Source organism: Rhineura floridana, chromosome 9 (genome assembly GCF_030035675.1).
Source record: "Rhineura floridana isolate rRhiFlo1 chromosome 9, rRhiFlo1.hap2, whole genome shotgun sequence".
Taxonomy (NCBI): Eukaryota; Metazoa; Chordata; class Lepidosauria; order Squamata; family Rhineuridae; genus Rhineura; species Rhineura floridana.
This window is the reverse complement of record NC_084488.1, coordinates 84,361,420-84,426,290: the sequence shown is the minus strand read 5'-3', so window position 1 is coordinate 84,426,290 and position 64,871 is coordinate 84,361,420. Positions and strand designations below refer to the sequence as shown.

The 64,871-nt window shown below is 40.6% G+C and overlaps 1 protein-coding gene across 3 annotated transcripts; it reads left to right on the top strand.

Moving 5' to 3' along the window:
• The first annotated feature begins 5,539 nt into the window (after window positions 1–5,539).
• Window positions 5,540–60,749, top strand: USP53 (ubiquitin specific peptidase 53). Of its 3 annotated transcripts, none has more exons than XM_061585231.1 (16): window positions 5,540–6,006; window positions 24,244–24,872; window positions 27,909–28,001; window positions 29,457–29,591; window positions 30,101–30,214; window positions 30,292–30,374; window positions 32,313–32,418; window positions 33,840–33,986; window positions 35,793–35,942; window positions 36,346–36,517; window positions 42,921–43,070; window positions 44,041–44,190; window positions 44,384–45,110; window positions 45,926–46,002; window positions 54,474–54,570; window positions 56,163–60,749. In XM_061585231.1, exons 2-16 carry the CDS (start codon window positions 24,729–24,731, stop codon window positions 57,148–57,150), a joined length of 3,333 nt encoding a protein of 1,110 aa, XP_061441215.1. In that variant the 5' UTR covers window positions 5,540–6,006; window positions 24,244–24,728; the 3' UTR covers window positions 57,151–60,749. The 3 variants fall into 3 exon arrangements, with proteins under 3 accessions (XP_061441215.1, XP_061441213.1, XP_061441214.1); XM_061585229.1 differs by having other exon boundaries at window positions 54,450–54,570; XM_061585230.1 differs by lacking the exon at window positions 5,540–6,006 and adding an exon at window positions 6,129–6,197 and having other exon boundaries at window positions 54,450–54,570.
• Window positions 60,750–64,871: the final 4,122 nt, after the last annotated feature.

Sequence of the window (64,871 nt, the reverse complement as noted above, 5' to 3'; positions counted from 1 at the left end):
CTCTGGTAACCTCACGTTTGGATTACTGTAATGCGCTTTACGTAGGGCTACCTTTGAAGACAGTTCGGAAGCTACAACTAGTGCAAAATGCGGCGGCCAGATTGCTGACAAGGACCAAGCGGTCCGAGCATATAACACCTGTTCTGGCCAGCTTGCACTGGTTGCCAATATGTTTCCGGGCTAGATTCAAAGTGTTGGTATTAACCTATAAAGCCTTATACGGTGCGGGACCATGATACCTTGCGGAACGCCTCTTCCGATATGAACCGGCCCGTGCACTACGTTCTGCTACGAAGGCCCTCCTCCGGGTTCCAACTCACAGGGAGGCCCAGAGGGTGATGACAAGATCTAGGGCCTTCTCAGTGGTGGCCCCCGAACTATGGAACAGTCTCCCTGAGGAAGTACGCCTGGTGCCGACTCTGCTTTCCTTCCGGCGCCAGGTCAAAACCTTCCTATTCTCTGAAGCATTTTAAGTTACATTGATCTAATTTTAATAATGTTTATTGTATTGTTGATTGTATTTTAAAATTATTTTGTTATTCATTGTATTTTTATACTATTTTATGTTCACCGCCCAGAGAGCTATCGCTAGTCGGGCGGTATATAAATTTAATAAATAATAATAAATAATAAAAATGACTGTACAAATCTCTTTCCCCTCTTCTATCTAATCTAACCCTTTAAAATATTTACTTTTCAAACCTACTTTTTATCTATCTTATGTCTTATTTTTGCAGACTCTGTCAGGCTGGAGTCATTTACCTAAGGCAGGGATGGGGAACCCCTGGCCATCTAGATGTTGTTGTTGGACTATAGCTTACATCAGCCCCAGCCAGCATGGCCAGTGGTCACAGAGATTATAGGAGCTGTAGTTTCCAACAACACCTTGAAGGCTATATGTTCTCCACCACTGATCTAAGGTCCACTATTTATGTTGCTCCGGCTTTGTAAAGCTCCAGCTGTGTTGCACAATCTTGTGTTGGCAGGTACCACATGAAACACAGGACCACTCAGGAGAAGCCCATCTTGCAGCTCCTCCTCATGCCAACAGTAACCAATGGGAACTCTTGGGGAAAGTGACCACAACATACTTGAATTCGTGATTTTAACAGAAGCAAAAGCTGAGAGTAGCCATATGCGCACCCTGGACTTCAGGAAAGCTGATTTCAATAAACTCAGAACACCTGTAAGTGTGGTTCCATGGCAATAGACACTAATGAGAAAAGGTATCCAAGATAGGTGGGAGTTTCTAAAAAAGGAAATTCTAACAGTGGAATAGCAAGCAATTCCAATAAGGAAAAAAGGGGGGAACAGCAGAAGAATGACCTGAAAACAAAAAAGGACACATACAGGAAGTGGAAAGAAGGCCAGGCCACAAAGGAAAAGTACAGGCAGGTATCACGGAATTGCCGGGATGGTGTCAGGAAGGCTAAAGCTGAGAATGAGCTGAGGTTAGTGAGGGATGCTAAGAGCAACAAAAAAGCTTTCTTCAGGTACATCCATAGTAAAAGACAGAGAAAAGAAATGGTGGCCCAGCTACTCAATGAGGAAGGCAAAATGATAATAGATGACAAAGAAAAGGCAGAAGTGCTCAATTCCTACTTTGGCTAAGTCCTCTCCCAAAAAAGGGTCTATGACCCTTCCGGGAAACATGAAGGGGCAGGATTGGAGCTTGAGCTTGACAGACAAACGGTCAAGGAATACCTAATCACTTGGAATGAGTTCAAATCGGCAGGGCCCGATAAACTGCATCCTAGAGTATTGAAGGAACTGGCTGAAGAACTCTCAGAACTGCTGTCTATTATCTTTGCGAAATCGTGGGGGACTGGTGAAATACTGGAGGAAAGCTAATCTCCCTATCTTCAAAAAGGGCAAAAAGGAGGAACCGGGGAATTACAGACCAGTTAGCCTAACATCAATCCCTGGAAAAACTCTGGAGCAGGTTATAAAGCAGTCAATCTGCAAGCACCTTGAAAACAATGCAGTGATTACTAGAAGCCAACACGGATTTATGAAGAACAAATCCTGCCAAACTAATCTTGTCTCATTTTTTGATCAGGTAACCTTCCTTGTAGACTATGGGAATGCTGTGGACATAATATATCTCGACTTCAGCAAAGCTTTTGACAAAGTGCCCCATGATATTCTGATTAGCAAGCTAGCTAAATGTGGGCTGGATGGAACAACTATCAGGTGGATCCATACCTGGCTCCAAAATCGTACTCAAAGAGTGCTTATCAATGGTTCCTTCTCAAACTGGGCAGAAGTAACAAGTGGGGTACCACAAGGCTCGGTCGTTTGCCCAGTGTTCTTCAACATTTTTATTAATGACTTGGATAAGGAGGTACAGAGCATGAAAGGATGTCACATAGAGGAGGGCCGGGATCTCTTCTCAGTCATCCCAGAGTGCAGGACACAGAATAATGGGCTCAAATTGCAGGAAGCCAGATTTCCACTAGATATCAGGAAAAACTTCCTAACTGTTAGAGCCATATGACAATGGAACCAATTACCTAGACAGATAGTGGGCTCTCCAACACTGGAGGCATTCAAGAGGCAGCTGGACAGCCACCTGTCGGGAATGCTTTGATTTGGATTCCTGCATTGAGCAGGGGGTTGGACTTGATGGACTTATAGGTCCCTTCCAACTCTACTATTCTATGATTCTATGAAAAGTTGATGCTGTCACGCAGAAGAGCAACACCCATGTGGTCTGGAGCTTCTTGTGGTACTCTGGTGGCAGTATACTCCAGAACAGCTGCTGGAACATTAGTATTGGGCCTAAGCTGAATATCCGAAGGAGCACCTCCTCCCATATAGTCCTGTCTAGTTGTTAAGATCAGTAAGTGGGGCCTTTTTGGTAGTGCTACCATGCTTTGGGGTCCATAGGGTAGGAGTGCATGAGGAGGTCTTATCGGTGGTGGCCCCCCAGGTTATGAAATTTCCTCCACTCAAAGGTGCATCTGGCCCTGCCACGGTACATCTTCTGTCAACAGGTCAGCTTTGGAGACAGCTGATTGAGATTGACCACCGCCTCCTGTTGTATTGTAGAACTCTTTTTAAATGCTGTTTTTTGCATTATTTTAAACTGATATTTTAATTGCTCAAATTGCATTTTGGAATTGTCTATAACCCATGCTGGGACCTTAGGGTGTAATAAGAAATAAGCCCCAACATGAATTTAGGAATCTGGAAGTGGGAGATTTTAGCAGCTGCAGAGGACATGGCTTCCCAAGCAACTTCTGCTTTGTCCACATGAGGATAAGAATAGTGACGAAGTGGGAGAAACCTACTCTCTGCTATTGCTGAAAGGTGAAAACAGTGTGGTATAACACGGAATCTGTGGCCTCCTGTCTTGCCCTGTCCGTATTTTCCACCATTACATTGCAGTCTTAACAGATTCCAAACAAGGACAGATTCACAGTGGCTTTTATACCACCCCATTCTAGAGTAAGGAGAAACCAAACAAAGCAGGGTTCTTTCTGCTAGGCAGCTCCTAAAAGTGCAGGAGGCTCTTCATAGTCTAGAAACCTGACTACTATATGATCCACAGTTCCTGAGTCTCCGGATTTGTCTTTCCTGTCCTTTTACTTCCTGCCAATACAGTATGGTCCTTACCCCTATGTGAAGTTTTGTATCAATCCTTTGCCTCTCCTTTTCAGATTCAGATTGGTCACCCGCTTTCCTCACATCTTGGTCATGTGGCCCAGTCTGTGCTGTCCTACTCCCTTCAGCCATTCTCACTCATAGCCATCCTCCATGCCTGTCCAAGATTTCTGCCTCAACCTCCCACCCCCAATTCCATATCACACCTCAACCAACAATATATGTCTTCTCGCCTTTTCTTAAGCATGAAAAGATTTTTCCACAGCCCCCTTTCTCACTGATTTCTTTTAACTTGTATCCCTCTCTTTCCAATGACCACTGCTTCCTCTACTTATGCTTCCTTCAGGTTTCTGATTCACAGCACTAGGCTACTTTGCACTCCCTTGATTAATTCCATCTCTGGGTTCCTTATGCCTTGATTCCTCGTCTGCTTAGATCTCTTCCACAGCTCATCCTTCCCCTGGGGCCTACAATCTCTTTCACAGCAGTTTGATTGTTTACAGTAATTCTATAGCTCAGAGTTGCAATCCCTCAGCCCATTGTAATGCTTATGAACATCCCAAGGTGTCACAGCAGTACTGTATATGTAGATGAGGGTGCATTTTTTCCTTACTGGGTTACACATACTCAGGCTATGGACACACTAGCTGCCTACAGCAAAGTGTTTCCATTGGCTACACCTGGAGGAGAAACTGGTTGATCTGCTGATCAGTTGCAGAATCTGACTGAAACGGAATAATAATAAAACACTCCAGATGATCTGACCAGGTAATAGAGTAAAAAGTGGCAGGGTTGGACTAGCAGTGTTTGCCCCATTGTCAGAAAAGAGAGGTGGAGATGCACTGGAACCAGCACAACAGTAAGTGTGTTTCTACCCCAAGACTTGGGGTTAGGATTTACAGGACTGCAACATTTCTGGGCTGGCTTGTCCCCAGCTTTACAGAAAGGGGGAAAGGACTGGAAGAGAAGGCAGGAAATAGGGAGACAAATGGAAGAGAGATGCTAAATATGCTGGATGGGGAAAGATCAAGGATGCTAGGTTTGGTAAGCAGAGGGGACTAAATACAAGGCAAAGCTGATTCTAGGGTTTGGGAGGCCTTTAGCAGCAATCCCCTGGAGGACTCCCTTGCTCCTAACTTCCCTGGAGGAGTCCATTTTTCCTTGCCACACTGCCCAGTGGAGAGGGTGACCAAAGAGACCAGCTGCTGCTGTACCTTGCGACTGCTACCACTCCTTGGCTCATCTGAGCAGGCAACTGAAGAGGCCGCAAGGAGTGCCTGCTGCTATCTTTGTTCTGTCTCTGGGCAGCATGGCCATTAGGGTTGGGCAAAAGAGGCCCAGCCAAGAGTGAAAAGCTACTTCTTGAAGCTGCCTCAGTCAGGTGGCCTAGCAATGGAGGTGCTAGGACCAAGGACCAACCTTCTGTGCTGCTTCTCTTTACCACCATCACTTGTCCAAGGCCCCGTCTTCACTTGCTTGCCCAATGCCACTGAACAGCAGTACCAAACCCAAACCTTTCGCCATCCGCTACAGGCAAGTAAGCAAAAAGGGATGTTAAATAAACCACCTTTAAAGTTACCCGTGGGCAATGTTTCCTATGGGTGCCAGCCAGATGGGTTGGGAAGGGCACATAAAGGGGGAAGGAAATTGTCTTCTCGGCGGAAGGAGGCTGTTAATCTCATTTCCGTGGCTTGCTTAGGGTTACATGTTGAACTTCTTCCCAGCATCGTCAGTACTTCTTAGTCACATCGCCCGCACAACAAACTGAAGACGAAATTCCACGCGCAGCAAACCATCGCCGGGTCAGGATCTTGATTGATTGACTAATTAAAGCAGGAGGAAGGAGGGGGCAGAATCCTGCGTTCGGGTTGGCTCCTCCTGAGACAACGTCATATCCCCGCACTTCCAATCATTTCTGGCGTTTGTTTTCCTATGGCCTCCCTTCCTATATCCAATCGGAGGCCGTTCTTTCTCTTCTCTTTCACCCCCAACCCTCGCTTCTCCCTCAGAGTCTGAAGTCACCGGAATTAGCTGGAACTTGGCTCCCGACGGCCGACTACTTGCCCCTCCCACGCGTTACCTGGTGCGCGTGCCCTGCCTGCGCGTGCTCGCTCTCTCAGCAAGCGCGCGAGAACTCCCGGCTTATTGCCCTCCTGATTCCCTTTCCTCCTCCGCCTCCCTCCCCCTACTCTACCACCTTAGGGCGCTAGAGCGTCCCTCAAAGCGGGAGGAAGAAAGTTACGCCGGGGGGGGGGAGAGGGGGGAAAAAGAGGGCGGGACTATAGCCTGGTGGTAGGCGGGGGAAGGAGCCAGCCTGCGGCACAGTCCGATCCCCTGCCGGACGGAGTCGTGGTCGGGATGGGGAGCAGCGTCTGGCGTGGCAGCAGCGTCGGAGCGGAGGTGAGTCCCTCAGAGACGGCAGGAAATGGGGTCTAATACTGGGCTGGCCGAGTGATTGGGTATTTCCAGGACAGAAAAGCGGCGCTCCTGAAGGGGGGAAGAGAAGGCGGTGGAAAGGAGCGCCGGCCAAGAGGCACGACAGCAGGAGGAGGAAGAAGGAGGCATACAGCGGCTGGCCCTTCAGAGAGCCGGTCGGTTGAGAACGGAGGGCGCCCCTCCTTCAGCCCCTTCGCCTTTCCACGCACACACCTGTCAGTCTGGAACTTATTGGCGCAGAAAGTTTTTCTTTGGGGCGGCAGGTGCCTCAGGCGAGAGCCCTGAGGGTAGTTGGGAGTGAGGGTGCCGCTTCTGCCTTGCCTTGCCTCGCCTCCCCTCGACTTGGCCAAGCCCGACTGGGGCGCGCTGCTGGCTGGATTGCGTTGGTCAAGCCCGCCAGTCTCTTGTGCGAGACACCCCGCACGTAACACGCCTCTTCCCGTTCTCACGCGTCCCTTTTTATTTATTTATTTATTTATTTATTGGATTTCTTAGTCGCCCACCTGGCTGGCTAACTAGTCACTCTTGTGGGCCCTCCGTGGTTTTTGAGGAGTCCTTTAGTGACGCTTTTCTTTCTCACCCACCCCACTTCAGTCTTCCCCGTTGTGTATTTTTCCTTGCGGGTTTCGAGCCCTTCAGCCGCCTTTCTGTAACACTCTTTCTCCTTGTTTACTACTTCACGCTTTCTGTTCCTGCGGCCCCTGCTCCGTATCAGTTTATTGGCTGTTGAAATGGCTCGACTAATGACAACTCTCCGCCTCCTTTCTCCACACCTCTTATCCCTTGCTCTCTAATCCGGAGCCATCATTAAGGGTCGACATGCTGCCTGTGGCCCCCACCGCAGTGCATCATATGATTCCCTGTTTTTTTCTTCTTCCGTCCTCTTCCTCTAAAAGCCCCATCCTTAGTTAACTGTGAGCTGCAGAAGATATTACATTTAATAGGGAAGAAAGCAGGAAAAGAACTTAATCTGCATGCCAATTGTGGTAAAAAATGCATAGGAAAAGGAACCATCTAGATTTGGGAGATCTGGCTCCCACTGGTTTATTGCAGTGAGAGGGTTAATGATCCATTGTTTTGGTTGTCCTTACATCAGACAGGTTTTGCAAACTTTGAGATTTCAAGAACATTGAAACCTGTATAAAAAGGCTCTATTGTTGTTTTTGTTGTTATGTGCCTCCAAGTCGACTACGACTTATGGCGACCCTATGAATCTGTGACCTCCAAGACCATCTGTCATGAACCACCCTGTTCAGATCTTGTAAGTTCAGGTCTGTGGCTTCCTTTATGGAATCAATCCATCTCTTGTTTGGCCTTCCTCTTTTTCTACTTCCTTCTGTTTTTCCAAGCACTATTATCTTTTCTAATGAATCATGTCTTCTCATGATGTGTCCCAAGTATGATAACCTCAGTTTCATCATTTTAGCTTCTAGTGACAGTTCTGGTTTAGTCTGTTCTAACATGCAATTATTTGTCGTTTTTGCAGTCCATGGTACCCACAAAGCTCTCCTCCAACACATTTCAAATGAGTTGATTTTTCTCTTATCCACTTTTTTACTGTCCAACTTTCACATCCATACATAGAGATTAGGAATACCATGGTCTGAATGATCCTGACTTTGCATTTGAGGACCTTTTCCAGTTCTCTCATAGCTGCCCTTGACAGTCCTAGCCTTCTTCTAATTTCTTGACTATTATCTCCAGAGTATCTAATAGTTGATTTTATTATTATGACATTTATATCCCACCTTTGCTGCATGGAGCTCAAGGTACAAGGTGGCCTACATGATTCTCCTCTGTCTCCATTTTATCCTCACAACAACCTTGTGAGGTAGGTTAGGCTGAGAGACAGTGACTGGCCCAAAGTCACCCAGCAAGCTTCATGGCTGAGTGGGGATTTGAACCCTGGGCTCCTAGGTCTTTGTCCAACACTAACTGCTACACCAGACTGGCTTTTTCTATTTTTCCATTCTGTTGTGTGTGTGTGCAAGTTTTCAGTAGATATTGGCTATCTTTTATGCTCTATCTTTTCTGTGTTTGGTGATCTTGCTCTCAAATTGGGTGTCTTGTTCTTTAAAAAGAAACATCATTGTGATTTGTAAAAAAAAGTGGGATACCCTAATTATAAATATTTATAGTCATGAACCTGTCATGCTAAATAAACAAAACATCATATTGTGATCATTGCTAGTTTCATAAGTGTTAAGCTATAAATGTTAATTTTTAACCTGGATGTTACATGCATGTTAAAAAGAAGTACACAGGACCCGTTATAAACCTTTTAAAACAGGAAATGCCAGTACAGGTGCACGTGTTTGTTTGTGTGTGGATTGGATTTCCAGTGCTTGAAATGTTGTTGGTTATAACATGGCAAAAGATATGGAATAGAGGTTAAAAAGATACAATACTTGAATAAGTTAATGATGACAAATATATTGCAAAGTCTAGGAGCTACTACAAACCTAATCATTGTTGATGTACATAGTTCATTATTCTTAGAGATCTGAAATGTTTTGTGAAGATTCACTGAAGTGTTCACTTCCATGTATGTTTAGCAGATACACCCACCCACCCACACATTGTATATACAGATTTCATTGTCTTGGATAGAAAATGCTTAACTTTTAAGTAAAAAGATTATTTAATGCATAAGGTTAACTATGTGATTGACATCTTATGGAAGGTAACTGCTTTTGAAGTTTGTTGTTGTTATATACCCCCGTCATAGCCTTCTTCTGCCCTCCCCAGTCCTAGCCTTCTTCTGATTTCTTGACTATTGTCTCCATTTTGATTAATGACTGTGCCAAGGTATTGATAATCCTTGACAAGTTCAGTGTCCTCATTGTCAGTTAATTAAAATTAATAAATATTTGCATTAACCAGCTCATAGTGGTGAGTGGGATAAGTTTATGAAGACTTAGGTCCCTGACTTGAGAATAAATGCACCAAAATGTTTTGTAAAATATTTCAAACTAGATTTTTTTTGGAACTAGATTAAAAAACACAGGATTCAGTCATTGTTTCAGTATTCTGGCAAATACTAAATAAAGTAAGAAGTGGAAACTGTCAAGCCAAAATTACTTGGGATATTCAAAACCTTTCCATACATTTTCATAAACATTTTAACCTTCCTGAAGACTGACATTGTGTGTTCATGACATGTTTCCACCTCTGTACATTGTATGAAAAGATTATTACTGGAATCTTGATCTTAAACACACAAGTCTCATTACATAGAAGTTCTTTTAAGTCTTCTAAGATTTACAGCCTGCTAGAGGAATGGGCTTATAGTGTTATTGTCAACTATTCTGTAACTTTTCCCATGGAAACTTGTCAGAACTGAAATCTGAGCATCTTGAGGGAGCAGTATAAAACTTGTTCTTATTTCAGCTTGCTTTCTGGCAAGCAGAGAGAGTGGAATTTTAAAATCAGTAAATATTTTTTGTTTGTAAATATTGCTGTGACGTTCTAGCTACAAATCAAATGACTCTAGATTGCTCTAGATTATTAATTGAAAGAGGAATACAATGGCCCTTGTTTAGCATAGTCATGCAAAACTGAATACTATGAAATATGGATAATCTTTTTAGTTCAACAATATCAACAAATCCAGCTCAGAGTGATATTAATTTCCACTCTCCACATGCACAAAAAGATCTGTGGATTGGAGCCAATGTTCCTTCTGCTAACAGAAATGCTCTTTCCATTTGCAAGAGGTACTGATATTCAGTGGAAGCTCTGGCTGGTGGAAGGGAGAAGGTGATTTTTGCCAGTTCCACCACCACCACAGTTACCTGTCCTGCCCAGAGGTGATGGATTCAGAATGAGGCGAAGTGATGTCTTTTTCTCTTTTCATTAAAGTTACAGATACATCCAAAGTGGCGCACTTCATATACCTGTCTACTCTGACTCACTACTTTCCCTAACTATCCTAGCTAAGCAGTCTCTGCAGTGTTTGAGGAGAGTTGACTCAGCACTTGTGCCTTGGGCGACACTGGTTTAAGTAGGGAAGGTTTTGGCTCATAGACGGCGGCTCCACCTGAGTTCCACCCTCTGAAAGTCTTCTTGTGCCTCCTTGCGTGGGGCGAGGGGGGGCAAGCCTCAGACAACCCATCTGACAGCGGGGCTTTGCTAGGTGACAGCGCGGTCTCTGGAAGTGGGATGCTGATTGCCTGGAAAGCATTTGAAGTGCCTGGTGGGGATTCCTGCCCGGGAGTAGATGGTGTGGGTGGAGAGTCGCTTCCCAACTGCTCTGGCTTTGGACTTGCGGGTGAGGCAGGAGCTTCCTCGGTGGAAGTGCCAGGCAGGGGAGTTTGGGGGCTGCCAGAACCCTCCACGCTCATCTCCCTTCCTTCAGGTCCCCAAGGAGCCTTGTTCTCATCTGACTCCCCTCCTCGATCTAACTCTCCCTTCGCCTGGGACACAACAGTCACCTCCTGCACTATTCCAAAGGATTCCTCTGGAGCAGCTTTTCAAGGGCCTGCAAGAGGAAGAAGGAACAGCTAAAATCACTCTATCCCCCACGTTCAAACAGGAGAACTCCTGTGAGTGGAGTTCCAGTCAAGAGAAATTCTTTGGAACAGAAATAATTATTGGGTATGATGTCTTATAACTATGCTAAAGGATACTGGGGGAGAGATAACACTTTTTCAAACTAAGGAAAGGCACTGTGTCAGTACATACATGGATTGAATGTGGTTCTGTTTCAACTTCATTGAACAGATGTTGTTGCACAATATGGTGACCAGATTTTCTTTTGCTTAGTAGTTCTAACTGGGAAGAATTAGTCAGATGATGCCTCATAATGTGAAGTAGAGGTGGTGGTGACAGATATAATGGGGAAGATACCAGGAACTCTGTTTAATTCAGCATGTGTTCAGATGGCCTGTCACCATTAGCTAAGGACATAAGACCTGTACTGGATCTGAACAAGGGTCTGTCTAGTCTGGCATCCTATTTTCCAGATGGTCACCCAGGTGTTTCCTGTAAGTGCACAAAAAGGACATGAGAAACCCCTTCCCCTTTGGAGCTCCTGCTGGGAGAAAGGGAAGGACATAAATCAAATAATAAATAAATAAATAAATGTTTGTTCAACCAACTTAGATGTGGCACCACTAAACGTGGATGTTCATGGTTAATCTGTTGATAAACCACTTCTCTATTAACTTGTCTAAGCAAGTGACCAGCATTTTATATATTGTGGCAGGAAATTCCATAACTTGCTTATGTATTGTATGTGAAGAAGTACTTCCGTTTGACTACACTGAATCTACTGCCATTCAAATTTAGTTATTTGGCCTGAGTGCTAATGTAACAAGAAAAGGAGAAACATTTATCTCTCCACTTTCTCTCCAACATTGTTAGTTGTAACAACTTTTATAATGACCTCTCCTTTTTTCTAAACGAAAAAGCCCACTCTTAGCCATCCCTATTATAAACTAAAAAGCCCTCAATACCTTGCTTTTTGATCTTAGGGAAGGTATTCCAACCTTTTGATCATTTTAGCTGCTGCCTTTTACACCTCTGATACTTTTTTTTTTGAGGTGGATAATCCAGAAATGGGCACAGCATTTCTAATGCCCCTGGATTAAGGAACTGGTTATTTTATTTTCAATCTTTTCCCTAATAATCCTTAAGATGGGTTTTACTGGTTTTGCCACTATTGCACATACTGGCCTTCTTTCATACATAATGTTAAGATGTGGCTTATGATGACTATAGTTAAAAAGCCATAGTTAAAAGTGAGGCAAGTCGGAGACAATCACTTAAACCTTGGTTTATTACATTAAAGAATAGTTAAAAGCACCAGTGAGAGCATTGAGCGCCATTTGATTTTTTTTGCCTCTCTTCACTTATGGCTCTGTAGCTTTTGGGTGGTGATGGCTCTTTAACCGTAGTTAAAGAAATGTTCACATATAACACTAAGGTATGGTGGACATTAACTAAGGTTTCTAAACCAACTACAAACTTTGATTAATGAGTGACCCTTAACCATTGTTAATAAACTATAATCAAACTGCTGTGCTGGGTTTACACATAACACTGTGCCATGATTTAATAAACCATTATTTAGTGTTATGTGCAGACCAGGCTACTGGGTTAATATTTTCATTAAGCTATTCACCGTGCTTCAAGAAATTTAAATGCTTGCATACACACAGCTTGGAAGTAATTCGTTACAAATAACGAATTACTTGAGGAACAAGTGGGTAATTCCCTTACTTTTTGATTGCAATAGAATGAGGAGTAATTTTGTTACTTTTGAGGAGTAATTGTAATGTTTCCAGCATTACTTGGGGTGGGGAGCAGGGGAAGTCTTCTGCTCCTCTGATTTGTGGATGAAAATCATGTGCCTCAAACTGGGCTTCTGTGTAGCATCGCTCTTCATCCTCTGTGGGTGGATAGGAGGCAACGAGGGAGAAGGTGAAGAGCGAGACAGGGTGGAGTGGAGAAAACAATTGTTTAAAAAGATGGACGGTGGTGGAGAAGAATGGAGTGGAGGGAGAAAGGAGCCAGAGGGCAAGAATGTGGATAAAGGAAGAGAAGGAGGCAACAGCAGAATGGAGCTAAAGAACTGTGGAGGTGAAAGGTGTGTGTGTACTTTGCATACATAGTGGCCTCCGCCACCCTCCCTGGCTACTCTGCTGCATTTGCAGTGTTTTAACTTTTTTGCATCTCGGGAAAATGTTTGCTTGGGTGGGTGTCCTTTAGTTGGTGGCAGGGCAGGGTCCGAGAGATGGCTAAGTGAGAGAGATTATGCTTGCTGGCTGAGTGTGTATGGGGGGATTGCACTTGGTTTGACATGCGAAGATATGAGTAGTGGCCTCTGCTCCCTCCCCACCTCCCTTACCAGCGGAGAGACCATCACTGCTATCTTATGGATAAAAAGAATTATTCTACTACCTCTGTGTGTGTGTGTTTATTTTTAATGTTGTTTTAGGCAACTTAGGTGTGCAGCAGCCAAGGCCAGCACCTTGTAGGCACTCTAGCTTTTTTTTTAAAGTAACTTAAGTGTAATTGTAGTGATTACTTTTGAGTTTTTCTGCTAGTAGGATCTCAGGATTCTGTTGGATGTTTGTGAATTAAAGGTACAAAAAGAGGATGAAATGGCAGATGCTTGGAAGAAGTGTTATTCCAGGCTCAACGGATTTCAGAACATCCTTCCTCGGGAGCACTATAAATATACTACAAATATATATATAGGAAATGGGATAGTCAAGTGTAGTTTATATAATATTCCCACAGTCTCTCACTAAATAAATATGAAATAAAATTATCAAGTTATTGTATTTTTAACAAAAACATAAGTTTATGCATAAAGAAAAATGTATCAAACAAAATAAGTTAAAAACAGAACACCTAAAAATTAAGAGAACCAAATCCGATTCCTAAGGCTCAAAATATTGCCTAAGAACATCTGTTAAATATATACAATGATGTCTAAATAGCAAACATGCAAACAACAAAACAAGCTATTTTTAACAGCAGTCCTCGTGAAATCGTTGTATTTCAAACTTCTACAGTTTTTTCTTCTACTCTCTGGTAGTGGTGCTTTCACAGTTTTGCTGTTGGCTTTCTGTCTGAGATAAAATTAGAGAAGTCATGCGGATAATGTGTCTGATATATTTCCACAACCACCACCAAAATGTCATCCTAGGAGTGCTAAATATTACATTAGAATCATCCTGAAATCATCCTTTAGAGCCTGCAGTTTAGATTAACCTATGGTCACTTTCATAATGTTTTCTATGCGTCTTAGGTTAGAAAGGCAGCTGGATAAAAAAAATAACCCAGACTGAGCTCAGTAAGACTTTATACATCTCCAAAAGCTGTTGGGGCTAGGAAGAGAAAATTATTGGAAAAGCTGAGAGACTACTAGATTTCATGATCGGGTTGCTAGCAGAAGGCCACCACAGAACTCACTTCTGAATATACTCACTCGTAAGTTCCAGTGAGTTTCATGGGAGTTGTTTCATAGGAAGGACACTTAAGATTACATCTTTATCCTTTTGCCTTATAGGAACAACTTTAACTAGATTAATAAATGAAGCAGAATCATCAATAAATCAAGAGTTACTGGCTTCCTTGTGGAAGTTAATTCAAGGCCTCAACATTTAATATTTAGATTTGTAAACAGCAAAACTTCAGAATAGATTATTCTATTTAAAACAAGGGCTTAGTGCTAGGATGTTTAATGTGCTGGAATGTTTAATGGCAGGATCACAAAATTTTTATAAGAGTAAGATAACTATTGGTACTGGACATTTTTTACATTTTAGACAAAGGATATCATATTCATACCTCCAGCTCTTAAACAAAATGTTCTAGAGCATGTCAAACTTTGTTACTTCCGCTTTAAATTGACATTCCGTTGTTCTCTTTGATCTAAATAGATTTCTTTGTAGGCCATACAATTGAATTTCCCGCTCTTTAGCATACTTGGTTTCTTCCAGTTCCTTTGTTGATGCAGAATGGTGCCTAGTCAAAATAGGTTTTTCATTGTTGTTGTTATGTGCCTCCGTCAACAACGATTTACGGCGACCCTATGAATCAGTGACCTCCAAGAGCATCTGTCATGAACCACCCTGTTCAGATCTTGTAAGTTCAGGTCTGTGGCTTCCTTTATGGAATCAATCCATCTCTTGTTTGGCCTTCCTCTTTTTCTATATCCTTCTGTTTTTCCCAGCATTATTATCTTTTCTAATGAATCAGGTCTTCTCATGATGTGTCCAAATTATGATAACCTCAGTTTCATCGTTTTAGCTTCTAGTGATAGTTCTGGTTTAATTTGTTCTAACACGCAATTATTTGTCGTTCTTGCAGTCCCTGGTATCCACAAAGCTCTTCTCCAACACCACATTTCAAATGAGCTGATTTTTCTCTTATCAGCTTTTTTCACTGTCCAACTTTCACATCCATACATAGAGATCGGAAATACCATGGTCTGAAATGATCCTGACTTTAGTGTTCAGTGATACATCTTTGCATTTGAGGACCTTTTCTAGTTCTCTCACAGCTGCTGTCCCCAGTCCTAGCCTTCTTCTGATTTCTTGACTATTGTCTCCATTTTGGTTAATGACTGTGCCAAGGTATTGATAATCCTTGACAAGTTCAATGTCCTCATTGTCAAGTTTAAAGTTACATAAATCTTCTGTTGACATTACTTTAGTCTTTTTGACGTTCAGCTGTAGTCCTGCTTTTGTGCTTTCCTCTTGAACTTTCATCAGCATTCGTTTCAAATCATTACTGGTTTCTGCTAGTAGTATGGTATCGTCTGCATATCTTAAATTATTGATATTTCTCCCTCCAATTTTCACACCTCCTTTATCTTGGTCCAATCCCGCTTTCCTTATGATATGTTCTGCATACAGATTAAACAAATAGGGTGATAAAATACAACCCTGTCTCGCACCCTTTCTGATGGGGAACCAATTGGTTTCTCCATATTCTGTCCTTATAGTAGCCTCTTGTGCAGAGTATAGGTTGCAAATCCAGTTTTATGTGTAATGCAGTTTCAGCCCATCTCCCTGTTCACATTACTTCTATTGATATTCCTTGTTTTAGGACTTCCCTTGTTTTTGGCATGGCCGTTTCTGGTGAAATCTGAAACAGGGAGATGAGAGTCCATGCATCGTTTTGGGGTGAAATGGGCATACCATGGTAATGAGAGCAGTGTGTCTTACTTTTTTTGTCTCAATTTTGAAAAGCCAATGTGTTTCAGATGTAACACTAAACCATGATTTATTTTGTTTATGTATTTAAAGTATTTTATGCTGTTCTTCAACCAGGAAAAAGGCTCCTAGAGCAATTTACAAATATCACTAATAAGCATTATGAGAGTGAGCCTGGCCTTATACTAGCCTTGCATGCTCCCCCTTTCCTTTTCCTAGGACAGCTGTGGTGAGAAGATCAGAAGCTTCTGCTTCCTTTTTAGATTTAAAAGTATTATCTGAACCGTAGTTAATCTTAACCATATTTAGTGAAAACAAATCTGCTTCATAAACTTTGATTTGAAGTGAGTTTGTTTTCACTAACCATAGGTGGTTAACCACAGTTGGTTAACCACAGTTTGTCCAGGTTTGGTGATGGCAAGCCAGGTTCATTCTTGCAATGCTACACTATGGTTTAGTGTTATGTTGTATCCAGCCCACTGACCCTTCCAGAGACTTAGGAGCAGAGCTCTGGCTACGATCACCGTCCTTCCTTTGCATAGGTAATCTGGGAATAAAGGGTAGTGTTAGCAGGCCAGACACCAACTCTGAAGCCACCAGCAGCTTCTGAAAATTGAGAGAACAAAAAAGATAAGTGCTATTTTTCTAAACATCTGATATATCTTGTGCTGATAAGGGCTAATATTGAACTCCAAATTAAGAACAAAATTAAGAACATTTTTTAATTTTGTCTCTGTCATGAACTGAGTAGATAGGTTTAGGCAAGTCCTTCCTCCCAGTCTCCCATCTGCAGTATGCAGGTGATGATAGTAACCTAATTTATGGGATTGTTATAAGGATTACAGGATAATGTACTTGAAGTGCTTTGAACAGTCAAAGTGTTATAAACGCTAAGTTGTTGTTCAAAGATACATCATTAATACCAGTCAACATTCGTAGTAGGCACCCTAAAAGAATCTCCAGATGGTGTTTACTTCACAAATAAATGTATAGATTTTGGGGATGGGCATAAGATTTTAAAAAAATGTTGGCCTTTATTGCTGAAGCCAAAGGCTGTTTGGGGGTGGTATTCTTGTCTCTTGAGTGTGAGTTGGCAGTTATATATCAGACATTCATGACTGTTTAATACCACTTTTCAACACTTGGCCTGGAAAAGTTGCAAATTGTTACATTCCAACAGCACACCTTTTAAGATGCCAAGGATTTTTCCAACATGGCATGTGCAATTATGCCATAATATACAGAAACTGTAATTGGACTGTGTTAAAATATGATGTGTGTTTAATACACTAGAAATTTTCCTCAGTGAAATATAGTTAACTTGGATTCCAGTTAAATATTAACAAGCCACCTGCAGTTTCTGTTGATAGGACAAATTAAAATTCTGGAGTTTTACTGAATGTACATTGTACATAGTGTAGTATTCCTTACACATCTGTTTTAATACAGGTATTTCCTAGTCATATGTTCTTGACTAACATGTCTAACAGCATTTACACTATTTGAGTTCTTTTAAGACCCTGGCTTGCGTGTACTTGTCAGCATCTCTGCAATAATTACTGGTTCTCTGGGAACATAAAAGTTGTTTCTAGACCACCCATGATACACAGCCTTCAAATGATGAAATGAATACTTTCACATTTGTTTCCTCTAATCTTGGTCAAATACAATTCCACATGTCTTACTTCAGCAGCCTCACACACACAAGGAAAAATGATCAGTTTCTTGTTGGATTCCGAGTTAAGAAGCACAAAAAATATGGAGAGGTTCAGAATATGTGGTGTAGGGAGCTGGGTAATAATATAAGCCTAATATGTCATCTACATATGGTGGATTAAATGTTTGATATATTGTAATGATGTTCTTTTTTACCAAGTTGTGTCTAATAGTTCAGTCCTCTGATGTGGGTATGTAGAGATCTTTCAGTTTCATATTGAAATTTATATAGGCTCTTATTTTAAGCATACCAAAAGTATTCATATTCAGTGCTGGTACTTGTGGGATTGACATAGCAAGTTGCAACAAGAACTGCAGTTTAAATTACACTACACATTGGATGAATACAAACAATTCTGTGGAACTGAAGTGGGAGAATACTTAAAACTATGGCTTGGTTCAAAGTAACTTTGTTCTCCTTTTCTTGTACAACTTTTGTCTGTATTTACACTCATTCAAAACAGAGGAAATATCTGCTCTCCAAAGTCATTCCACTTTCTAATGTTTTCATTTTAGCTTCTGGATTTACTAGTTAGTTTTGTAACCTTTTGATTTTAAATTGTAGATCTAAAATGATAACTTATTGAGCAGTAGTGAAGAACTGCTAGCATCTTAGCAATTATTAACTATTTGTTCATAAACTCCAAAATAGTACTTGCAAAAAATCGAAGCTCTAGCTGTAATTCACCCCTCAAGTGATAGTGAATTTCACCTACCCATCATCTCCCCCCTCTCTTTCCCCCACTCAGAGCCTAGAAAAGAGGATCTTATGATGAATGGTGATGGATGATTACCTGCTTACCAGGCATGGGGAAGGCAGCGGCGTTGCCTCTCTCCAACCCCAACACTGGCTCTTTAAAGTTGGGACACTGTATAGATTGTAATGGAATGATATTGGTGATAGGAAACTGTGGAATAATGTTCATTAGTAATTTTTTCTGCAAGCTAGGTTTATTTGTTGATAAATATGTATTTTTATCAACTAGATATCAGGACAGTGTACAAAATAAGACAAAAATATTCATATCACCATAGATACTACCATAGAATGTAAAACCCAATTAAAAAAGCTTTAAATGCAGTAAATCACAGTAGGATCTATCCAACAAGAGTCCTACTCGGAATAGTCAGGTTAAAATGAATGGACATGACTAATTGGGTCCATTAATGTGGGTGTACTCTGAATATAACAGAGTTGGATATAACCTAGTAGGACAAATTAAGCAACTAAAATGGCCAGGCAATCAGAAAATGATAATAGCCAGTACCAATTGTACCTCTATAGGGAAGTGGTACTATGACAGAGCTCTCTCCCTCACTGAGACATAACATGTAGGAGGTACATTAAGAAGAGCTTCCCTAGCAAATCTTAAGACATGTATAGGCTGTTATAGGGAAGATCCTAGGTCAACTCTGAGGACATCCCCATACACTGCAGTAATTTAATTGGGAGGCTGCCAGACATGGACTGTCATGGTCAGACTATCCCCATCCAGGAACAGTCATAGACAGTGAACCAGATTAAGCTGGAAAAAGGCTGTCTGAGCTACCAAGCCTCAAGTGACAAAGCTGGACCAAGGAGCATTCCCTACCTATGCACCTCCTTTCCTTGAGAAGTGCAGCCTCATCTAGAACAGGTTGCACACCCAGAGAGTCTGGGCACAAGGACCACTGACCCATGGGACCCTCTGTATTGGGATTCAGCTTCATTTCATTGACCCTCATGCAGCCCAGTACTAAGTGTAGCATTGGTTTAGTACCTGCTCAGCCTCAGATGACAAAGAAGTAGAGCTAAACATCATCTGCATATGGATTGTCCTTAATCCCAAATTCCCTGATATCATCACCCAGTGACTTCATATAGATCAGGTATAGGGAACCTGTGGCCTTCCAGGTATTGGACTCCAGGTCCCATCAGCCCCAGCCAGCATGGCCAGTGGTCAATGTTTATAGGAATTGTAATCCAATAACATCTGGAGACCCACAGGTTCCCCATCCCTGATACAGATGTTAAAAGATGAGGGATAGCATAAAACCTTGTGGGACTCACAACTGCCATAGGCTCAAGCACATATATGCCCAGCTACCTTCTGAAGCAGACACTGTAGATAGCTGCAGAACCACCCTATTTTAAATTTTTTTAAATTGTGTTTTTAAATTGTTTTTGTGTTTTAAAATTTGTATATTTGTTTTTAATTGCTGTAAATCGCCCAGAAAGCTTTGGCTATGGGGCAGTATATAAATGCAATAAATAAATAATATTTAAAGTCACTGGGAGATCAAGGTAGGGTTGCACTTCTCTGTTTCTCTCCTCACAGTGATCATCAGGGCAATCAAGACTGTTTCAGTGCCAAAACCAGAAGTGTTCCCAGAATGAAATGGGTCTAGATAATTTGTTTCACCTGAAAGCGCTTTGAGTTAGCTGCCTTCAGATATCTGTGCACCAGGAACCTTGTGTGTTATGCTATCAGTATCTAAAACCTTTGAATAAAAAATAAATAAATAAATTAACACAACCCTCATGCCCCATTCCGCATTGTTCAAGATTGCCCCCAAACTCACCAGGGGCTGTTTAGAGATCACAAGTGGCTTCAGGGGGGAGGAGGTGATGGGAAAGTTTCTTTCCATTAGCCTCTTAAGTTAACTTAGGATCCATTCCACTCCCTCACCCCCTTAAAATGACAGAATTGTTTAGCTCTGATAATGAAATCTATTTACAAAAGAACTTTTTGGTTTAAAATGCTGCATGAAGGGCTTTTTGTCTTCACTCAATCTACAAAATCCCAGTAAATTGTAAATGTTATGGGCTATACCCTTAACATATGAATTATTTAGGCATTATCTGTGTTATGGTTACCTTGGAGCTAAATGGCAGAGGGGTGGACTAAGTTCTAGATTTGTCTGTTCACAGGAATAGAAGCATGGAGTCTATTCAACTGATGCTACCATTCCACAGTAAAAATATCCAACTGGCAATCCAATGCAATGGGTACTTAGACTTTACAAATAAAAAAATAAGCTTTTGATGAAGTACCTCATCAAAGATTCCAGAGTAAGCTTAGCAATCATGGGCTAAAAGGAGAGTCCTCTTATGGATCAGTAACTGGCTAAGAAACAGGAAGCAAAGAGTAGGAATAAATGAGCAATTGTTGCGATGGTGGAATGTAGAAAGTGGAATCCCCCCAGGCTTGATATTGAGATCTACACTTTTTAACTTGTTCATAAATGATCTGTAGTAAGCTGAGCAGTGAGGTAGCCAAGTTTGCTGATGAAACCAAATTGTTCAGGGTGGTTAAAACAGAATGGGATTGTAAGGAGTGCCAGAAAGATTTCTCTAGACTAGTTGAATGGGCAGTAAAATGGCAAATGCAGTTCAAAGTAATCAAGTGTAAAGTGATGCACATTTGGGCAGCTCCTCCTAATTTCTAATATACACACACACTCTGAACTGGTGGAATGAGACCTTTTGTCATAGTGAATAGCTTGTTGGGCAGCAGCATGAAAAAGGTGATAATTAGGAAAGGGATTAATAATAAAACTGCCAATATCATAATGTGATTATACAAATCTATGGTGAGACCACACAAGGAATTGTGTTCATTTCTGGTTGGACAGTTCTCCCAATGGAGGGCTGTAGAAAGTGGAGTCCCTCAAGGATTGGTATTGGGACCTGTACTTTTCAACTTGTTCATTAATGACCTAGAATTAGGAGTGAGCAGTGAAGTGGCCAAGTTTGCTGACGACACTAAATTGTTCAGGGTTGTTAAAACAAAAAGGGATTGCAAAGAGCTCCAAAAAGACCTCTCCAAACTGAGTGAATGGGCAGAAAAATGGCAAATGCAATTCAATATAAACAAGTGTAAAATTATGCATATTGGAGCAAAAAATCTGAAGTTCACATATACGCTCATGGGGTCTGAACTGGCGGTGACCGACCAGGAGAGAGACCTCGGGGTTGTAGTGGACAGCACGATGAAAATGTCGACCCAGTGTGCGGCAGCTGTGAAAAAGGCAAATTCCATGCTAGCGATAATTAGGAAAGGTATTGAAAATAAAACAGCCGATATCATAATGCCGTTGTATAAATCTATGGTGCGGCCGCATTTGGAATACTGTGTACAGTTCTGGTCACCTCATCTCAAAAAGGATATTATAGAGTTGGAAAAGGTTCAGAAGAGGGCAACCAGAATGATCAAGGGGATGGAGCGACTCCCTTACGAGGAAAGGTTGCAGCGTTTGGGGCTTTTTAGTTTAGAGAAAAGGCGGGTCAGAGGAGACATGATAGAAGTGTATAAAATTATGCATGGCATTGAGAAAGTGGATAGAGAAAAGTTCTTCTCCCTCTCTCATAATACTAGAACTCGTGGACATTCAAAGAAGCTGAATGTTGGAAGATTCAGGAGAGACAAAAGGAAGTACTTCTTTACTCAGCGCATAGTTAAACTATGGAATTTGCTCCCACAAGATGCAGTAATGGCCACCAGCTTGGACGGCTTTAAAAGAAGATTAGACAAATTCATGGAGGACAGGGCTATCAATGGCTACTAGCCATGATGGCTGTGCTCTGCCACCCTAGTCAGAGGCAGCATGCTTCTGAAAACCAGTTGCCGGAAGCCTCAGGAGGGGAGAGTGTTCTTGCACTCGGGTCCTGCTTGCGGGCTTCCCCCAGGCACCTGGTTGGCCACTGTGAGAACAGGATGCTGGACTAGATGGGCCACTGGCCTGATCCAGCAGGCTCTTCTTATGTTCTTATGTTCTTAAAAGGTTCAGAAAAGATCAACTAAAATTATCAAGGGGATGGAGAAACTCCCGTATGAGGAAAGATTGCAATCTTTGGGGCTTTTTAGGTTAGAGAAAGGTGAGTAAGAGCAGAACATAGGAAGCTGCCTTATACCAAGTCAGACCACTGGTCCATCTAGCTCAGTACTGTTTACGCTAATTGGCAGTGGCTGTCCAGGGTTTCAGGCAGGAATCTCTCTCAACCTTACCTGGAGATGCTGGGGATTGAGTGTAGGACCTTCTACATGGAAAGCAGATGATGTACTATTGAGCTATGACTTTTCCCCGAAAGGAGATGCTATAGAGATGTATAAAATTATGCATGGTGTGGAGAAAGTAGAAAGAAGTTTCTTCTCCCCCCTCCCAATAATACTAAAATCCAGAGCTATCTAATGAAGCTGAACGTTGGAAGATTCAGGACAGACAAAAGAAAAGAATTCTTCACACACTGCATAGTTAAACGATGGCATTTGCTCCCACAAGAGGAAGTTATGGCCACCAACTTGGGTAGTTTTAAAAGAGGATTACACAAATTCATGGAGGATAAGGGTATGTTATACCTTACCTATTGGAGGCAGTATGTTTCTGAATATCAATTGCTGGGAATCACAAGTGGGGACAGCACTGTTACATTCAGTCCTACTTGGTAGGCCACTGTGAGAACAGGATGCTGGATTATATGAGCCTTTAGCTATTACCATCCACTTAGAATGATAATAGTTGTACTAGGAGCCCTTCAAGGTCCCTTTCAACTCCCTATTACAGGTCAAGCATTTTAAAGTATCTTTCCCTTTAGCCAATTAAGTGAGATAATGGACAGGATAGAGATTAATGTTGCGCTAGTATGAACACAATGTGGTGTATAGAAGTAGTGCAATATTGTGTCCTGCTGTACACTCCACATTCTAAGCAGCATTGTGGCGATCATTTTTGGTGTCAGGGCGAAGCTCTGCAATAAGCAAACCATTACCCTTGACTATGTGCACTGTGAATTTTTTTGCTAAATAGAACTCCTTTCTGACTGAGATTAGTCAGGCCAGTTCCCTGCTGAACTTCAGGTACTTGATAGAGGCTTTCCTATTTCATCAGCCATTTTGAGGTAGTTTTCCGCTTTTATTATACATTTTAATTGTAATTATTCTTTGTATTTTAAAAACATTTTATGTATACCATTTACAAATTTAGGATATTAAGCAGTAGATAAATACCTCAAATAAATAAATGAGTCACCAGAACACTTTGTGGACTAAATTTCTAGATGTGACAGTGTACCTTCCTTCAAGGTTCTCTGTGGTTTCATTTTTCATACCTTGTCATGGAATTTGTTCCTCTCCAAGCTCTATAGCCCCTTCCTCAAGTTTCTTTCCTTTCCCGACTGGGCACTATTATGATGGAGATCAGGATTACAAAGGGAATTGAGGAGATAAATATTTCCTGCTTATATAAAGTATGTGCAGTTCAGAATGTACTAATGGGGCAAACTCCTTTGAAGGTGCACTTCAGCTGTTGGAAACACACCTTAAAAGCAAATTGCTGTAACTACTACTTTGATTTGCTCCTTTGAATTAAATACAGTCTGTCTGAAAATGCTTGGATATGGTAAATGCCAGCTATGGCTAGCTAACTTTGTTCTGTTTTTGTAATGGGGTTTGGCAGTAGCAAAATGTAATATGATTATTTTTAGGATGTTGTTAAGCACATGGTAGATGCTGTATACTATGTTTCCATGGGTACATATTGGTAAATGTGTAGGTGAAGTGCATATTGCATTATTCTTCTCTTTGAATCCTGGGATCACTCGTTTCAAATGTTGAAATAAATGGTCTTAGAAAACTAGATACTTAATAAACTTACGTCTTCCCTCCTTGTCCCTATCTTCAGTAATAAGAATCTGCAGACCCAACCAAATACTTCTGGGGGGTGGGAGGAAGCCAATTGTGCTTATCTATGTTCTGACTTCCCTATTATGTGCTTTGTATTTTGACTCCATCTTGAATACTATCCTAACTTCAGATCCCCCCCTTTCTCCTTACAGATTTTGGAAGAAGAAAGATACAGAGTATACATGGTGGAATTACTTTTGCAACCCCCTGGAAGAAATGTGATTTATTTCTTAAAATGAAGTGAAAGAATCAACATGAAAGAGACTGGATATAATACAAGTCAAGAACTCCTTTTTTAAAAGAAACAGCTGCCATAGTATTTAAATAGTCTCTTCCAAAGAGTGATTTGCACTAATATTAAAGTAGAAGGAAAAGTTAAATGCTATAAAATCATCAATAAGTAATTGTATGGCTTTTAATTGTATAAGTTGTTTTATTTTGTCTCCAAGATTTTAAAAAATGTTTTCATAAAAAAAAACGGCAGAAGCTATATTGACGTAATGCAGTCTGAAGAGTTGGAAGTGGTAATTGGGACATTTAACACAGTGTCATAACTTTAACAATTTTCAGAACTGCTCAGAATTGCTCTGCTCAGAATCTTTCAATCTTATTTTATAAACACATTGTTTCATAAATAATGGCATGGGTAAAGTTCTTGAGGAAACCTGGAGGAAACCTTGGAAAAGTATATCAGCCTGGAAGTATAATGTCTTTGGCTCCTACCAAGGGCTTGTTAAATGAACCAGGACAAAACAGTTGCTTTCTTAACAGTGCTGTGCAGGTAAGAAAGAAAGGTTCTAAAGAAACCTCATATTTAATGCAAAAAGTTATAATTTTACAATGTATGTGTTGAAGCTCTGTTCTTTTTTCGTTTAAGTATGCTAAGTATTCAGGAAAGTGGGGGGCAGAGAGATAGACAGCCCTGCCTACCAATATATAAATACACAAAAATTCACCTCAATGTAGATCTAACATCAGTAAAACTTAAAATTATGAGTCCTGCTTGATCAAACCAAAGGCCTGTCTAGTCCTGCATCATATTTTACACCGTGGTCAACCAGATATTTCTGGAAGCCCACAAGCTTCATAATTCCTATTAAAAGCTAGCTATTAATAATACAAAGAATACATGAGGAAATAGATACAAAACTCGTACAAGACTGTGAAATCTTACTGATTTCACTGACCCTGCTTCTTCTCCACTCTTTTTTCTGTTCATTATGTATCTCCCAAGAATACAGTTACAAAAATCAGGAGCAACAGCCTCCATTTGCTTTACCACTCTTAGATAGATTGGCCCAGAAGGAGGGGGCACAAGTGAATTGACATTGGTGAATGGCATGGAGGTGGGCCCACTGAGGGGCTCTGACACAAGAGCCTTCCTCTCTACCTTTTGGAGCCAACAGCAAATGCAAGTCTATTATAAGTCATTTATAGAATGTTGAAGCCAGCTATTTCTATGAAACACTTATATGTTAATTCAGCTTTTCCAACCTTTGGTTCCCAGATATATTTGCTAAGCATTGTAATTCAAGCCAACAGTTTCCAAGTAATATGAAATGCTTATTTATTTAACCTAGGGCTAGTTTGTTTAACAAAATGTGTACTGCATGATAGTAACAAAATCCTAAGCAGTTTTCAAAAATGTTAAAATTATAAATTAAAAACAGTTAAAAGACAGTTAAAATCAAACGTAAGCTAAAAATGATTAAAACATGTCAGCACCTACATGTCTGTGTAGGCTTGCCTAAACAAAAATGTTTTAAGCAGGCACTGAAAACAGTATTTAGGGCTTTATATACCAATAAATACTTTGAACTTGGCCCAGAAACAAATCAGCAACCAATGCAGAATTTCCGAGCAGAGGTTCTATGTGTTGGCAGGGTCTCCCTTCTGTCAGCACAGAGTGCTACAGCATCATTGCTAACTGTGGTTTCTAGATCAAGCATAAGGGACGTTTACCCGAGCAAGTGGTGGTTTTGCTACAGGTTGCTTACACAGGATGGCCACAATGGCATTCCATTTTTGAGCTGATGTATTCTCTAAAAAGGACTGTAGTTTTCCCTTGTATATGTCAGTGTGCATAAGTTTCTTCACTGCTGTGTCTTTATGGTTATGCAGACAAAATTGCTACTTATTTGTGTGAACTGGCCCTTATTCTATTTATACTGAATTGATAGGATTTCATAATATTTTTGTCTTTTGTGTTCCTTGGAAAATACATGTTAAGCTACAACTGAATTTTATCTTAGTTGAGCTACATTAAATTTAGTTTTAGTACATACATTATAAATGTGTGTCTTTTAATTGTTTTTGGTACTAATAGTTCATGGTCCTTTGCTGTCCATCTGCTGATGGAAGGAATTTGTCAGTATAATGGTGGAGGGAAGTGATTCTCAGTTATACTCCCTTTAACCTGTACTATCCCTGAATCTAATCCAGAGGAAATTGCCTACCCCTTTTTCTTGCTAATTCCTTCCATGAGCAGATGGACAGCATTAGATACCACCTAGTGTTTTAAAATTACATGTTAACCTTTAATATGAAAGGCTACCATGTTGGAAGTTACAATTACAACATCCTGTGATCCAGATCATTCTTCCAGACAAATACAAATTTGATATTGTGTGTTAGGTGGTTGTTCAGAAGTGGTGGTTATCCTTGGCAGTGTGGTGCTATTTAATCAAAGTAGGTCTTGATTAGATGAATCATAATTGGAAAACTTCTTTCCAGTCAATGGATCAAAATTCACCATGGGTGGTATCAAGGTTTTCCTATTTAGGAAGAAACTATTTCCTCTGAAAAACCTTTAATTGGTTTCTTTTACTAACCTATTAAGGGCCACATACAATTACAAAAGATTCAAGAACATAAACATCCTTAGACCTTCTGACATTCTCTCCAGACGTAAATTGAGAACATCTTAGAATGCATATATAATTAAAGTTCCACTTAATTTAACTTCTATCATTGGCATATACGGAGCAGACATTAAATAGGCCCAAGCTGGCATTGTGTTTTCTTCATATTCCTGCTGTAAATGACTTTGCACTTTGATATTGTATCCTTTTTTTCTAGTATTGGTTTAAAAAGGGTAATCAGGATACAAGGATTTTGGATTGGTGCATAGAGACATGTGTCGACAAAGTTTCATGTTAATGTTTTCAGCAGTTACAATTGCTGTATTGGAGATAAGCCACCATTTAAATTTAACCATGCCTTGTCATCTTAGCCATTGAAACAGCTGTACGTGTAATGCTCTTGCAGATATACAACTTGTGGCTATTAGGAGGAAAAAGTAGCCACACTATTTCAGTGAAAATTCTAATACTTTAAATGTTTGGTCTGCAAGAAGGTGTAAATAGCATCTAATTTTCCCTTCTTACCATAGCTGTTTGAATTTGCATATGCATGACTTAATTTTTATTCAATGACTCTAATGGTACCATTAAAAGCACCTTATCTTTAAACCAGGGTGGGGACCCTGTGATCCTCCAGATGTTATTGGACTACAGCTCCATGACCACTAGCCATGCTGGTTAGGCTGATGCGAGTTAGTCCCAACAACTCCTATCAACCCTAGCCAGCATTGCTAGTGGTCGTGGATGATGCGAGGAGTTGTTTGATAACATCTGGAAGACTACAGGTACCCATCCTACTCGAACCCAACTACAAGATAATTCTTCTAGTACCTCTTGTTGTCATGGTGTATCAATACTATGAAATGAAAGACCAGTTTATTGTAGGCCTTCAGCTGTTAAAGTGGACAAATCTTGGGAAGAAAGTGAAGCTTTTATTTTCTGCTTTCTCATCTTAGGTTTTATGGCAACTTGACATATTTCGACGGAGTTTAAGAGGTCTAACAGGACATGTTTGTCAGGGTGATGCCTGCATATTCTGTGCTTTAAAGGTAAGATTAGAATTGCATTATCCATTTCATGTAGACTGAAATTTTAAAACATTTATTCAGGTGAAACTTTATTCAAAACTTCAGATAGTAAAGTAGCATTTGTTGATAGTTATAATTGCTGCCACTTAAATATTTTGTATATAATTCTGTTCTGGAGGGAGAGGCACCTGGAAGCTTCTCAGATCCATCCCATGCCCAGCCAAATAAGCAATGTGACAATTTCCTCTTCTTCCAGGCATTTTAGCATGTGTTTTTAATTTTTTTTAAAAAAATGTGTTTTTAAATTTGTATATTTGTTTTTAATGTTTTTAATTGTTGTAAACCGCCCAGAGAGTTTCAGCTATGGGGCAGTATACAAATGTAATAAATAATAATAATAATAATAATAATAATAATAATAACCTTCTGCAAATGCTCCTTTATTGTCTATGCATTATAGGTCAGGATCCAGCCCCTAGAAGTTCCTGGCACCCTGTTCACTTCACAGGACCCACCTTTGCTGCCTTCACACAGCCTCCAAAGTCTGTGTTATATGGCCCCCTTTTCCTGGGCAGTTGCCTCCTCACGCAGCTCACCTTTTGCTGTGCCCCTAGACAAGAGTCCCTCCTTGGCCTTCCAGCCTGCTTTTAAATGAGCTGATCTTTGAGTGGACCCAGCTGTACTTCTCAAAGGGCTGGGCCAATGGATCCTGCCACAACTCTGTTGCCTCTGCTCAGCTTCAGTGGCTTCTTAGTGGCTTACACCTGTTGACAGGGAGAAGGCAGAGGCAAGTCTGTATCTGCCTGCCGGGGAGGCTGACAGATTGTAATTGGAGCAATGGAATATGGAGGGGACAGAGGAGCTTCTCTGAACCACTGGTAGCACATAGCATATTGAAGGAAGGCACAACCAGCTGGAATTCTGAACAGGAATGCTCCTGTCAGGGTATGTTGCAACATTGTGTTGCCGGTCCCACTTGTGACGACTACATGGAATGTAGGCCCAGTTAGTATGCCAGTTGCTGGGCAGCAACTGTGGAGTAAGGCTGTTGCTTTCATGCTCTGCTTCTGGGTTTTCAGGAGGCGTCTGATTAGACATTGTGAGAAGTAGGATGCTCGATTAGATGGAAAGCTTCTGATTCAGTGGGCTCCTATGTTCTGTTACAAGTGCAGCAGTAGCAAAGACAACTGCCACCCTGGGGCAATCTTTCATTGCAAGTCCCATTTATTTTCATGAAGGTATAGGTGTGCAGAAAAGAGGACATATAGCCCGATAAGGAGGGCAAGTCATTAGGTATTATTTTTTCTAATATAAGAAGAAAACATAATATTAGGTATTCGATTGTGTTCAACATATCAAACTTCACTGTATTTTCTTTTAGATGAAGAAACCACTGTTCTGAAATACTTGGGTATGCTAGACTGTTTGAAGAATGAATATACAGAAGTATTAATTAATGTTACTGTTTATTTCCAGATGATATTTGCACAGTTCCAGCATAGTCGAGAAAAGGCACTCCCATCAAACAATATGAGGCATGCCTTGGCTGAAAGCTTTAAAGATGAACAGCGATTTCAACTTGGTTTTATGGATGATGCAGCAGAATGCTTTGTAAGCTTGATATTGAGCTTTTCTTTGAAGTTTGTCTTTGATATTTTGTGGCCAGTGTAATGGTTAGGCTGGATATTGGAGAGCCATGCTCACAACTCTCATTGAAGCATCTTAACCTAAGTCACTGGGGTAGTTGGGCAAGGATAAATCAATAAGAATCTATGTCTTTTGGACTCCATACACTTTTTTTAAAAAAAAGAATGAGAATGCACATAATATTATATGTGTATCAATTATTGTTTGAGTCATTGGTTACAGCCCATTACCTGGATGTAAGTGAAATGGTAAATATTTATAACAGGTAGTGAAGGGATAATGTGATATATATTGGGGGGTGTTTTCAGGGTGACCTTGCACTTTGTTCCACCATCATGTGGCATGGAGAGTTAGGACATCAGAGAGGGTATTGGACTTTCAGCATGAGCATCTGGCATGGCATGATCGAAGTCCACATGGTGGAAAGGTGGGATATAAATCTCTTAAGTAAATGACAACATTCTTTTGTTTAGGAAAACATCCTTGAGAGAATCCACTATCATATAGTGCCAAGCTGTGAAACAGATATGTGTACTTCTAAATCCTGCATTACTCACCAGAAGTTTGCTATGACATTATATGAACAGGTAGGATTTTTGTTGTTGAATTTAGTATTTTAAGGTTTTTAAAGCTATAAAAAGTAAAGCTTTTTTTTTATTTATAGTGTGTATGTCGCAGTTGTGGGGCATCTTCAGATCCTTTGCCTTTCACAGAATTTGTTCGTTATATTTCAACAACAGCTCTGTGGTAAGAGACCTTGTTTTCTCCCTTATTTTCCCCCAGTCCTCTTTCATTTTTCTTCCCAGATTCTCATACCATGAGAATTGGGAATTCTAAGGAATGATAAAGGGTAAAGTTGAAATGGGTGTGTTGATGAACTGAAGAATACTAAAAATGAAAATTATCATTAACTGCTGGGGTTATATGCATATTGTACAGATTTTCATAACATCTGTTACATGAGGATCAAATACCTATTGTACCTAGCCTTTCTAGGACACTCTAGCTATATGGTGTATTGACCTCAATAGCCATTCATAATATTATTCTATTTTACTGTGTTATACCAAATGTTAAATCACTTGTTTTTTAATTTGATTGGAAGATCCTAAATACATCTAATATAACAAAACAGTGAAACATTAGTCATTAAACTATAAGATCTGGGACAGTTAAGAATTCAAAGAAATTTGAGGAAGCAGTGGAATTAGGTCATGTTTGAAAATATCATTCAAGACAGAGAAAATTAAAATGCCTTAAATGTACTCTTGCTCACACCTTCTTTCTGATTTTTGCTTTTGTTCTAATAAACCATGATTTTAAACTAACTACAATTCCCAGTTTGGACACAACAACAAACTAAGTTTATGCTAGGTAGTGGATGCTTCCAATTTCCTTCTCCTGGCACATGCTGGAGGAAGAGAAGAGAAGGGAAGGGGAGTGCTTGAGTACAAGGCTTGAGCAGGCAAGTTCATGTGGCCCTGAACTATGGCTTAGTGTCATATGTCTGAACTAGGCCATTGATCAACTCTGGTCTTTTACCCTCAGGAATAGGACATCAGCTTGGACTGATGAGAATTTATTCCCACTGGAATGATAGGAAGCAAGATTGAAATTGACTGTGTTCCAAGGGATGGGCTACTTTAAATATATGGCTGTTTCCTGCCTCTGATGAGAGAACAAAATTTTACTCTTCTCCTGCTTGAGTTTTTTCTTCTAAATTCACAAAAAAACTAGGGGCCTTTTATTTGCCTTTCTCTCACCTTGCTGATTTAAGCAGGATTGGAGAAGTGAATGCTCTGGGCAGTTTTACCACATGGTGAACAGACAGCAAAGGAAGCTTCTCTCTTGGGACCAAGTCATCAAATTCAGTCCTGTCTCTTGTCATAGCAGTTAAAGTAACTTCTCATCAATCCAGGCAGTTGTCATGCTTCCAGGTAGAATGGAGATAAAAAGCTATCAAAATCTTTTTAACCAGGGTAATCTTGTGAAATAAAAGATTATGCTATTAGTCTTTGAGTCTTAGACATCCTCACATTTACAAGTATTTAGATCATATGCCATAAGCAGCCTCTTCTAGAAATGAAATGGCTGGTTTATAGTGAGGTATATCCAAATACTGATGGAAGAACATCGTAATCTAAACTATTAATCAGTGTGTCTGTAAACTGCAATGTATTTGAGATGCCTTACTCTGGTGTATAATATCAGAACTTACTGTTCAAAAATTACTTATTGCCAAAATCCTTCAAAGGAAGTCAGGATTCAAAATAATAATGGTACATACAACAGCATACTTGGAAACTGTTATAAATTGTTTTGACTAAAAATAGATTTGTAGACTGCTAACGATTGTGTACTTCTGGTAGCCTGTTATAACTGGCACTCCGTGTGTTTTTGGGAATTGAGCATCTGATTATCTCCACACCCAAAATAAAATCAAATTAACATGGCAAAGATTTCCTTATTCCTTGTGATAGACCTTTTTTCTGATTCTACATTCTCGCTTTATATTTAAGATTTTAGAGTTCTAAAAGAGCTAAATTTGTAGATGAATTCCTAATATTGCTGTTGCTTTTCTTTACAAGTTGCAGTTGTAAAATACATGGGCAAAATAGCTGAAATTCCTGTTTACTGCTGTAATAGTATATGCTAAGTTAAAAAGTTACTTGCTCCTCTTTACAGCAACGAAGTTGATAGGATGTTGGAAAGGCATGAGCGGCTCAAGCCTGAAATGTTTGCAGAACTGCTTCAGGCTGCAAATACTACTGATGACTTCAGGAACTGTCCTGTGAGTAAACTGAAATGTTTTTCTGTTTGGGCAAACTTTTTGATAGTGGTGAAGCTGAACACTTCATGATCAGTGCATAATTAAAAAGGGAATATGGTCTGTTTCTTTTTCATTGATTTAGCTTTGGAGATCCATGTACAAGCTGTCCTTGTTAGATTTAGACAGCCTTTCCCAATCTTTGGGTCCCCAGATGTTGCTGGACTACAATTCTTGTCATTCCTGACCATTGGCCATGCTGGCTGGGGCTGATGGGAGTTGTAGTCTAACAACATCTGGGGACCAAAAAGTTAGGAAAGTCTGATATAGACTAAGACTAAAGCTGCCTTGGATTAGTGCACTCTGAAGCCCTCTTTAGGTGTTCACAAACACATGACGATAATCCCGTGAAGGAGAACAAGGCCATGTACATTTTGTACAAGTCGTCCACTTGAACTGGCCCTTCCCAAAAGCTGTCCATGGGTTGAGGCCATGTCTGCAGCAGGTCATTCTGCCACATGCACATAGGTTGTTCAGGGTTCCAGCTTGCAGAGACAGCCTACATGCATCCAGTAGGCCACTCTGCTTCACACATTCTCATCCTGTAGACATTTTTCAGGAATGGCCAGCATGAGCACAGGTTGCACTACTTTTCTGCTTCATGAGATTATTGTCAAGTGTTTGTAAACACTTGAAAAGGGCTTGAGTATAGGAGACAAGTAGGACGTGGACAAGTCCTGGAGGAGATAGCTGCTTCTTGAATGTACAAATGAGGACCACTGATTATGTTCGTTCAGTTCTCAAGTGAAGTATGTCACTTTGGGCATCTATGAGATGGTTACAACTTTTTAATTAGTGTTGCTTCTGAAGTTCTATATCTGGGTAGTGTTCATATTATTTAGAGTAAATACAGCTGTGCATACAGTTAAATGAATTTATATTCATAAAACATATTGCCCTCTATACACTCAAATTTAAAAGTATAGGAATTGTCATTTTAGGGAACTTGGCCTTAAAGTAACTTGTCATTTAGGCCTTTCAGACATATGTTATGTTATAGTAAATGTCTTACAAAGTCAGAGAATAATGTATCATGAATAAATTAAATCTGTTTTAGTTTTACAAAACACAGTGGTACAACTTAATAACTTTTATTTGGGTTACTTAGAATTGCTATTAGTTTAGCTTTTATTTCATATCTGAATTTACAAGATCTGAACAGGGTGGTTTATAACATGCTATTGGAGGTCACTGATTCATAGGGTCGCCATAAGTCATAATCGACTTGAAGGCATTTAACAACAACAACAACAACTAGTAAGTAGCTAAAGTAACATGTTATTACGTAATCTGGAGATGCATATTGCAAAATTTACTGAGAAATTTTAAAAAAACCTCTTAGGGTTTAAACTGACTGGTCTTTATTCCCCCCCCCCTTTTTCTAGAGTAACTGTGGTCAAAAAATAAAAATCCGCCGTGTTCTAATGAATTGTCCTGAAATTGTCACAATTGGCTTAGTCTGGGATTCAGAACATTCTGACCTGACAGAAGATGTCATCCGGAATTTGGCAACGCAGCTTTATCTTCCAGGGGTATTGAACAACAACATTTAATATAATTATTTTGTTGCATGCTCACCATTTTTTTAAAAAAGTCTATGTTTTCTTAAGAGCTTTGTGTGCCTGAGAGGCGCATGCTTCTTTCTTGACAGTGCAGTTCTATACATATCTGCTCAGACAAAAGCCCTGTTGAGTTCAGTGAGACTTACTCCTAGATAAGTGTACATAGGATTGCAACCTGAGAGGTAAAAACCCTCTTATTTTTTAATTTTTAAAAGATATTTTAAATGTCCTCTTTTCAGTGACCACAGAATGGTATGATAGGGCTACAGGGTTTAAGATATTTTTCAAGGGTGCCTTTATAAAACAAGACAAAGTAAATAAAACAGTACTTTAGTTTTTTCCCCCTTGGTTCTTTTTTTACAAGAGTATTTTAAATGAAAACATTTATTTTGAAAATGTCTGTTGCTGGTTAGTAAAGTATCAGGATGATGTGCACTAAAATAAATTTATAAAATGCTATAAAAATAAAGCAATAGAAATGACAATTAAAATGGATCCATAAATTCAGCAGAACAGTTAAAACCATAATCAAGACTAGCTTACGTTACGTTCTGAAATATCCAGGCATATAAAAGGGTGTTCATCAAAATTGATTCCAGGTGAGACTGTCTGGGGAGGGCATTCTGCAGATAACCTTTTTAGCAATGCTGCCTGATTTCCTTGGCCACCATGTGCCTAAATTCAGATGGCTAAGGGGCCACTGGGAAGGTCTTCAGATGAAGATTGCTGAGCTTGGTCAGACTAAACATAACACTGACAACAAGTAAAATACCATAAAATAGTATCTTAATGTTTCATTTAAATAATTTCATCAGGGATCAAACTTATGCAAAAGGTCTGGGAAAATAGTGTGCTTACCCGGCAACAAAAGGATAACACAGCAAGTGCCAGTTGAAACCTTCCTGGGGAGAACATTCCACAATTGGGGCACTGGCTGGTTAGTTGTTTAGTCCAGAACCTCTTGCACTCCAGATGTTGTTGAACCGCAGCTTCCATCAGCCCCAGAAAACATGGTCTATAGCCTAGGATGATGTCAGTTGTAGTTCAGCAACCTCTGGAGGGTCAAAGGTCCCCCACACCTGGTTTAGTCAAGCAGAATAATAGATCTTAAATATTTTTATTTTTCCAGTTAAATGGACAGCATATATTTTAATAATATTTTTAATGTATGTAATGACACATGTATTTGTCAATTTGTATCAATAAAGGTGCCACCTTAGAAGAAGGTGCCTGCTGTTTATAAATGTGTAAGCCAACATTTTTAAAGTTATTTATACCTCTTTTCAAGGCAAAAAAGGCTTAACAAAGTGGCTTATAGCATAGCTACGCTTGAATACAATTTACAAATAACAATAACAATTCAATAAAAATCCAAACAATTCCCCGAGTCTGTTTTAGTACATGAATAAATACTAGAGATGGTTAGGAGATTTTGGCCTGATTCATACCAAAAATGTTCACTGTATTGTGTTTTAGATTGTCTGAAGGAGATTGCTGTACTTTGGCTGAGTCATGCTATAATTGAGAACATAGCTACTCCACAGTTTCTATATATGTAGCAAATTACAATGCTAGGAAAGATGACCAGTGAATATATAGTGACCAATTCTTGACATTAATGATTCTTTGACATCTTAAAATATCCTGTAATTCTGTGGCTTGTTTCTGTTCTGCTAACTGAAGTAATGACCTATGCCAAATTTTTCCGTTTGGTTACAGAGATTTCATGCTTTTTAGTCCCTGCCATTTTCTTTTACTGATGAATCATTTTTACAGCTGTTCTATAGGGTTACAGATGAACATGCCAAAAATAGTGAGCTTTATCTCGTGGGGATGATTTGCTATGCAAGCAAACATTATTGTGCCTTTGCCTTTCATACCAAGAGTTCCAAATGGGTGTTGTTTGACGATGCTAATGTGAAAGAGGTAAGTTTGGCTGTCTTGATATTTGATTATCTTTATACATAAGTGCCTGGATATGTTCCAATACCAAAGAGAGATTTATGTAAAGTTCTGACAGCCTTAGATTAATGTCAAATAAATTACATTAAGTCTTAACAAAACACACGCACTTTCAGACAAGGTGGCACTTAAATGAAAGGGATGCTCACTATTCTGAATTGCACAGGGAATTTGCTACCTTACTAATGTTTAACTGTAAAAAAAGGGGAGCTGACATAAAAAGTAGTTCTTTTCTCTTAACAAGTCTGAATAATCTCTTTGAAATATCAAAGAGTTCATATAAATCTCTAGTTTATATAACTGAATTATTGGTATTATTTAACTGAATTAACTTACTCCCATATCTGATGAAAACATAACTTTTTAGGTTGGAACAAAATGGAAAGATGTGGTGTCCAAGTGCATTCGCTGTCATTATCAGCCATTGCTGCTGTTTTATGCAAATCCAGATGGTACACCAGTATCAACAGAAGATGCACCAAGGCAGATAATTCACTGGTCACATTATAAAGCCTGTGCAGGAAATGGAGAAGAACTTGGTAATAGATTTATTTAGTAATATGAAGAAAGTTTTTGAATGTGCGCATTGGGATGGAGAACCTTTTTTGCCCCCAGGGTCACATTCCCTTCTGGGCAACATTCTGGAAGCCACATGCCTGCGGTGGATGGGGCCAAAGGTGAAAGTGGGTGGAGAAACAAATGTAAACTTTATCTTTGTACAGTAGGCACTTTTCTACACACCCTCACACACTGCTCTCCATTCAGGCAATTACAAGGCATTATCAGGGCTCAAGAACACATTCCGGCCAGGCAAAAACGCCCAAGGAGAGTTTGAAGCAAGGGTGATTAGAGTTGTGGCCTGGGGAAAGTGGGTGTGGCCTGGGGAAAGCCCCAAGGGCTAAATAGAGAGGCCTGGAGAGCCTGAGGTTCCCCATTACTGATGTACATAGTCTGAATGAGCATAATCTATTAGTATTTCCTAAGTTCAGCACTAGAAAGAAGGAAGCAGTCTTTTTCCCTCTCTCTGGGTAATATGAATTGGATTTCTTGTATGCTGAGTTTCCCTGTTCCTCTACTTTTAATGGCAGTTGCAATGCAGTGATACTCACTACATGATGTGGTTGCTATGTGCCTTCAAGTCGATTACGACTTATGGCGACCCTATGAATGAGTGATCTCCAATAGCATCTGTTATAAACCACCCTGTTCAGATCTTGTAAGTTCAGGTCTGTGGCTTCCTTTATGGAATCAAGCCATCTCTTGTTTGGCCTTCCTCTTTTTCTACTCCCTTCTGTTTTTCCTAGCATTATTGTCTTTTCTAGTGAATCATGGCTGCTCATGATGTGTCCAAAGTATGATAACCTCAGTTTCATCATTTTAGCTTCTAGTGATAGTTCTGGTTTAATTTGTTCTAACACCCAATTATTTGTCATTTTTGCAGTCCATGGTATGTGCAAAGCTCTCATCCGACACCATTTCAAATGAGTTGATTTTTCTCTTATGTGCTTTTCTCACTGTCCAACTTTCACATCCATACACAGATATCAGGAACACCATAGTCTGAATGATCCTGACTTTAGTGTTCAGTGATACATCTTTGCATTTGAGGACCTTTTCTAGTTCTCTCATAGGTGCCCTCGCCAGTCCTAGCCTCCTTCTGATTTCTTGACTGTTGTCTCCATTTTGGTTAATGACTTTCGTCAGCATTCGTTTCAAATCATTACTGGTTTCTGCTAGTAGTATGCATATCTTAAATTGATATTTCTCCCTCCAATGTTCACACCTCCTTCATCTTGGTCTAATACCACTTTCGGTATGATACATTCTGCATATAGATTAAACAAATAGGGTGAAAAAATACACTTCTGTCTCACACCCTTTCTGATGGGGAACCAATCGGTTTCTCCATATTCTGTCCTTACAGTAGCTTCTTGTCAAGAACATCAGGACAATCAGATACTGTGGCACCCCCATTTCTTTTAATGCATTCCATAGTTTTTCATGATTTACACAGTCAAAGACTTTGCTGTAATCTATAAAGCACAGGGTGATTTTCTTCTGAAATTCCTTGCTCTGTTCCATTATCCAACATATGTTTGCAATATGATCTCTGGTGCCTCTTCCCTTTCTAAATCCAGCTTGGACATCTGGCATTTCTTGCTCCATATATGACAAGAGTCTTTGTTGTAGAATCTTGAGCATTACTTTACTTGCATGGGATATTAAGGCAATAGTTCGATAATTACTGCATTCCCTTGGATCCACTTTCTTTGGAATTGGGAAATATATTGAATGCTTCCAGTGGGCCATTGTTTTCTTTTCCATATTTGTTGACAATTTTTTGTCAAAATTTGGACAGATTCAGTCTCAGTAGCTTGTAGCAACTCTATTGGTATGCCATGTGTTCCTGGTGATTTGTTTCCTCCAAGTATTTTAAGAGCAGCTTTCACCTCACATTCTAAAACTTCTTGTTTTTCATCATACGGTTCCTCTGTGAATGAATCTGTCATCCTTGCATCTCTTTTATATAGTTCTTCAGTGTATTGCTTCCGTCTTCCTTTTATTTTATCTTGGTCAGTCAGTGTGTTCCCCTGTTGATTATTCAACATCCCTACCCTTGGTTTAAATTTCCCTTTCATTTCTATAATCTTTGGCTCTTATTCTACCTTTTTTGTTTATATACAATAGCTATTGTAATAGTTCTCTTTGTCCCTATGTACTTGTTGCTGTATTATTGCATTTAGGGTTCAGACCATGTTTTGTCTCATTTTGCTTCCCTTCTGTCTTTAATAATTTTAAGAGTTTCATAAGTCATCCACTGAGGTCTTTCTCTCTTTTTAATTAGTTATTGTCCTTTTGCATTCTTCCCTGATAATGTCTCCAACTTCAATATGTTTAAAGCCTCAAAATTTGTTCCTTATTTTATCTTGATATTCTTCTGGGTTGTTATTAAATTGTATTTTGGCATTATTATTGCTTTGTTCTTCTCTAGCTTTACTCTGATTTTCTATATTACCAATTCACGATCTATACCACTGTCTGCTCCTGGTCTTGTTTTCGCAGAAAGTATGGAACTTCTCCATCTTCTGCTACCAATTGTATAATCAATTTGATTCCTATATATTGACCGTTTGATGATGTCTATGTGTACAGTCGTCTTTTTGTTTGCTCAAAAAATGTGTTTGCAAGAAACAAATTACTGGTTTCACAGAATTCAATAAGTCTTTCTCCTGCTTCATTTCTATCTCCTAAGCCCCATTTCCCCACAATTCCTAGTTCTCTGTTCCCTACTTTTGCATTCCAGCCCCCCATGATTATCAGCACATCTTGTTTTGGTGTGTGATCACTTTCTTCCTGTACTTCTGCATAAAATCTCTCTAATTCCTCTTCTGTGTTTGCCTTTGTTCATAGGTTTTCGTTTAATGTCATTGATACCACTCGCTCAGTCATTGTGTTACGTTCCTAATTGCTTTTGCTACATCACTTCTCACAATTAAATCAACCCCGTTTCTTCTTAATTTCTAATTTCCTGCATAAAATATTTTGTAGTTGCCTGAGTGAAAGTGTTCCATTCCCGTCCATTTTAATTCACTCACGCCAAGTATTGTAATGTTGATGTGTTCCATTTCTTGCTTGACAATTTCTAACTTTCCCTGGTTCATGCTTCTCACTTTATGCAGTGAGTTTTATTTCACGATACAAAAACATGGGAAATGTCATGGGAATTGGTATCTTTGTGGTGTAAGTAACTAGAGCAGCTCTTAATGTATTAGGTAGAGTGAGATAGGGAAGCTGAGGGGAAGGAGTGCAGAGGAGATGGAAAGCTGCATCTGAGTGCTATTAGTGTTTCAGCTGGGATAGTATAATGGAACTACCTCAGATGAATGGGCTTAAACTAGTTCCTTTTGGAAGAAGGTGACCTAGGAAGGAGGCCTTTTGTGAGATGTTTAAAGTACCAAGTGTTTCAATTTTCAAGTGTAGGCAGTTGCATTAGAGGGTTTTTTTGTTTTCTGTATTTACCTTTGGTTGTAATACTGTTGTAAGACTATTACATTTATGTTGACACTTTAAGAACATAAGAAGAGCCTGCTGGATCAGGCCAGTGGCCCATCTAGTCCAGCATCCTGTTCTCACAGTGGCCAACCAGGTGCCTGGGGGAAGCCCGCAAGCAGGACCCGAGTGCAAGAACACTCTCCCCTCCTGAGGCTTCCGGCAACTGGTTTTCAGAAGCATGCTGCCTCTGACTAGGGTGGCAGAGCACAGCCATCATGGCTAGTAGCCATTGATAGCCCTGTCCTCCATGAATTTGTCTAATCTTCTTTTAAAGCCGTCCAAGCTGGTGGCCATTACTGCATCTTGTGGGAGCAAATTCCATAGTTTAACTATGCGCTGAGTAAAGAAGTACTTCCTTTTGTCTGTCCTGAATCTTCCAACATTCAGCTTCTTTGAATGTCCACGAGTTCTAGTATTATGAGAGAGGGAGAAGAACTTTTCTCTATCCACTTTCTCAATGCCATGCATAATTTTATACACTTCTATCATGTCTCCTCTGACCCGCCTTTTCTCTAAACTAAAAAGCCCCAAATGCTGCAACCTTTCCTCGTAAGGGAGTCGCTCCATCCCCTTGATCATTCTGGTTGCCCTCTTCTGAACCTTTTCCAACTCTATAATATCCTTTTTGAGATGAGGCGACCAGAACTGTACACAGTATTCCAAATGCGGCCGCATCATAGATTTATACAACAGCATTATGATATCGGCTGTTTTATTTCCAATACCTTTCCTAATTATCGCTAGCATGGAATTTGCCTTTTTCACAGCTGCCGCACACTGGGTCGACATTTTCATCGTGCTGTCCACTACAACCCCGAGGTCTCTCTCCTGGTCGGTCACCGCCAGTTCAGACCCCATGAGCGTATATGTGAACTTCAGATTTTTTGCTCCAATATGCATAATTTTACACTTGTTTATATTGAATTGCATTTGCCATTTTTCCGCCCATTCACTCAGTTTGGAGAGATCTTTTTGGAGCTCTTCACAATCCCTTTTTGTTTTAACAACCCTGAACAATTTAGTGTCGTCAGCAAACTTGGCCACTTCACTGCTCACTCCTAATTCTAGGTCATTAATGAACAAGTTGAAAAGTACAGGTCCCAATACCGATCCTTGAGGGACTCCACTTTCTACAGCCCTCCATTGGGAGAACTGTCCATTTATTCCTACTCTCTGCTTTCTGCTTCTTAACCAATCCCTTATCCACAGGAGGACCTCTCCTCTTATTCCATGACTGCTAAGCTTCCTCAGAAGTCTTTGGTGAGGCACCTTGTCAAACGCTTTTTGAAAGTCTAAGTACACTATGTCCACTGGATCACCTCTATCTATATGCTTGTTGACACTCTCAAAGAATTCTAATAGGTTACTGAGACAGGACTTTCCCTTGCAGAAGCCATGCTGGCTCTGCTTCAGTAAGGCTTGTTCTTCTATGTGCTTAGTTAATCTAGCTTTAATAATACTTTCTACCAGTTTTCCAGGGACAGAAGTTAAGCTAACTGGCCTGTAATTTCCGGGATCCCCTCTGGATCCCTTTTTGAAGATTGGCGTTACATTTGCCACTTTCCAGTCCTCAGGCACGGAGGAGGACCCGAGGGACAAGTTACATATTTTAGTTAGCAGATCAGCAATTTCACATTTGAGTTCTTTGAGAACTCTCGGGTGGATGCCATCTGGGCCCGGTGATTTGTCAGTTTTTATATTGTCCATTAAGCCTAGAAATTCCTCTCTCGTTACCACTATTTGTCTCAGTTCCTCAGAATCCCTTCCTGCAAATGTTAGTTCAGGTTCAGGGATCTGCCCTATATCTTCCACTGTGAAGACAGATGCAAAGAATTCATTTAGCTTCTCTGCAATCTCCTTATCGTTCTTTAGTACACCTTTGACTCCCTTATCATCCAAGGGTCCAATCGTCTCCCTAGATGGTCTCCTGCTTTGAATGTATTTATAGAATTTTTTGTTGTTGGTTTTTATGTTCTTAGCAATGTGCTCCTCAAATTCTTTTTTAGCATCTCTTATTGTCTTCTTGCATTTCTTTTGCCAGAGTTTGTGTTCTTTTTTATTTTCTTCATTTGGACAAGACTTCCATTTTCTGAAGGAAGACTTTTTGCCTCTAAGAGCTTCCTTGACTTTGCTCGTTAACCATGCTGGCATCTTCTTGGCCCTGGCGGTACCTTTTCTGATCTGCGGTATGCACTCCAGTTGAGCTTCTAATATAGTGTTTTTAAACAACTTCCAAGCATTTTCGAGTGATGTGACCCTCTGGACTTTGTTTTTCAGCTTTCTTTTTACCAATCCCCTCATTTTTGTGAAGTTTCCTCTTTTGAAGTTAAATGTATTACAGTGACTTCAGGTCTTAACTTCCTGTGACATTGTTTAAATATGTGATTGAACGTGCTTTATCTGCTTGTATCAAAGGTATGCTTTGTATAAAATGTATTACAGTGACTTCAGGTCTTAACTACCTGTGACATTGTTTAAATATGTGATTGAACGTGCTTGATCTGCTTGCTTTAATTTGAAAAGAAAACAGCTACAGGGTGTGATCCAGGATGTACCCACAAAAGAAAAAAGGGCACCATGCTTGTCTTCTGCTGAAAATTGTTCCCTGTTAGCTGGGTAGTAGTTGGGTTTTTCTTCTTCTTCTTCTTCTTTTTGTGACTAAAAGTGCCACCAGAATGGAGTACTTTTGGGGGCAAATAGGTATCAGGTAGAAAGCAATTTTCAGCAGGAAATCAGTGCAGTGCCTCACTGGGGAAAAACAGGCAGGTTTAACTACACTCATTTAAACACATGACTAATGTCACATAGTTTGGCCTTAATTCTACAGCTAGAAATAAATAAGCTTTTCACCTCAATATGTTAATACTGTTTAACATTCCTTTTTCCTAGGATTTGAAAAGTCTGCTTTTTCTAAATCAGACCGTGTAAAAGAAAATGGGTTTGGAGAATCTGTTACACAGAAGAGCACTAAAAAAATTCAGCCAGATGACTCAATCTTTAGTCGAAACCATATTCAGTCTGGTGGTGTCAGAGGGTCAGGTATATATCTTAAAACTGTCTTGATTAATTTTAAAGCAGTGTTAACTTACAATGCTGATCATGCACAGTTTTTGTTGGTTCTGCAAATAATTACATATGTAATAGTTTTTAGTGGATAGCACACATTTGAACTGTTACATTGTTGAAGATCTAGACTGACTAGTCTAGTCTGACCATCTTTGGATGGCAAGAATTCAGTTGTAATAGATACAGTGTCTGAAAGCAGTCCACAATGTTGGCTGGTGTTGGCCCACCAAAAATATGTGGACACCAAGATGCTGTCCCTCCCCCAAGGGGTAGATTCTTGTTTCTGACCATGTACTGCACCTAAGGGGTAAGAACGCTGGGATTTGAAGCATAGCAACAAAATAAACTCTTCAGTGAGGAGGGACATTACTTTGCTGCATGTCTGGGTAGTCTGTTGAAGAGCCAATTCCTGCAGGACTTGTCATCACCAATTACAGTGATAGCAGCAAGATTCTCTTGCTAAGGAACAATCAGGAGCACACTAAGGCTCCTGATTGTTCCATTGCAGCCAGGGCAGGTGCGTGTGGTTTGGGGAAAACAACCTCACAGACCAAATTTAGGGTTCCTGTTGGGCTTAACTTGGCCTGCAGGCAAAATGTTCCCCACTGTTGGCACAGAGCAACATCTTGATGATACAAAAGGTGGTATTTCACCAGAACACAATCCTTGCTTAACCTATCCCTCACACTCCCTGCCTACATCTGGGGTATAATTAGCTATGCTGGCAGTTTGGGCTTTCCCATAGAATGTTTGTGCCTTAAATATGGGAGGCATGTAGAACTGTTTACACTCCTAGAACATGTCTGCTCTGCTGGTGGGATGTTGAAATCTCATGTTGGTCTGGTGGCTCTAGGAAGGATGGTCCTGGCAGGGGTTTGGACTAGGTGACCTTATGGTTGTTTCCATGACTGAAATCTATAATGCATATTCATATCTATTTTAGCAGGTAAATTGGGGCATAACGAGCATAGAGAAAAGGCAAAGGACCTTTCCAGAGAGTGTGCTCAGAAGGTAGCTGAAATGAAAAGTTTCTCATCCTCTCTAAGAAAAGATGCTGACAGAGGATCAAAGAGAGAATCTGGAAAACAAAGAGGTAGCACTTATTTTGAAAAGAGAAAACTTCCTATGACTAATCTCAACCTACCTTAATTTAAGGATCCCGTCTTAAAAGCGCTCTTTATTCTTGCTTTGAAATTATTAACTAGAATAATAAATTGACTGAAAAGTTTAAAATGAGTTTTTTTAACACTACAGAAAACTTAAAAGGTGTTGTTGTTTTTTTAAAGATATTTCTGGAGAAATCCGCACCAATTTTAAGCCAGGATCGCCACCTTCTGGAAATGGATTTAGGCAGCATTCTAATGAACTTACGTGTGGTAGTCAGGGGAAAGGAACTTACCGACATGAAAAGGTACATAACCAAATCAGATCCACTGCACAGGTGTTGGGTTCAAACAGAGCTAATGGCATTTCTGATGGAGAGAAGATGAGCCGCATAAAGACTGACAGTATAACTGGTTACGATACAGACAGTAGCCAAGACTCCAAAGACAAAGGAAGCATCAGTAGCAGCAAAAGTCGAAGCAGAGGTTGGAAACCAATACGAGAGACACTAAATGTAGACAGCATCTTTTGTGAGTCTGAGAAGAAAGAGCATTGTTCAAAGCCCAAATTAAATGTAAGCAATAAACCTAAACATGAAAAAGAACAGAGTTCAAACAACTGGCCAAAAGAAAATCGAAGTCAAAAAGGCTTGATGACTATCTATGAAGATGAAGCAAAACAAACAGGGAGCCGGAGTTCCTTAGATTCAGAAGGGAAAGGAAATGCAGAAAAAAGCATAGGATTTACAGAGAGAAAAACGCATACTGACAGTTGGCAGATACAAAGGACTGAGTCTGGTTATGAAAGCAGTGATCATGTAAGCAACGCATCTGCTAATCTGGATTCGCCTGTTATTGAAGGAACCAGCCCAGTGGATACTATTGCTATTAAGGAATCTGTTTCCTGCAGGTAATAACAAAAATTAATAGGTGTTTTGTGAAAATATGTCTATATTGGGGGTGTGCATCCAGTTTAGATAAAGCCTGAATCCAGAACCACAGCCAGCTGCTTTGGAGTGATTTATGCTTTGTCTGAGGTGACGTAGAGTTTCCCTGAAGCAGCTTGAAGCTTTGGGCTGCTACTAAAGCCTTGGGTCTGCATTGGAGAGTTGAAGGATGTTGATGGAACTGATTGTTTACATAGAAGCTTAATAAGCTACTATCCTAATATTGTACCTGCATTCATTGAAATGAGAACTTATCTGCTCTTACTGTATTGTATTTGTAATAATTCAGATTTGTTGTTAACTGGACTGCTGACAAATGCTTAAAGATGCTCAAGCAACATCAGGTGTATTTTTCTATTAAAACTGAGACAGAATATGGGGATTGTGTGTATGCTGAATGGAAGTCTATGACCTTGTAAATCTCTCTGCTCACCTTTTCAAATTTCACTTCCGCTTGGTCAGGCACATACTGGTGCTTCTGCATTGACTGTTCATATTTTCTTGAAAGGTGAACAAACTGCATGACAAAACTGTCAACAAACACCATCTCTTGCAAGATTGGGTGGTATGGGTGGGAGAGAGAGAAATTGGGATTAAAAGGTGTTTCTAGGTATGTTATTTCAGGCAATGGATTTTGAAGCTTACAATGTTGTAAAATATATGTGTGCTCAGTAAATGTTTCAATGAAGTATTGTGTGACACTTTAGGCCTAGTGAAATCTATTCTATTCCTTGGTAGAATTTAAATGTTTTTATTTTTACTACATCTTGTTTCACAGTGACCAAAATCTGGCAGTCAGATATCCTGGGTGTGTCTTGCAGTCTGCCTCCCAGCAGAACAAAAACTCTTTGGATGGTAAGAATTCAGTTGTGATAGATATAAATGTATTCACCTCTAGCTATGTTAACACTAAAAAATCTTGTTTCCCTCACTTCTCTCAACATGTTGTGAACAGAAAATGTGACATGCTTTGTTCCCCCCTAATTTCTGTTATAAAGTATGTATCTCTGTCCATCTTAAGTCATTTGTATTCTGAACTGTTTTCTGAAAAGACAGCTAACTACTCGGACAGAAAAGCAGCTATTTGGGCCAGTCTGAGAAATCTTTTTAAGCGTTCCTGAAGTATAGCAATTCTCCAAACAAGTTCTAAAATTAACAAAAGCCAAAATTCATTCTTTTACTTTTAAACTATTAATTCTCCATTGATAATGGTGAAACCTCTATTATGCAGGCCTAATATCTGCCATATTTAGTTTGACTAGAACCTAGAGCCAAAATTCCTACTGGACTGTCTCTGGTTTTAACCATGCATGGATCTTCATGTCAGCAGGAGAGAAAAATAACACATCTATTTTTAAATTAGCTGGAATTCTGAAGGCACAAGCCTCTTGATGTCAGTGAGCAGCTTTGATTGAACACTTGCCATGGTGATACTGTATAGGAGACTTGTCTTGTAAGCATCTGCTGCCACCATATGGTTGGTACATGTAACTTCATGGTACTAAACAGCAATCTCATAACTCAGCTCTGAAACCTCAATATATTTTGCGTGGACAACTCAGCTATTTACAGTTGTAGCCAATATGTCATTAGCACATTATTGAAAACTTAAATATATTTACATAAAAAATCTGTGCAGAAAATGTTCTCAAACCATTATCTTGAAGGTTGACTTAACTGTACTTGGCACTTTAATCGCTTTAATTTTCTGTCAAAGTAGTCTGCAACATGTCTCTTTTTGATCTCTTGCTGGTGAATGCATCAGACCTTAAGATAAGGCCGTTAGTATGGCCCCTATCTTCTATTGCCAGTTTTATATATTGTAAAATCATCAGTGTATTGCAGATTTATTTATAAAAATATTTATGTCCCACACCTTTAAACCAAGGTTTAATCTTTTCTGAGGGCATCTTACATTCAGTATCGTAAAAACAATAGTGTTCATGAAATAAATTAAAAAGCAGACAATCAGCAAGACAATTACAAACAGTGAGTAATTCTATAAGTATATATTCGAATCACACTGTGTTAACCGGCTGCCTGAATGTGTCCATTGAGCTGATATCCAAGGGCAGATGTTCAGTTGCAGACATTTGAATTTTAACACAGTGGTTGCCAAACTTTAACAAGTGGGCTACATCAACTACAAGCTCCTGCTTTTATATCTCCAGCTGAAATCTGAGAGACTGCGGTACTTGTCAGGCATTAAGGTATTGTGTTAACTTGGGGGGTGGGCATAGAGATGAGCATGCTGGTCTCCCCCATTCCTGTTGCTGGTCTGGTCACCCTTCAACTCCCAGAGGATGATCTTGTGAAATAGGGTGCCTTGTATATTTGTGAAGGTCTCTGTACATTTTCGAACCGTAGATTCAAAGTTCTAAAATGTCTAAAGGGAGCGTTAAGGTATTAAATTTGGCTTATTTCCCTAGTGCTTAAAGAATCCTAGGCATACCTCACACTTGACCCACATTTACAGTAGGGCCCCACTCATATGGCAGGTCAGGTTTGAGACCCCCGCTGGAAAGCGAAAACCGCCGGAAAGTGGATCAGCTATAGCGTGGGAGTCTGGAACCTCACCCGCTGATCGCACCAGAGGAGGAGAAAATCAGATCTTCCCCTCCTCAGGCGCGATCAGCTCGAGCAGGAGTCTGATCGCGCCAGAAGATGAGAAGATCGGCTGTAGTGAGCTCCAGCTGATCTTCCCCTCCTCCGGTGCGATCAGCTGGAGTGTGGAGAGCTCCAGCTGATTGCCCCACTGGCGCCGTATTAACGGAACACCGAAAAGCAGGGCGCTGAGAAGTGGGGCCCTACTGTACCATGGAAACTTAATAGTTATTTAAAAAAAAAAGTTTGCAAGATTTTTTTGTTTGTTACTGGTATTGCTGATAACACTTCTCTTGCGCTACAAAAAAAAAGAACCTTGCATTATAATGTGCTTAAGGGGGATGGAGGGAAGATGGCCGCCTAATAAGTCCTACTCGTCGAGCCTCCCAGCCAAATTGTAAGAGAAAAGCTCATTTTTACATTTATTGCCCCCCTTTTTTTTAGCTAGTCATCAGTTTGTAGGCTCTGGATGCCAAAGCTTAGAAGAGCTCTTTAGACTCTCGAGCACACTGCCAGACAGATAAAAGGTAATCTCACAAAATTCAAACAATTCGTTAACTGCAGTGGAATATCTAAATTGGCTCGTTTATTTGCATTTTTTCCTCATCAACTTTTTTCTTTACTTTTGCTGGCTCTGTTCCAAGTTATCTCCCAGTTGGCAGGAGAACTTACGTTTTGAAGTTTAATTGTTGCACTGTTACATTAATGATAAGGACCGTGGGAAGCCGAAGGATTCCTGCTTTTGTGGATTGGTAGATTTAAAGTGGCAGGACTGTATTACACCAATTCATCTTCTGGGCTCCTAGCAACATTCCAGGAACTTCACTTCATACATCATGGTTCTTACTAGGGAAGGATATAAACAACTTGGACTAGTTCCTTCAGTGGAGGACATCTCGAGAAGCAGTAAAGGACATAATCAACGAAAGATCACAGACTTTTACGGCCCAAATCTGAATGATTGGCCTGCCAAGAACCTCTTGGATCTGAGTGAGCCTGAAGAAAAGGGAGTCTGTTTAGAATGGTCCTTGGGCCCGCATTGCCTAATGAAAGTACTGCCAGGGGATATCATGAGGACAGAGGAATGCTCCCTGGCAGTAGAATTGGAGCAAGCCAGCTCCTCAATCACAAATTCTGCACAAATTTACAATCCTATTCAGTCACAAACATATGGGAGTCTTGTGAATACTGTTACGTCTCCACAAGAAGAGACCGCAAAGATTAACCATACGGAAAATTGCACTCCCCATCTGCCCCAACGTTCCCTTTCTTCGCCATGCCATCCCTTGGGGTGTACAGGAGCTTGCTGCAAAGATATCGAGACTGATACGGTGGTAAAACTTCTTAATTCCCAGCTTGAATTAATCAGGAGCCTTTTTATAAACTGGACGGAAGACCTGGCGCTAATTAAGAACTGTTTAGCCGAGTGCATGGGGCTTTTGTCTCTGCTAATGACTTCAGCTCTGCCCAGCTTAAGGGGGGCTCCTCAGTCCCCATGTCTCTCCAAGATAATCCCTGAATCAATGCCCAAGCCTTGGGCTGATAGGGACTCTAACCCCTTGCGTGAACTCAACCCCCTAACCGAGGAGCCTGTATCCGAAATACATCAGTTGGTTCCAAACACTCCTTTTCCATCAACTTTGAATTATACTTCTATGAAGCGAGGTAATCCCGTTGTAGCCCTTTCCAAAAAGGGTTCTAAAAAGAGCTTTAAACAGAAAAATTCTAAGTTCCAGTTAACTTCAAAAAAGAAAATGAAAAATATCAAAACTACTGGTATTTCTAGAAAGGGCTACAAAATGAACTTTAATAAGCTTTTTAAGGCACTGGACTCTGAGGAGAAAGGCCATGCAGCACTGGCTTCGGCTCGGCGAGCAACAAAAAAAGATAATATAATCAAAACCAATATGATAGAAAGTAAACAGGTCCCCAAGCAAAGTCTTGAAGTCCTGCCCCTGGACGATATTGCATCAGCCTCCTCACAGCTCCAGACAAACTTAAAACAGTGCTCTAGGGGTGTTGGTTCCTCAAGTGGACTTGAGGCCCGAGTTTGGTGTGAGTGCCTCTGGTTATCATCTTTGGGGCAAAAGAAGTGGTGTCTCTTGTTAGAGGACAGGTTGCTGGTCTTTACCAATTATCCCAAACCATATGGTTGGAAGTTGCAGTGGGACCAAAAAATCCATCTATTGAAGCTTTTACCAGTCGAAATTAAGACCTCTTTGGACATAGGCGCAATAGAGAAGGTCGAATATCTCTATCATAACTCGATAACAGCTAGAGCTCTTGTGTCTTTTACTTCACCCTCACTCATGGATCTAGTTTATTCATATAAGGAGGAGTTTCAACATAAAGACATTGGGGTTAAAAGATACTTCAGAGATTCTTCTCCTCCTTTCCCATTGATTATACACGGGAAGGGGCCATGTTTTGCTCCCTCAATTCCAGAGAGGGAGGAATCTCAAATTAGAGTAACCCTCAATTGCCCCAACCTCCCTAAAATTCCAACAACTGACAATCTTGAGCCATCCACTCCAGGGGTACTAAATCCAACGGACAAGCTGGAATGGATGAACCTTCCTTGGAGCAATATGGCACCGTCCATCGAGAATTTCTGCCCTGAAGAAGTTTTACTGTTAATAGTTTTGGGGCGTTACCTGCACAGGAACAACATGAGATTTTGACTTGTTTGACATCTTTGAAAAATATTCTCATGAATTTGTCCAACAGTAATAACAAGCTTAAGCAGAATGATCCCAACAGGGCAGAGCCTGACCCTATGGCTACGCGTCACCCCTTTCCACCTGAGAACTCCCTGCTGCAAGAACTCAGGCCCTCAGGTACAAACCAACATAGCTCCCCAGCTCGGAGGATCCACCCCTCCTCCGTATGCCTCTCTACTACTTGTTTGGGGCAGCAAGTGGTAAATACTGAGATAACCATAATACATCCACCGAAAGGAGAGAATTCATCGTCCTTTCTACATGAGGAACCATTACACCCACCGATGTATTATGACTATAGCCACTCTGAGCCAAAACCCTATGATTGGCTAGCTGTACGGTGTTTGGAACCTCATGAGTGTAGCCCTCCAACACGCAAGGACAGTACCATGGCTTCGTTGGTTCAGTCTACGAACATTTGTGATTTTCCTATGAATTGTTGTGTTCTGAAGTCTCCACAGATCACACTTGACAAAATTGAAGAGACCATCTGACTATGTCCCCCGCTTGTCCCTCCTTATCCATCAAACATTTACCACGGGCCTGCCCAGGTATCTGTATTGTTCTGGAATGTAGCCGGTTGGGCAAACTAGGCTCGTGATCCCGAGTTTCTTGCTTTTATACAGGGCTATGACATCGTTCTTTTACAAGAAACTTGGTGTAAAGACAATTTATTTTTGAGTAATTTTTTGGTACACTCGCTTGTGGCTGCCCCTAGTATCAAGGGGGGGTCTATCAAAAGGGGGTCTATCTACCCTAGTCACTACTAAACTTGGTATCCTTACAATGAGGATTGGGGCCCTTGACAACTTAGCATTGGCCTTATTTCTCAAATTTTCTCTTTTCTCCATAATATTAATTAACGTGTACATCCCCCCTTTAAATAGGAAAGCTGAGATTAGAGACGCTTGGAAAAAGTTGGAGGGGTTCATTACTAAGCTCCTAAACGATTATCCCGAAGCTTCGGCTTTGATAGCTGGAGATTTTAATGCTAGGACTGGAGCTAGCGACAATGAGCTGTATTCACATTTCCAGCTTCCACCGCCGATTGCTGAACCGGAGCACTCCCTTCCTCAGAGGCACTGGAAGGACCAGAAATGCAATCTTGCTGGGTTATGCCTTGTACAACTGACGAACTCTCTTGACTTAGTAATTTTGAATGGTTCCATAAAAGGTGATGCTCGCGGGGAATTTACATTTGTAACCAACCTGGGGGCGTCCACCATTGATTATTGCATAGTCTCCTATAAGTTCCTTGATAGGGTGTCTTACTGTGAGGTGGGGACGAGGGGCGATAGCAACCACTTACCTTTGTCCTTGACCCTTAATCTTGGAGCCCAAGTAAATTACCTGGAGTGTGAGCCATTGTTGAACTCGTTGGCCAAGCAAAGATCTGCCCGTATAAAATGGTCCCCAAAATTGGGCGCCACTATGGCAAAATTCCTCCAGTCCGAGGAAGCTCTTCGTATGCGTGAATCTTTAATAACTGCACAAAACCCAGCTGTAGTGATCAAACTTTTTCAGGAATTCATTTCCTCTATCCGTCAGTTCTTAGCCCCGAAAATTTCTAGAAGGCTCAGGGCCTTACGACACAACTCTAAATCTTGGTTCGATCGCGAATGTGTTAGTTTAAAGAACTTACTGTTAGGTAAATATAATGTGTATCGATCCTTAGATCTACCCTCCTTACCCGTGAAGTATTTTGAGCTTAAAAGGAGGTATAAAGCGTTAATTAAAAAAAAAAACAGCGTGCCAGGAGGGAGGATTGGGAAAATTTAATAAGAGCAGTCAGAGCAAGAGACCAACCAAACTTTTGGAGACTGGTTGCTGGGGGGGCAGTCTGTTGCTTTGAATGCGGACTTCTATATTTCTCCTAATGTGTGGGAAGCACATTTTAGGTTGATTTTTTCTAAGTTCGCTCGTAAAGACTGCATAGATGAGGAGACCAACCAATTGAAATTGCTCCCCGATTGGCCCCCAGTTTCAGTTTCGGAAATTGTCTCGCTTATAGGCAAACTCAAATCAGGCAAGGCTCCTGGAAGTGATAATGTACCTCCAGAACTTCTCAAGGATATTGTGGACCGGTGGGCACCACTTTTGGCTGCCCTCCTTACACATATTGATCGAACAGCTTGCATCCCAGATGATTGGAGATTGGCCATTGTAATTCCTATATTCAAGAAGGGGAAGCGATCTGACCCCACCAATTACCGTCCAATCAGCCTGCTAAGTATCATTAGCAAGCTTTATGCTTCCCACCTCCTTGATAAACTCCAGGATTGGCTTGAAGCCGATAAGATCCTAGCAGAGGAACAAGCTGGTTTTAGGGTGGGCCGTTCCACCCTCAACCAGGGGCTGACACTGCAACATCTTGTTGTGCGTTTATTGATTTTAAATCCGCATTCGACTTGATCCCCAGGGATAGGCTATGGGAAAAACTAAAGGAGTATAATATAGACAGGCAATTACTTACCCTGATCCAGAGCCTGTATGGGAACACCTCCCTGAAAGTTAGATGTAACCAAGCGGGTCAGCTATCAGTCCCTATTCCAACATACAATGGTGTTAAGCAGGGGTGTGTCTTTGCGCCATCGTTGTTTAATTGCTATATTAATCCGCTAATTAAACATCTTGCCGTAGAAAATGCCCATCCTCCCATGGTGGCGGGTAGACCATTGTCGTCTCTTCTATATGCCGACGACGCTGCCCTCCTGTCTTTAACCTGTGTAGGTTTGCGTTGCCATCTGAGAGCGCTTGGTTCCTTTTGTAAGTTAGAACATCTTATAATTAACCACGATAAATCTAAGATCGTAGTATTCTCCTGTAAAAGACTTAAACATCGTTGGAGATTGAATAACCTCCCAATTGAACAAGTCCCATTCTTTAGATATCTGGGGATTGTTTTTCATGCATCGGGCTCTTGGAATTATCATTTAAGAAACGTGGCTCAAAGCTCTCAGAGAGCCATTAGGGCGCTTCTCTCATTTTTTTTTTCTAGAGGGGGCCAATATACCCCTTCGGCAATGTAGATCTTTAACTCCAGAGTAATTCCCCAACTCTTATATGGTTCACAGCTATGCCCTCAGGGAAATTATGCCACCTTGGAATGTGTTCAATCAAAATTCATCAGGTGCATCTTAGGGCTGCCTAGTTGTGTACCAAATGTGGCGTTACGCCGGGAGATAGATACCCTGCTGGTTGAGTCCTGGGCTTGGATCTATAGGTTAAATATGTGGCTCAAGCTGTTTTTTTTCCCCTTGGGTCTTGCCCCATTAACCCTCACTGACTCATATCAATCTAGATGGAAACGTATGGTGAACTCCAAGTTGTTGTCCATGGGTTTCTCATAGTCAGCTATATTACAACTGGGTTATTTTAAAGCTAAAGAACTTATCTTGCAACGTATCAAAGATATAGAACTTCAGCATAATATGAGTCAATTGCCAGCACTTGCTCAAATTTGGCCCAGTGTAAAGTCACTTGCACCGGTGACTTATTTAACCTCCCTGAGCATTCCCAAGTACAGAAGGGCATTTTCTCTGGCCAGATTTAACATTCTCCCCTCCGCTGTACTTGAAGGGAGGTACAAGAAAGTGCCCTTCATAGATAGGCTCTGTATCTGTGATTCTGGAGCGGTGGAAGTCGTGGAGCATGTTATACTACACTGCTCCCTTTACTCAGATCTTCGTACCTTATTTATTTATCCCTGCCTTTGTAAAAGATCTAGAATCCTTGAAGAAAATAAGATATATCTCTTACTTGAAGACCGAGATCCATTCATCTCGGATATGGTTGCGAGATTCTGTGTTGCGGCCATGGCTCGCAGAAAGAGCTTGGTCCAATCATTTTAATCCCTGTTATAATTTTATTATTATCTGGTATCTGGTAAAGTCTATTTTTGTATGCTTGTACTTTTATATGTGCCGAAAATGCTGGTCATTGACTGAATAAACTACTATTATTATTAATGTGCTTAAGGTAAACATCAACACTGTTTTGCAGCCTTGAAGAAAGACCAAGTTAATACCCATATTAACTATAGATCTCATAACCTACCTTCAGCATCTCATCTACATATACAGAGTCCACCATTGAAAAGGTAACTCTTTTAACCCTACAACTGTATAATCTAATGCAGCTACTGTAGGAAATCAAGTTTGTTACCTTTTAAAAAATATTTTAAATTTGCATTTTAAACTTTTGTAACTTTTAAGAGATTTTTTTGCTGAACAAAATTTAATATCCAATATCCTCACTTCTACTTATTCGCAGTGTTCTCATGTAAGACTAAGCCATAAAGTATGGTTTAGTAAGCTATACTGTGCATAAGGTGAATGCTTGTGCACATAGTCCAAGCACTCCTGCTTCACTCTTTGTTTCACAGTTGCCAAGTTAGCTAAACCATAGTTTGTCGGCTTAGCAACTGTAGTCTATTAGGGCAAAACAAACCATGATCTTGGGTTTGGACATCACACTAACCTAGCCCTGTCATGGTTTGTTTACCCACTTGTGCAAAGGGAAAAGTGGAGTGGGAGCATTTGGGCTGTGTGCATAGTATAGCTTACAAAACTATACTCTGTGGCTTAGCATTATGTGCGAACACAGCCATTATGTAGCAACTATTAGGTTTTCAGGTTTGATAGTAATTTAGGGCATTTGTTGAAGCAGGCTTAAACCAAATCACTGAACATTGGCTTTGAAATTATATTTTTGAGATTCCAATGTGTAATGGCAATGCAATGCCACCTGGGCTCCCTGGGAGGAAGGGTGGGATATAAATTTAATAAATAATAAGGTTGTCTTAAAGGCCCCATCACCCCAGCCAGCATGGCCAAAGGTTTGGGATGGTGAGGGTTGTAGTCCAACAACATCTGAAGGACCACAGGTTCCCCATTCCGGAAAACCTTAAGACAATCTTGCATTGTCATTCTTTAGAAATGTCTATGTTAAATTGCTGTAATGCATTCTCTGTGGAACTGCTTTTGAAAAACATCTAAAAACAATTAGTTAGTGACATCCAAGGTTATTAAATGGGATTCACAGCTCTGAACTCATTATTCTAGTGCTTAAAGATCTGTGCAGGTTCCCAGTCTGTTTCCAGATGTATTTCAAAATCCTAAACAATACCTTCTCCTCTGTCAATATATGAATATGCTATGATTATCACTTTAAGCTTTGCTTTGTATACTCCTGCCATAAGGTATTAAGTGGGTGGCAACCTAGAAAAAGCTTATTGATGATGTCCATGATTTGAAACTCTCTGCAGTCATAATATGCAATATTATTGTGCTCCCCACAGAATCCCTGTTGGGGGAGGATCAAGCCACCCAGTAGCAGAATATTGTCCCGAGCTATAGTGTGTTTTCCTTTTCCCATAGAAATGAATGACAAGTCTTCATTTGCTTGCAAAGAAAGTGGGCAGCACTCAAGGACTGTTTTGAGATGGTATTTCTTAAACATGCTGTCCTGGTGAATCAGCCATTGAGAATCAAGCCTACTTATATCTATTTAGTCTGGACTGCTAACCATCATAGCTCATTCTGAATGCTGTGTAGTGTTGCAAACTGGTTTCGCTCTTTAAAATAAGCAGATGAACCAGAATAATTGAAATACCACGAAACTTCTGTTGTTGACTTCCGCTAGAACTGGGTTGCAGTTTGTGTTTTCATCCTTTAATACTTTGCTTTCTAGGATTGACATACCTGGTTGCAATAAGTTTTTCCCTTCATTAACACTACAGACCACTTTAAAAGACCATACTGAGAGAGAAATGAAGAACTATGCACTTACTGAGCAAAGCTCTGCACAGCGGCCTAATGGTAAAACAAACGTACTAGTACATGGTGCTGACAATTCAGCTTGTTACAATGCTGAGAACTTAACCGCATCTGAAAAGGTTCAGAATAGTGAATCTCTATCTTCCCATTTGGAATTGCCTCACACGAGAACAGTTAGAACCAGACCAGCGCTTGCATTTTTCTTACAACAGAATATATCCAAACCTTCCTACACTGAAATGGCTTCACCTGGTGAGCGTAAACTTCCCTTGTATAGTGGCAGGACTGCTGATGATACACCAGAAGCAATTTACCAAAATCTCCCTCCTCCTTTACCACCAAAGAAATATGCTTTGACTAGTTTGCATGGATCAGAATATGACTCTACCATAGATTTGAAACTAAGAGAAGTACCGGGCACAAATCCTTCAAACAGTGAAAGGCACGTTATAAGTATAACTTCAAAGACTATACCTGAAGCAAGTCCATTTGCAGGTGAAGAAAGACATAAAGGATCATTTCACGGGAATGAGTCTTCCAAGATGAATTTTCCATCAAGTTTATCAGTAAATGACCTGTGGGCTGGATCTAGTAATCCTATAAATAAGGGGGCTTGCCTCACAGGACAAAATGCTAGCTCCCTGGATGCAAATGCAAATGATATTGTATCTCTTACTACTTATTTTTCAGTTGACAACTGTATGACTGATACATATAGGATGAAATACCACCAGAGACCCAAGCTGTATTTTGCGGACACTGGCATGATAAACAAAGAGACATCTTTGCCACCAAGTGGAATGCAGCTGAGCACTTCATACCACAATACCTCTGGAACAAATTATCCCACAGCTGAGCAGAGACATAAACCTAGCATTGGAAATATGTATTGCAATAGGTAGAATATGTAATGAGTGAGAATAAATCCTTGGCACTCCAATGTGTTGCAATATTTAGGTTTCCGTATTTCATCTAGAAGTTATAGCTGTTGAACTATAGTTTTGCACATGCATGATCAAGAAAGATGTGGAGAATTTTGGTCCTATGTTCATGGATCTGTCATTTTTCTGCTTTAACAATATTTGCACTCACTATAAGCTAATGCAGAATTATTCTACCAGAACTGTTACACTTTTAAACTCATAACCTATAATAGATCCCCTTTAAATTTTCATTTGATAAATACGAATAGTTTGCTTTTTGCAATTAATGAATGCTGTTCCTTTTTAATGACTTGGTTTAAAACAAGATAATTTGTACTAGTTATCTTGAGATTAATTAGTACAAATAATTATGAAATACTTCCTTTTGGTTTTGATTTCATAACTGTTTGAAATTGGTTGCTAATTATATTTTAGGGCACTTTCTTTAGATTACATAATGCAAATCATATATCCTTTAATCTTCCATCATCACTTTGTTTATTAGTCATAAAGACATAGGAACCTGCCTTACATTGAGTCAGACCATTGATCCATCTAGCTCAGTATTATCTACACTGACTGTCAGGGTCTCTCCATGGTTTCAGATGGGAATTCCTCCTAGCCCTGTCTGGAGATCCTGGTGACTGAACCTAGCATCTTTTGCAAATGTGCTCTATCGCTGAGCCAAGGCCCTTCTCCAGTAAGGAAATGTTTAAGGACAATCTTTTGTCTTGATTGTCAAGATCTCTCATGTAGAATAGTCTTTAACAGTTTTGGAATAGTGGGTTTACAGTGGGGAAGCCCATCCCATAACTTTTGCTGTAATGAATTATGGCTGAAATGTTATCAATATTATTTATTCTGTGTTTATACTTGCATGTATCTTTGGGCTAAGTTTGCAATAACAAAATAGTACAGTTCTCATTGGGGTCAGTACCACGTTGGATTTCACTTGGGAGATTTCCCCCACACAATGAAAACTATGCTCCTTATGTAAAGTTTTCACAATATGGAATGCTTTGTGTGTTTGCATGCGATATAATTCTTTTTTCTTATCAAGGCAATTTCAAATAAACTCCTTGTGTGAAAACTAAAGTTACAGACCTACATGAACTGTACTACCTCATTGTAGCATGTTTGAGTCTGTCCTTAGTATATGTAAGCCAAGAAAATTATTTTAGTTCAGAGGTAGACAATGCATGGCTTAAATATTCTTGAAGTTACTTTATAAAAGTACTGACCCTCCCTAGAACCCTATCTATCTTGCAAGCATGTGAAAAGAGAAGTGCATTTAATGGGAGTTGACTTTCCCTTCATATTCAGGTACTTTTAATTAAAAAATTACAGTAGTTCTAATGCTATTGTTGCCTTGCTACACTGGTAAAATGGAGCTTTTTCTTGCTGTTGTAGGTGCACTTTATAACTATTTTAGTCTTGTCTGCAATCCTATAAATGCTGATAGGATATGCTGATATCAGAACTATGCACAGAATGTTACGTACAATAAGAAAAAATTACCAGAAAATAACAATTTATCTTGAGTTTTGTGAGTCAGTTATTTCCATTGTCCTGGATACCTTTAACACAAGTATGTCCATCAGATTTTTAGTATTTGAAATGATGCCTTAATAAGTGACTTTGAATTTATTTTAATAAATAGTAGCTAGATCTTCAAATAGCAATAGCTGGTGTTCCACACAGCATACATTAAATACTGCGAATTCTGCGTAGCAGTTGGATGTAGTAGGGGTTATTTGGGACTGTCCTTGTGCTGCAAGAGAGATTTTCATAACGTGAGTAGTATAACTATATTTTTATATTAAACTTGCTCTGGAAAACAGTATTTATTAATCTCTGCATGTGGAAGATACTGTTGGTTTTCCTAAAGTTTTATTTCAAACTACAAGCAGGGCACAATATAAAATATTCCCAGGAGTGCCTTCTGTGGAATCAATTCCTTTTTGAAGGTTGAAATGGAATTCTCATCTAGATACTGTAGGATAAAAATAGTTTTTATGGCACAATACTCTTTTGGTGGTATTCAACAATGTTGTCCTGTTCGTGCAAGGACTTCCACTTGCACAATGGAACTTCTCCTCCCCCTCAGGTGTCCCCCCATCTGTTCTGCAGGTTGCACCAACTCTCTGGAGAAGATTTGGGGGATGCACAAAGGAGAAGAGGGAGGTGAAGTTCCATTATGCAAGCAGAAGTCCTTGCATGAACAGGATGACTTGGTTTGATAAAACCCTTCACTTTTGATAAACATTTCGAATAAAGTAAGGCCTTCAAGGGGTGGGAGATAAGAATAAATGCCTTTTAGTTTTAAGCAGTGATTTTAAAAGACTCCAAATGCTTGCACTGTGGTTGGATTAAATACAGAACATGTTTGTACTTTTAACCAAATGGTGACAATCATAGTTACCCAAGGGTAGTAGAGACTTTAGGTCTGTTCAAGACATTGCTTTGTCCTAGGATTCTATTTGGTGTGAGATGAGAAGCAGGCAATGACTGCATTGTGAGATCCCACATTTATTTGAGTGTGGGATCTTTCTGACCCAGTCATAACCTGTGTAGACTTGGGAACCGAGTAGTATCTGAACAGGCCTCTTGTGTTCACGTTAAGTGTCTTGACCATAAACATAACCTAAGATTTGTTGCTTATCAGTATGTATGCAGCAAACCAAATTATCTTGTTGCCTCTCTTTCCTCCATCAGTAGTGATTCTGCAAATGGTAATGCTTTATTTAAAGCGTGTACATATAACACTTATGACTGCAAGTGAAACTGGACCTTTTCACTTCAGTGTAAGACAGAAAGAACTTAATCTAAAAGCAGCTGTGTAAAGTTACTTTTTCTAATACTTGAGGGGTTTTTGTTTTTTAAAAAACTTTTCTATCTCATTCCTTATACACAGATAATGTGTAATATTGTTTTAAAGACTTAATGGGTAGAAGTGGAATTGTGACAAGTACTGGAATCTTTAAATGTATAGTTGAAAGCTCTTACTCAAATTATGTATTTGAATTTGCAGTATTTATGTAAATACTAACAAATGTGAATGACCTGCTGTAAGAGCGTTATTACATTTTAAAAATGTGCATAGCAAGTATTCACTTTCTGTACAAATGAGAAATGTTTGACTTGTAAATTTGTTTATAAAGTGCTAGTAGGCAGTTAGCAAACTTACTCTGTTAAGAAATAGCATCATACATTCTGAAGTGTACATATCGTTTAGATGTTTGTTTCTATCCTTTCTAGATGACCTTTTGCACAGATTTGTGGCTACCAGATAATGCTTCTGTCATAACAGGTGGTCAATTTTTATAACTGACTGTGCACTCTTAAGTAGCTAAATATTTGCTAGCAAATGTGCAGACATTGATTTTGACTTTTCCAGGGTGCCTATTTTTATAATTGTTCCCTTCAGATTATAGATTTGTATGACTTTTGTAATGTTAAATGCATTTAACATGTCTTGTAAAAAATATTTTCATTGTCTAGAAAATTTTAATCCAAATCATTTTTCCGCCCAGTCAACTGTTAGATAAAGAAGTTACCCTATACAGTGTTTATCTACTGTGTGTGTGTGTTCATTCCTAGCAAAGTTTGAGTTTTACTACTTGCTTTTTTTCAAGACACAAGCTCACGAGTGAAAGCCCCCTCAATTTGGGATTGTGAACCTTCACTTATCAAATGACACAAAGACCAAAACACCTCAAAGAAAATCAGATTCTTCAGCAACTTGCTTCTGTTCTGTTGCATTTTCCAGCATTGTATCTAAGAATTAGCCAAGCGGTTTTTACTCATTGTGGGTTTAGTGAGACTTACACTCTTGTAAATAGGTGCTTGTGGTTCACCACCTATTGGCCTGCAACTCCCAACATGTCTAATCTTTAGACATTGTTGTTCGGACCGATGGGAGTTGTTTGGGAGTCTGGAAGGCCATAGCTAAGCCGTCTGTGCTGTTAAAGCTAATGAAATTAATGCTGAATTCTTTGATGTAAAATACTGTGTGTAATGCATGACAAGTTCAAGGTTAGGTTGTAGCCTTAAATAGAGTAGGAATTATAGAGCTGGAGGCAGACTTTAAAAAAGGCAACTAGTTGTCTAAGAAGGTCAGATCATGTTAGCTGTACCCTTTTAATTTTAAAACGCAAAACATAACAAATATTCTGGAAGTTTGAAGATGAATTTTTCAATGAGACTTCTTTACAGTGAAACTGAAGTAGTGTATTTAAGTGCTATCTAAGTATGCAATGCATAACTGAAAATGTCCTTTAAAGGGATTAGAGCAGTGTTTTTCCCCAGGTAGCCTGCCATCATGGGGTAGTCATAGCGCCACCTAGTGTCTGAAGGCAAGAATGTACTGGAATTAATATCTGTAGTGAGCAAGCCCCTCCTGCTCCAGTTTCATTCTTGTCTTCGTCTGAGGCTGTTCATCTCTCAGTAGCGTAAGGCTAGAGTAGGATTAGTTTTCAGTGTGTGTGTTTGCTTAGTGCATGTGTGAGTTTGGTGTTTCCTTGGTGGGGTGGTGCTTGGCTCCCCCTCGTTTTCCTCCTCGTTCCACCTTTTCTTTTTGGGCTTCGTGGGGTGCGTTGAGGGTTCTCTCGCCCCTGCCTTCAGCGGCAGCGTCCCTTTTCCCCCCCTCTCCTAAGGTGGGTAAGAGTCCAGTGCTTTCGCGCCTGGCTGTACCGCCTTGGTTCCCAGCCCTGCTGCATTCTTGCAGCGTCTCTTTGGGACCTGCTTCCCAATGCCGCTTCCTTTTGAGGTTTCTGCGTATGGCTCTTATCGCCTTGCCAGCCACTGCCGCAGCTCTCCCTGTGGCCACTCGCCACCTCAGCCGCCGGCCTCTCTCAGCCTCCGGGGGCTCGCGGGCAGCCGCTTCTTGGTGACTCACGTCTGTTTTTCCCCAGACTGTCAAGTGCCCCTGGGCAGCCACGAGTTCTGCGACCGCCATTTTGGTTGCCCTTCTTCCTAAATTCCCCGCCCTTTTTAAAATTTGAATTTCCCACCCTTTTTTATTCCTCCTGTGATTGAATTCACAGTGAGTAATAGGATTTTCTACAGAACCTTTTTTCAATTCAAGTACTGAGGCTACTGCTCTTAGTACTGTGGGTGTGTACTGTCACCTTTTCCTGCTATAGTGCACAGGATCAGTACCACCACCCCCACAGTGAGCGTGTACTGAGATATTTTTCCTTAGCTACTGCACAGGATTAGTACTGCCCCCCCACCTGTGGGCGTGTACTGAGCTTCATTGTCTCATTTAGTGCACAGATATATATTTTCTCAGCCAGTGCACAGGACCAGTACCGCACCCCCCTCCACCTGTGGGCGTGTACTGAGCCTCATTGCCTCATCTTAGTGCATAGATATATATTTCCTCACCAGTGCACAGAACCAGTACCACACCCCCTCCACCTGTGGGCATGTACTGCAATCCATTGCCTCATACGGTGCACAGGAACAGTATCGTGCCACTACCTTTCTCTCTCAATGGAGGCACATCTGAGACTGGTCTCAGCTTGCGTCTCTACTACTACATCTACCAGCACGTGAATGGGCACCCTCACCTGCCTTGCTGCGTGTTATTATGGCAGATCAGCGACCCAAGACATCCGCAGACAGGTGATAACCAGCATTGCAAGCCTCAGTCACATCACAAGGCTTCAAAGCACAAGCATCCCAAGCTCCACTCCAAGGCTGTTGCCAAAACCAAACATCTATCTACCCATGGTCCCTCCAAGCAAGCTCAATATGTTTCAGTTCCTGATTTGGAGGGCACTGCTCAGCAGACATTGTCAGCTCTTTTTCATTCACCTATTGGCTCCTCAGGTGATGAGTTCGAGGGGTTCCCCAGCCAACCAGATTTGGACTGCCCTTCTCAGTCGATGGCAACGACATCTCACCGATCAGTTTATCCTCACTTGACCCAACATGGGCAAGCCCTGCTCTCAGAGCCTCAGGCGGCCGTACCAGATCCTCTCCTAGGCCTGCAACTGACCCTCGAGTTCCTTTCACAGCTGAAGGATATACTGCGGTTCTTCTCTCAATTACAGCCTGTTTCACAGCAGCAAGTACCACAGCAGCAAGTACCTCAGCAGCAGGCCAGCGCGATGGGTCATCATGTTCTCAATGATGCTGTGCCACCTCCTTCTCCAGATCCCTTTGATGTTGCCAGAGGCAGAATTGGAGGTGATGACACCGGATCAGAGGTCCCTTCAGCCTTTCCCCAAGCCGAAGATGATGAGTGGAGTGAAGATTCAGAATCAGAGGACTCCTCCTATTGTCTATTTGACCCAGCTGACTATTTCCCGCTGTGCTGAAGAGTTCTGGACACGCTAGGACTCCAACCCGTGCCAGCTCAATCCCTTGCTCCTCCCGTGAAGGGTGCCAAGGTCCTCAAATCTCCCAGATTGGCGGATCACTTCATTCTAGTTCCAGATCCCATTGACAAACAGGCCAAAGAGGAATGGGCTCGGCTGCTGCGCCCACGTCGCTTCTCTGCCAGGGCTGAGACATACACTTTAGCTCCACAGTTCATGACTCACCTGAACGTTCCAGGAGTAGATCAGCCAATCTCTGACTTGGTGTCTAGATCTCTCCTCCCGAAAGAAAGAGAATCCCAGCTTTAAGGACCCATCAGTAAGGCGGATAGACTTTGCCCTGCAAAAGAACCATGAAGCCACCACCTATTCCATTCAAGCCTCTGTGACGGCCTCCATCTTTTCAAGAGCCTCTATGTTGTGGCTGGATGAGCTCTTGGAAGACTCGAATCCAGATCCATCCAAACTCAGAAGGGGCCTCATCAAGCTACAAAGAGCAGCAGCATTCGTAGCTGATGCTACGTTGGATGCATCGCAACAAGGAGCTCGATCTCTAGCTGCAGAAGTAGTGGCACGATGAACTCTCTGGCTTTGTCACTGGGACGCGGATACCACAGGTAGAGTCAATTTATCCACAGCCCCATACTCTGGAGTGTTGCTGTTCGGTGAAGAAGCCCTTAAAGCAGTCTTGGTAGATCCTAAAGACAACAGAAAGCCTGCCCTAGACACATCCAAAAAAGATGACCGCAGGCCATTTAGGAGGCTTGCTCCGTACCAATCCTTTCTGCCCTTTCGAGGAGCGTGGCCTGGGGGTGAGGCCATGATCCCCGTTTTACAGACTTCCGCGCCTCCAAGGGAACCTGGCACAAACAGCGGTTCCAGGGCAAGGCTCAGTACCAGGGATCTCAAGGCCCTTCCACTTCATCATACGGATGTGGAACATCAGCGTCGACAATTCTGATGCCATCCCTATCGGAGGCAGGCTACTCCACTATGCAGTACTCTGGCTGGAGCTAACGCAAGTTTCTTGGATCAGAGATCTTTTCTCTCAGGGTTACAGCATAGAGCTTGGCTTCACCCCCCCGGACAGATTCCTTCCCTCTCGCATTCCCCAAACCCAGGAACGACAGAGGGTCATGCAGGAAGTAATCCGACATCTCCTCAACATAGCTGCAGTAGAACCAGTCCCACCAGCAGAGAGATCGCGGGGTGTCTACTCTGTCCTGTTTGCAGTTCCCAAGCACGATCTGTCGTGGAGGGTGGTTTTGGATCTCAAGTTTGTCAACCGCTTCGTGACATATCGATGGTTCAAAATGGAGTCCCTTGCCTCAATTATACAGGTTCTACAGTAGGGAGATTTTTTGGCTTCCATCC

What these genes read in the sequence shown, in the direction of transcription:
- USP53 (XM_061585229.1), top strand. Translation starts at nt 24,729, where the DNA reads ATGGCATGGGTAAAGTTCTTGAGGAAACCTGGAGGAAACCTTGGAAAA. An exon ending in TTCTTAACAGTGCTGTGCAG is followed by an intron (nt 24,873 to 27,908) that starts GTAAGAAAGAAA and finishes TTCTCATCTTAG; the next exon opens with GTTTTATGGCAACTTGACAT. An exon ending in AGGAAATGGAGAAGAACTTG is followed by an intron (nt 36,518 to 42,920) that starts GTAATAGATTTA and finishes CCTTTTTCCTAG; the next exon opens with GATTTGAAAAGTCTGCTTTT.